Source organism: Lactuca virosa, chromosome 6, assembly GCF_052849685.1.
Source record: "Lactuca virosa cultivar CGN04683 chromosome 6, Lactuca_virosa_CGN04683_v6, whole genome shotgun sequence".
Lineage (NCBI taxonomy): Eukaryota > Viridiplantae > Streptophyta > Magnoliopsida > Asterales > Asteraceae > Lactuca > Lactuca virosa.
The window spans coordinates 18,136,760-18,208,848 of NC_136431.1; the positions used below are offsets into that span (position 1 = coordinate 18,136,760).

Genomic DNA, 72,089 nt, shown 5'->3' on the forward strand with positions numbered 1-72,089 from the left:
TTGGGAAGGTGTTTGAAGTGTTTGGTTGACGTTCAAAAGGATGATTCAACAAGAGCCGGTTGCGGAGCAGGGACTTTCAACCATTCACGACATTGAGGTGAGTTTCCTTCAGTAGGAACGAATCTACTGCACCAAGGTCGGCCCGTGTATGTGATATGTTTAGTAGTTGAGTGTGGGCGGGGCCCGTATCTCATAGATAGCATGATATGGTATAGATTTATATGCTTAGTTATACTTGTTGTCTGTGTGATACTTGTATGTTATTTTCATGACCAGCCGAGTGTGGGCGGGGCCCATATCTCCTAGTAGCCGAGTGTGGGCGGGGCCCGTATCTCATAGTAGCTGAGTGTGGGCGGGGCCCGTATCTCATAGCAGCTAAGTATGGGCGGGGCCCGTATCTCATAGCAGCTGAGTATGGGCGGGGCCCGTATCTCACAGCAGCTGAGTGTTGGCGGGGCCCGTATCTCATAGTAGCTGAGTGTGGGCGGGGCCCGTATCTTATTGAGTGTGGGCGGGGACCGTATCTCCTAGTTGCATGTTATGTATATGGTATGTGGTAGTTTGGGGAGACTCACTAAACTTCGTGCTTACAGTTTACAGTTTTGGATTCAGGTACTTCCGATAGCAAGGGGAAGAGCTCGGGATGATTGCGGTGCACACACCATTTGTTTAGTCTGGGATGTTTTTACTCTGATATGTTATACAGATACTTATGATATTTTGAGATACATGATCTATGGTTTATATGATGTTTGGATAACTATGGTTTTATCAATGATTTAAAATGAAATTTTTGGTCATGATTTTTGGAATGTTTCAAGTTGGTATCAGAGCCTTGGTTTGAGGGATTCGGGCACACTCTCGGGTATGTCTGAACTCAAACTAAGGACTTGGTATGAAAATTTTCAAAAGAAAATCAGTTTTATAAAAAGAATTTCGAAAAGTGAAAAGAATTTTGAAAAATAGAAAAGGGTGTGGTGCAAACAATCAGCCGAGCTCAAGTAAGTACTCCCAAATTACCCATACAAGTTTATGTTGTGATGTGATTATGAGAACTGCATGCTAGATTAGGGCTAAGGATCTAGGAGTGATGCCTTGTATGCCTGTTATGTGTGTATGAGAACTGCATGCTAGTTAGGGCTAAGGATCTAGGGATGATGCCTTATGTGCCTGCTATATGAGCTTATAGAACCGTATGCTAGTACTGATTAGTCAGTAATATGATAGCCTGAGTAGGATCTGCTTGATTATGTTTACTCAACGCTTGAATGCTGCTTGCTTTGTGCTTTTAGGAGTCCTAGTTATATTTAACTAACTAGTAAACGAATATGTTAAGTTACATATTACGAGGACTGAATAATTTCAGAAGGTTAGGTTTAGCCCTATTTCACAGCTCTCGTCTGAGTCTAACCGTTGTAGGGTAGGACCTCTCATTCGAAGAATTATTTGGTATTAGTGATATGTAATAGTATTCGCGAGCTAGTTAGGGGGAGATAGCAGGGACTTCGTAGGCAACTGATGGCGGAGAGTGGGTTGGTGATTACCTTAGAGCAAGCCTATGATGAGATTAGTGCATGAAGAAGTAGTAGTAGAAGGGACTTGGTGGAGTCAAGGCAGTTCTTGAGGAAAGTACAGATAGATGTGGAAGGTAGTATGGGCCCGTACTACTGAAAGCAAAGGATCCGTACTCGAATCAAGGAAGGCTGAGATGAATCCAGGGAACTTATAGTGTGTGTGATCCCTCGAGTTATGATGAGTATTATAATGTTTGTTATGGTGTATTTTCAGAATGGTGACGCTACGCACTAGACCAGATGGCTCTTCGGGAGCCGGTGAGGGACCAGGCTCGGGCTCAGGAGTCGGGCAACTTGATGAGCAGACGAGAGAGTTCATCTCGTCTGAGATCACGCGCAACATTCTAGAACAGACTCCTGTGATCTTTGGTACGGTCAAGGAGGGCATCTTGGAGATACTTGATGAGAGGTTGGGTGCATTCCGCACCGAGATGGCGGCCATGCTGGGGGGGGCACGATGACTTTCAGGGAGTTCCGAGCATGCGGAGCTTCAGACTACCATGAGGCTCGGGACCCCATTGCTAGCAGCAGATGGTTGGCTGATGTCGCCAACGCTTTCTATACGAGCCGATGTCCGGAGGGGGACAAGGTCCGATTGGCCTCCTGTCTTCTGAAGGACAGAGCACGGGACTGGTGGGATAAGGTCGGACGTGCCATTGGATATGATGTAGTTCTTGATGCGATGACCTGGAGTGATTTGTCGGCCAGATTCAGGGCTAAGTTTGCACCTGAGATTGAGGTGCATCAGCTTGCTAGGGAGTTCCAGGATCTCCAGCAGACGACTGAGACGGTGATGACGATCACCGCCAGATTCAGGGAGAGGGCCCTTCCTGTTCTGCAGTACGTGACAGACGAGGAGAAGAAGAAGGCCCGATATCATGAGATGCTGCGAAGTGACATCTTCCAGTTTGTGAGCAGATCTAGTTGTAAGACGCTGGAAGATATGATTGGTAGGGCTCGTGAGAGAGAGAGAGATAGAGAGAGAGAGAGATTTATTTAGAGATGGAGAGGAAGAGGAAGTCAGAGATAGTGTCTGGCGTGGAGGGATCGGGCAAAAAGCCCAAGGTAGATTCCCGAGGGAAGGGCCAGCAGGTCGAGGCCGTTGCGACAAGTGTGGTAGGATGCACGAGGGCGGGTAGTTCGGGTTGCTTCAAGTGCGGCCGAACTGGACATGTCAACATGGATTGTACTGCTACCACCACCACCACAATATCTGATCCGATTTGCTTTCAGTGAAATCAGAGGGGCCACAAGAGGTCCCAGTGTCCAAGTTTAGCAGCAGCAGGGAAGGTGGCGATACCCACTCCTGCTACATTGAGGATTACAGACGACCGTCAGAGCCGGATAGAGGCGCTAATGGCGAAGAGCAAAGCCTTGCAGTTAACAGCAGAGGAGTCACGTGCAGCTCCTGATGTCGTTACGGGTATGTACCATCTCCTTATCTCTTTATGTATATTGATTATTGCTTATGTTTATGTGTTTCATTATAGGATCGTTCCTTGTGAACGGTATATCTGCTCTAGTATTGTTTGATTCGGGGGCTACCCGATCTTTTGTATCGCTCACACTGAGCAAGCAATTTGTTGGAGCTCTGGGAGAGCTAGGTTGTCCACTGGACGTAGAGATAGCAGATGATAGGACCGTTCGGGTTGCCACAGTTCATCGAGGGTGTACACTGTAATTGTTCGATGAGCAGTTTTCAGTGGATTTGGTCCCCATTCCCCCGAGAGGGAATAAGGTTATAGTTGGTATGGACTGGTTGAGTCCCAACAGAGCAGTGATCGACTGCGAGCAGCAGCTAGTGAGAGTTCGGACTCCTAATGGGGAGGATTAGTGATTCAGGGCGAGAGGCCGTAGGGTGGACCTATCCTATGTTCAGCCGCGAGAGCGAGGCGCTACCTTCAGCAGGGTTGTGCAAGTTATGTCGCATATGTTATGGATACGCGGGATAAGGGTAAGGCGACAGTGGATGACGTACCGATCGTACGAGAGTATCCGGACGTGTTCCCAGAGGATTTGCCCGGGATACCTCCGGAGAGGCAGGTTAAGTTCAGGATTGACCTAGTTCCTGGTGCGGCTCTGATAGCCAAGGCACCATATCGGTTGGCTCCTCCCGAGATCCAGGAGTTGTCTACGAAGCTGCAAGAGCTGCTAGACAAGGGATTTATCAGGCCGAGTAGTTCGCCATGGAGAGCCCCGATCTTGTTTGTGAAGAATAAGGACGGGTCACATCGGATGTGCATAGACCACCGAGAGCTGAATAAGGTAACAGTGAAGAACCGTTATCCCCTCCTGAGGATTGATGATTTGTTTGACCAGCTACAGGGTGCATCTTGGTTCTCCAAGATTGATCTGTGATCGGGTTATCACCAGATGCGAGTCAGAGACGAGGATGTGCAGAAGACAGCTTTCAGGACTCGCTATAGTCACTATGAGTTTGTGGTGATGCCATTTGGGCTCACCAATGCTCCAGCGGTGTTCATGGACCTCATGAACCGTGTGTGGAGACTGATGCTGGACCGGTATGTGATAGTTTTCATCGATGACATCTTGGTTTACTCCAAGACTCAGGAGCAGCATGAGGAGCACCTGAGGGAGGTGCTGGAGAGTCTGAGGAGGGAGAGACTTTTCGCAAAGTTCTCCAAGTGTGAGTTCTGGTTACGCGAGGTGCAGTTTCTGGGGCACCCTGTCAACCAGAAGGGTATTCTGGTCGATCCGGCCAAGATAGAGGCCGTGATGCAGTGGGAGGTTCCGAGGTCTCCATCCGAGATTCGGAGTTTTCTTGGTCTAGCGGGTTATTACAGGATATCCATCCAGGATTTCTCCAAGATTGCAGTTCCTTTGACCCGACTGACCAAGAAGTCAGTGACATTCTGCTGGGGGCCTGAGCAACAGGCAACCTTCGAGACTCTCAGGCAGTGGTTATGCGAGGCACCGATCCTGACGCTGCCGGAGGGCGTCGATGATTTCATGGTTTACTGTGACGCTTCGATCACTGGTATGGGTGCAGTACTGATGCAACGGGGTCACGTGATAGCTTATGCCTCGAGGCAGTTGAAGCCTCACGAGGCGAACTATCCGACGCATGATTTGGAGCTAGGGGCCGTAGTTTTCTCCCTCAAGATTTGGAAGCATTATCTGATGGGTTTTGAGCATTGTAACACTCCTAAGGTGTACATGCAACCCTAAATGCTTTGGATCTATGTTTTCTCTAATATACATGCAAACTTTTAATATTCCAAAGCATCATCCTCACTAGCATACAATGGAGTATCTATACTACAAAATTCTAGTTAGATGACATAACTTTTGTTGTAGTTGAAAGCCTTGAACCTTTAAGAGCTTAGAACCAATAGTATGAATGCCTCAAATGGAATCACAACACACCTTTGGACAAAGGGTGACTTTCGAGATAATATACTTGCACCAAAATCGGCTCCATGCTCTCCAAGAACACTAGTGTATGTAGCCACCAGTTTTGGATGCTAAGGGGCTTCTTATATAGTGTGGCAAGATTAGGGTTACACCATGTAAACCCTAATGGGCATGACCTTCCATATTCCTTAGGCTCCATGGGTTTAAACTTCCATGGATCATCCATTGATTGTCACATGGGTTTAGCCCAACCTAAGGAATCATGGATCATTGGCCCACACCATAAGAATGAATGATTTACCAAATCAATCCCCATATATTTAATTACTCTCTTTTGATCACAAAATTAATTCCAAATTAATTCTTGATCAATATAATTAAATCATATGATTTCATATTAATATATTAGAACTTATAATATATTAATAAATCATAAATAACCTCTTCTCAAAAGTCCATCCTATCAAATTGTCCTGGTGATATGCAACCCAAATGGATCATGATACTCTCGGGTCAAGTACTTACCAATTATAGTTATGGGCTTAGACACCTAATCCAACATTATCTCTACGGGGTCCGTCGTACCATTTACACGGACCATAAGACTTTAAGGTACCTCATGGATTAGCTGAATCTGAACATGAGGCAGCGTCGGTGGCTAGATGTGGTGAAGGACTATGACTGTGAGATCCTTTACCACCCGAGCAAGGCCAATGTGGTGGCCGATGCTCTGAGCCGCAAGACAGTGGCGGCTCCGATTCGAGACTTATGTCTGAGGATGACAGTGATTAACCCGTTACTAGAGCAGATCCGAGAGGCGCAGGTCGAAGGTATAAAGGAAGAGAGCCGGTAGTGTGAGCAGATCGTAGTCTAGGTGGCCTTATTTGATTACAAAAGCCGTGGGTTGTTGACCCTGCATCGGAGGGTCTGGGTTCCTTACTATGGCGGGGTGCGCCAAGTTTTGATGGATGAGGCTCACAAGTCGAGATTCTCCATCCATCCTGGGGCGAAGAAGATATATCAGGATCTTCGCCCTGATTATTGGTGGCCCTGTATGAAACGGGACATAGCATGGTACATAGATCGGTGCTTGACCTGCAGGAAGGTCAATGCCGAGCATCAGCGACCTCACGGCAAGATGCAGCCGTTGGAGATTCCCGTGTGGAAATGGGAAGATATCACTATGGATTTCATCACGAAGCTTCCCAGGACTGCACGTGGAGTGGATTTGATATGGGACATCATGGATCGGTTGACCAAGAGTGCTCATTTCATCCCGATCCAGGAGAGTATATCGGCTGAGAAGCTAGCCGAGATCTACGTCCGGGAGGTGGTGGCACGTCATGGAGTGCTGGTTTCGGTTGTGTCGGACCGAGACGTCCGTTTTACTTCCAGATTTTGGAAGCGGTTCCACGAAGAGATGGGTACTTGTCTCCACTTCAGCACCATTTTCCACCCTCATACAGATGGACAAAGCGAGAGGACGATTCAGACTCTCGAGGACATGTTGAGCGCATGTGTTTTGGATTTCGGTGGCAGTTGGGATAGGTATCTTCCGTTAGCGGAATTTTTGTATAACAACAGTTACCACGCCAACATAAACCGACCTCCATTTGAAATGCTCTACGGGAGGAAATGTAGGACCCCAATCTGTTGGGGCGAGGTCGGTCAGAGAGTCATGGGGAGTACTCAAGTAGTACTCAAGACTACTGAGAGGATCCAGAAGGTCCGGAGTAGGCTCCAGACTGCTCAGAGTCGGCAGAAGAGCTATGCCGACAAGCGGCGTTCAGACTTGGAGTTTCAGGTGGGTGACATGGTCCTCCTGAAGGTGTCACCTTGGAAAGGTGTCATCCGGTTCAGGAGGCGGGGCAAGCTGGGCCCCAGATACATCGGTCCGTTCAGGGTGTTGGCTCGGGTGGACCGGGTTGCTTACCGTTTGGATCTTCCAGCAGAGCTCAGCCATATCCACATCACTTTCCATGTTTCTCAGTTACGGAAGTGCTTAGTGGATGACTCAACGGTTGTGCCTCTAGAGGATATTCAGGTTGATGACAGCCTGAATGACATCGAGAGACCGATAGCTATTCTCGACAAGAAAATGAAGGAACTAAGGAACAAGAGGGTTGAGCTAGTAAAGGTGCAGTGGCAGCACCGCAAGGGATTGGACTGGAATTGGGAGCCCGAGGAGGAAATGAGGGAGCACTACCCAGAGTTGTTTCCTGACGCAGCACACTTCGAGGACGAAGTCTAACACAAGCAGGGGAGAATTGTAACGCCCGATTCCTGGTACGAATTAAATAATAAATTACTCATTTTACAGAGCAACTCGACGAGTTGGTAGCCCCAAACTCGTCGAGTAGAGACTGGAAGGGACGCGGGTTTTAAGCAATCTACTCGACGAGTTGGGACCCTCAACTCGGCGAGTAGGTCTGCCAGAATGAAACCCTAATTTTGGAGTTTTTCACCCTATTTAAGCATCTTAATCCCCACTTGCTGGCCTTATTTCCAGCCTCCAAGTCCCAAACCCTAATCCACGAAACCCTAGTGCCTTGTATGAGCTTGTGATTTGTTTTGAGTGAAGATTGTGTGTTTTGAAGCTTGTTGAAGAAGGAGGAGCTTGGAGATTCAGAAGGAAGCTAGTAGATCCAGAAACAACATCTCATCCTCATCATTTTCCAGGTAATCAAGTCTCTAACTTGCTTAGTATCTTCTTAGATCTCTTTAGTGTCACTTTATTGGGTTTTTGATCCAAGAAGCTTGATCTTTGGGATATGGACATCCCAAGTGAGGATACCTTCAGATCTGGGATTATAGAGGGCTCTCATGGCATAAAGGTGCAAACTTTATGACCATGGAAGCCCCATGCAAGCCATAGGGTGTCTTTTTGGCATTTTAAGCTCCAAAAGGCCATGCATGTAGAGAAAGGTAGAAGCTTTACGTATCCATGTAGTGTTTAGGGTCTAGATCTCTGTTTTTCGGCTTTGGTTTGGAGTATGGATGGCTTGTGGACCAAGATTTAGGTCCTAAGGAGTTAGGGTTTGAGCTAAACCCATTAAGTAAAGGTATTTACGGGTAAAGTTGGAAACTTTACCCTTAAAAAAGGACATTTTCAGTGTATAGGAGAAGTATGAAGTTTAGATTTGAAGAGTTGGGGCTTAATCTATTAAGATGGCCCAAACAGACTGAGGAACTCGGCGAGTCCAGAGAGGGACTCGACAAGTTGAGTCGATTTGTCCCGATTCTATGCAAGGTAGAACTCGACGAGTCTGCGAAGGAACTCGACGAGTTGGCTCGTGTTATCACGACCATGAGTAGCTAGGAATGACTCGACGAGTAGAGTCAACTCAGATTGTTGACTTAGACTGAGCGTTGACTTTGAATTGGACCTTGACTTTGACCAAGTTTGACCCATGAAGGGGTTTTGAGTATAGAATGTCGTCTAAGAGGTTGTTCAGTATAGGGTGTGAGTAGAGCTGGTTGCGGAGCAGGGACTTTCATCCATTCACGACATTGAGGTGAGTTTCCTTCAGTAGGAACGGGTCTACGGCACCAAGGCCGGCCCGTGTATGTGATATGTTTAGTAGCTGAGTGTGGGCGGGGCCCGTATCTCATAGATAACATGATATGATACAAATTTATATGTTTAGTTATACTTGTATGTTATTTTCATGACTAGCCGAGTGTGGGTGGGGCCCGTATCTCCTAGTAGCCGAGTGTGGGCGGGGCCCGTATCTCATAGTAGTTGAGTGTGGGCGGGGCCTATATCTCATAGTAGCTGAGTGTGGGCGGGGCCCGTATCTCATAGTAGCTGAGTGTGGGCGGGGCCCGTATCTCATAGTAGCTGAGTATGGGCGGGGACCGAATCTCATAGTAGCTGAGTGTGGGCGGGGCCCATATCTCATTGAGTGTGGGCGGGGCCCGTATCTCCTAGTTGCATGTTATGTGTATAGTATTTGGTAGTTTGGAGAGACTCACTAAGCTTCGTGCTTACAGTTTACAGTTTTGGATTCAGGTACTTCCGATAGCAAGGGGAAGAGCTCGGGATGATTGCGGTGCACACACCATTTGTTTAGCCTGTGATGTTTTTACTCTGATATGTTAGACAGATACTTATGATATTTTGAGATACATGATCTATGGTTTATATGATGTTTGCATAACTATGGTTTTATCATTGATTTAAAATGAAATTTTTGGTCATGATTTTTGGGATGTTTCAGCATGCTTATATATGTTATGTTGTGTGCGGTATTTTGGGCGAACTTACTAAGCTTCGTGTTTACTCAACTGTTGTTGTTTTTTAGGTATCATCGGTTATCGTGGGAAAACGAAGACGTGACTTTTAAACAATGCATCTTGGAACAAATGGTTTTCCTTAATTTGTATTCTATAAATGAACAGTTTTACGTTAATTACAAATAAAAATTTTTGATGTGGAAATGAGACGTTACAGTTTATGTAATCATAGTCTAGTTTATACTTACTACTGTATGTTTTTAGCAATTAAGAATATTTGTGAGCTTTCAGCTAAAATTTAGAGATTATGTTTAATCTGAAACGTGTCTTAGATTATTTTCCATGTAATCATAAGCTGTTTAATACAACGAGTATTTCAGTTTCACGTTTGTTAGTTCATTAAACAAGCGTTTATTGCATTATCTTCGACCAACACCCTTTTTTCTTCAAAAACTTCAATAAAACTTCAAACCTTCAAATTTGAGGAAACAAAGAAAAAATGTATTATTAAATTGTTATTAACTTCAAATATCATCATAAAAGACATACATTATATAAGAAGTGAAATGTATGAAATGAAATAAATTCTCAAACCGCAAGTCTTCTATAACTTATAAAATATTGGCCCTTACTCTTAAGGCTGGTGGATGTGGGCAACATGTTAAGACATGTTATCATACCCAAAATTTGCCAACTGATCATATGTCATGTCATCTTTAACACCATTTGATTTATGTAGGAAATGGTGTGTATAACATGTTAAGAGATACAAAGAGAGTTAGAGAGAGAGTGAGATAATGACTTTTGATTGGTTGATTCTCACGTTACTTCCCGTGGCCATGGTAATATTTCTTAACATAACACCAAATAACATGAGAAGGGGGCGGTGTTCCGGTGTTATGGCGCCGTTATGGGAGCTGCCAAATTAGCATAACGCCTTATGGCGTTGCCCATACCAAGTAGACTAAGGGAACTCCCATGGTAACCCTATGGGAAAATGGATAAACGAATCATACATAAGAAATAGCAAAAAGCACATTTCACATATAGAGGTTTCAACGTCAAAAACTCAAAATATTAGGTTACATGTAAATCATCAAACATGAACCATGTAAAGAGTTTGCAAGGCCTAACCACACCCGAAGTCGTTACGCGTATCTTATTCAATAACATTTGAGATAGTCTTAGCATTCAGTGGGTGTATTAAATATTCCAAACATTTATTGTTTGTAGACAAAGTTATATTTACTGTAAATATTCAAATCCGTATGTTTATTTGCTATGGTTATCCGTTGAGCCTATATATATATATATATATATATATATATATATATATATATATATATATATATATATATATATGTCGTTAATCAAGGAAATAATTACAAATAATAGGATACAAATTTTATACCTTGGTGGCCTAGTGGTGGTAGCTTGGGAATCACTCACCAAAAGGGAGTGATCCGGGTTCAATCCCGGTTTGGTTTCTATTGAGAGGTGGCCACCGGCCTCCTAAGCAGATGCTTTAAACGGTCAGCATGTACTGCCTGGCAGTCAAAGAGCCGGAAGATGATTATCGGCGATGGCTCGGATAGGGTTCTCCATTATCAAAAAAAAAAAAAAAAAAAAGGAAAGAAAGAAAGAAAAAGTACATGCACACTTTTTGAAAACAAGTTGCATGCTTTGGGCATGCATACGGGCTTTGAACAATTGCGTAACAAGCATCATTCATGTAAATGATATTACGCATGGAAAACAACTTTATCACAATATACATCTTCAAAGCAAATATCTCAGTTATCAAGAATCACATATAAAGCAAAACGGATGTAATAAGAAGAATAAACCATAAGTGTTAAAAATTGGTAATTATAAACATGCGTTTGCCGGGAGTCGAACCCGGGTCTATTGCTTGGAAGGCAATTATCCTAACCGTTGGACTACAAACGCTTTATATTTTTATTTACAACGTTCATAGATATTAAACATAGTCTTTCACTCAAAGCAAAATCTTTGGGGTCGTTATATATTGTTGAAAACAACAAAAGTTTTGACCGTAGTTTTACTACATTAAGTTTCTAATGTTTTGAATCTCACATTTTTCCCGTTTTATTCTCAAAATTTTTTTATGCAATTTTCAATTTGATGATACAAAAGTTTAGAAGTATAATTATGTCTTGTATCTAATTTTATAGGAATAAACACAATTAATTAAAACATGTACAAAGTGAAAAGCAAAAACATAAAAAAATAGGAACATATGGAAAATAATCTTCTCGCTTTTAATAATGATTTATGAAAACATAAGCTTAGGCATATAATTAAATCCTGAAGTTTTTCTCATGCGATTATATTCCATGTAAATTACATGCATCAAAAGTGGTATAAATTATGGGTTTACACGATTATCCTTTTTTATTTTATTTTATTTTATTTTTTTTATTTTTTTTTATTTTTATGCATGTGTAGCATACATCAATATTCCATGTGAAATGTCAGAATCATACGATCAATTTCAATGAATCTGATCGAGCTAACAATGTACTAATGTATGTCCCCTTTTATCAACATAACCAACCATGGATTGTACGAGTTTTAAAAATAGGTTTTACAAGTTTACCTATCAAAAAGATGAATTCCGAATAACATGAATCATATTTCATTTTTAAGCTGAATCATCAATGATTATTTATATAATATATTTAATGTATACTATACAAACGTCTAATGTGCACAACTATAAAAGTGTAATCTTCTACATTGGATATTGCTAGTCAATGAGGGTTTTTAAGTCTGTGCGTTCCAGCGAGAGTTTAATCAATAATTTTTGTTGAATGTACAGTGTAATACTTCCAGTACTTCCAGGGGAGGATCAAATGAATATTCTTCGGGATTCAATTTTGAAAAGATGAATTTTCTTTACTTAATATATTTGACCAAAGTCGCTTCTAATATGCTCCAAGTAACCTAATAATTTTTATCAAAGGGATTGATAAGAAGTTAACAGAAAAAAGAGGAAATAAAAAAGCATAAATAGTCCTCTCCATACTAGCAAAATCAAGCAAGCCGTTAAAAAAAATGAAAACCTAATGGATTCTTGAGTTTCATGAAACAACATTAAAGCATCTTCTTATTTTCTTGCTTCACTCCCAATATATACCACATCATCTTGTAATAATAGCATTGTACTTTCAGTTAAAATCTCTTACTTTCATTGATTTATTATACCACCGTACTTTTGTTTATTTGTTTATTATTACACCTTACTTTTATTTTTATTTTTCTAATAAAAAAAATAGTAACTTGACTTTTTTTCTTATTAACACATACTTTGGAAATTGTATCCAAATATAACATTGTATTTATCATTTTATTTTCTTATTAGGACAATGTGCTTTGCAAAAAATACTCATTTATAGCAGTGTTAAGTGTTTTATAATTGGATGACAAGTTGTAATTTGGTATATTTTTTAAAGTATTTTGTTTTACTTGGAAGAGATGAAGTAGAAGGCTATAAAGAACAAATAAATAAAAGTGTGCTGGTATTCTTAAAAATACATTGGAAAGGCAATATAACTTTTGTATATAACATTCAGTATTCTTAAAAATACATTGGAAAGGCAATATAACTTTTGTATATAACATTCTACATTTATTTCTTTCTACTAAAGTGTAAACATTTTTTCTTATTAACATGTATTTTGAAGAATCTATCCAATTATTGTAACACCCGTTTTCCGAAGAATGTTGAACGATACTTAAGAAATCAAAATAAGGTTTTTGGAGGAAATGCTTTGCCACAACGTGGGGCATGGTGCCCACGATGTGGCATGAAATTTAATGAAACGCTTGTTTTAGGGAATGCCACGACGTGGAAGCTACTGCAACTCTAATCTAGGATTTTTAGGGTTTCCGTCATATATAAACACCTTAACTCTCCTTCTAGGTTATCTTATTCAGCCTCCACCTCCCCATCTCGAAACCCTAGCCTCCATACATGCTTGAGAGTCCATTTCATCAATTTTGAGCCTTGTTCTTGGGTTTTTGGTAGAGTTTTGGAAGAAGGAAGTTCATAAGGAAGCAAGGGAACAAGAAGCAAGTGTGGATCCAACACTCTCTTCAGTTTTTTGAGTTGTTGAAGGTATAAAGTTCATAACTTGACACAGTTTCTTCTAGATTCAAGTTCTAGGTCATTTTTCGGTGGTTTTATGCCTTTTTTGGATGTTCTTGGAGTTTGAAGAACTCCAGAACGTGTAGTGGCTTTACTGGGTCCTTGGACTTCTGTTGATTGAGAACAAGGATCATGCTTGGTGTATTTTGTGACCATGTGCAAGTTATAACCTCATTAAGGACCTAATGGACATTAAATGCTAGATCTAGCCTTGAAATGGAGTCAAAATGGATAAAGTTGGAAACATTATCCATTAAGTCAGTGTGGGTGGGTTGATCTAGAAGTATGAGCTTAGATCTGAAAGGATTAAGCTCTTAATGAGAGAAATGACATTTTTACAGTAGCCACGATGTGGCAAAGGTAGCCACGACATGGCGAAGTCAAAAATCACGACTGTCTTGTTTTGGCAAGGTCACAACGTGGCGATGCCCTACATGTCAGCTGTTTGATCTTGTGACCCCCACGACGTGGCCAACAAGGGCCATGATGTGACGTTGACTTTGATCAAGTTTGACCGTTGACTTTTTGACCAGTTTGAACTTGGGTCAAACTTGAAGGTTTTGGGCTATGAATTAAGATTCTTCCATGTTTGATGGCGAAGGCTCGCAGGAGCAAGCAGTACAGAAAAGGAAGTGTGTCGTAGTGTTCGAGGTTCTTCATTTCATGTGAGTCTTCCTCACTGTACCCGTGGGTCGAAGGCACTAATGCCAACCCACTAGTTTTGGTTATCATTTATTAGAAGGATGCCCTAGGGGCTATATGTAGATACATTGGATAGACCGAGGACTCTTGATTTAGGATTTCTTGCATGTTCCTTGTTTGGTTGTGGCTCTAGAGTAGGATCATTTGTGCGGGTGTGTATCTCACCTCTGGGTACATATGGTTACGCATTCCTTGCAGATTTGGTTACGTATCCTTATGTATAGGATGTTGCTATGCTATAGTAATCTACTAGATTTATGCATATCCTGGCATGATAGGATGCAACAGTAGTGTTATGCTCGTTAGAATACCAGTAGGAGGTTTATTGTCTAGTGGAGTGCCCTAGGGGCTGTATGTAGTCATGTAGGATATCCTGTGAACTATTGATCTAGGATTTCTTACATGTTCCTTGTTTGGTTGTAGCGCTAGAGTAGGCTCATCTGTTCAGTTGGTTATGTTACCTCTGGTTACTTATGGTTACACATTCAATGGAGGCTAGCTAGTAGCAGAGAAGTGTGATATGAGGGGTTCAGTAGGAGTTAGTGAGTTGTATGATTGGGTATTGAATGTATTATGTGCCTACTTGATCCTTGCTTGTTTATATGTCGACATATGGTGGTGGATGAGGTTGATGCAATCATGATGTGTGTTGTAGGCCAAGATACTAGGTGCGGGCCGACTGTAAGCTATAGACATAGAGGCTCGGGAAGAGCGGTTGGGATGAAGCGGCAAACCAACAAACCCGGGGCATTCCAGTCTGGAGACTATGGGTCTGGGGTATTCCAGTCCGATAACTGAGGACCCGATATTGCTTGTATATGTTCTGTTGTGTACGGTATTTTGGGGAAACTCACTAAGCTTTGTGCTTACCCAGCTGTTATTGTTTTCAGGTATCATCGATTATTGTGGGAAGGCAAAGGCATGACTGTACATATACATCGGTAGCAATGAAGATTTCCCAAGTTAGGTTGGATTCTAAGCTTGAGGTCCGTTGGTCGCGGTGGTTGGCGACGACATGTCAGTGCTGGTGTGCGCAACTGGTTAGATGTGGCACTAGTATCTTAGCAATGTGAGCAAGGGCCATATCCTTGGGAAATAGGAAGGCCAGGTGCCGGATTGTCATGTGGGTTGCATGCAGGGGTGTATGTTGGGATCGTAAATTGGTTGATGTCTATGCTTTGTAAGTGGTTATTATGGGAAAATCCGAGATCTCCAGCTGTGTTTCAGGTTCCTCATGGGGTTCGTTTGATCCGCACCTAGAAGACCATTATGTGGGTGATATTCCTCTCATGGTCATGTATGATTGTACCTGGATGGGCTGCTTGGGTTATGTTTTGGTTCCACCACCAATGGGCGGTGGTTCGAGTTCTAAGTGGGGGAGAATTGGAATTCTCAGGTTGAGTGTCAGTCATTGAGGGTTTTGTCAGTTCGCTGTTTGGTTTGCTGCTTTCAGATTTGTCGGACGGATGTTGATCAGTGAACCCTTTCAGAAGCAGGTACGTTCAGCTCCAGGTGGGTTGTAGTTTCTTTGGTTTGGGTGTCAAGGTATTATAGACATTGGTCGTTGAGTTTGTTTTTCACCAGGAATTCTCCGAAGAATTTAAGTGGTGCCAGTTAAAGGTCAAGGAATGCGTCAGTTACCCTCATGTTCGGTATATTCTAAATCCCTTCGGTTTTCAGGTGTGCTAATCCTCAATGGTAGAGTGGGAGCTTGGTTTCGGTAGCCTTCAGGACCATCTTGTAGGTTTTCTCGAGCTAGTGTGGTAGTGATGGAATCTGTTCAGTCCAGTATGGGGTCTTGTTTTGACTGATCGTGAAGATGTTTTCTGTTTTGAATAAGGTGGCATGTCGATTATCTCTGGTATTTCTTTTCTCTTTGGATGAGATTTTGGGTCTTTTGAGTATATGTATGGGGGTGTTCCGTGCTAGGTGGGCAAGAGGGCTTGGGGCTCATGGGTCGAATTATGTGTATGGTTCTCTTGGGTTTCAGCTTCCGATTTGGATCAAAAGTGCAACTTTTATCCTATCCGCGGGTTGTGTGCGACTTTGTTTTCGTAAGGTTTTATTTGGTAGTTGTTTTGTGGTGCTTATTTGGCATTGTAAGGGAGTCGTTTAGGCCCCTTCAAGGTGATGGAATGAGGTGGATATCTTCAGGCCCGGAGTGTTGGGCCAATGATGCGATGACGACAGTGTCGGTAGATTATCGAGAGCATTCCAGTCATGGGCTGAGGGCCATGGAGGGAATACCAGACTCATGTTGTGGGTTCAGAGGAAATCCAGACCTATGCTAAGGACCTTTTAGGGGTATTACATTTATAGGTTGTGGGCCTAGTGATCGTAATGTTTCATTTCTTTTACATGGAGTGCTTTCGGTGTGGACGCGTTGATGGGGGTCGGGCGAGCCATAGATCAGTTGGTTGGATAAGGAAAGCAGTAAGGATTGGGGAATGTATCAGTCAAGTATCCTATTCTCCTTATTTCTTTTTCTAATGAACAGAACTCCTAGATGATCATGAACAATCTCTCCATCTTCATAATCTTTTATAATTTATTTTCCTTTTAACAATGCTTTAGGAACTTTCGATCTTCTGTTGAAGTGAGTAGAGAGTCAATATCTGTCAGAGCCAGATGTGCAAAACAAGCATCTAGAAAAGTCTTGAGATGTCCATATCCAAGAACATAAGTAGTTTGGTCTGGAATATCAGTATTTTTAAGATCGCCCATCAATAACGCAGCCAAGACAAGATCATTCACATTTATAAGTGGAAAATATGCAATTGTGAATTCAAATGGCATATTGTTTGTACAAACCACCTTGTATCTGAAATTCTGCAACAACCCTTAGAATAACAGATTAGGAGTAATCGATACAAACTTGATGATTTTCACCAATGACCACAACTCCTCCTCACTCTTTCCCAGTACTGCATGAAATTGAATCTTCATCTTTTTAAATTCCTCCTTGTCCTGGTAATTCTCATCAAGTTTAAATTGAGAAAATACAAACAATGAGTAATTAAATGGAAAATCTAGTTGATTAAACTATGTATTCTAAGTAGCATAACTCTTCCTCGGCTTGAACATGAAGTCTTCATCTTCACTGAAAGTTGAACTTTCAGTCAATTCATAATTCTAGACTTCATTTGGATCACCTTTCTTAAGACAAAATGGATGATATTTCTCTGCCTCAAAATGGTATTCAATTGCCTCATCTTTTCCATTTCGATATCATGCAACCTTTTATTTTCTTCAGCCGAGGACTCATCAAGGTCCCTTGAGCCTTATATCTCTCAGATCTAGAATATGGTTGAGTCGTGGGAGCGTTGCATGAGTTTTAGATCATATTCTTGCCTTTTTACCTAGTTTGAGTAAAGGACATGCATGGGTCATACATGTCCATAATGTTGACATTTTTATGAGCCTTTAGATCCCTTCGAAGCTTTATGAAAAGTTGGAGTTGAAAGCTTAATGGATTAAGGACTCAATCTATAAGGATGTTTCCCCAGCCGGTGGTCACAACGTGGCATAGAGAGTGCCACAACATGACGATGGTGGATTCCTCGATTATTTTGTCCAAATGTATTCACGACGTGACCAAGGATGGTCTACGTCGTGGTGCATGTTGATTGAGTTGTCCGTGTCTGAGTTAGCTAAGTTACAACGTGGCCAAGTTGGAATTGGGTTGAGTGCATTCTCACGAAGTGACCAGGGGCTGGTCACAACGTGAGGGCCGTCTATTGGTAATGTTGAATGTTGACTTTAACCTTGACCATTGACTTTTTGCATGGGTTGACTTTTGATCATTTTTCTAGTTTTAGAAGGTAGACTATGGTTTACCTTGTGTGGTTGTAGTGGGAGGTGTTTAGCACCTGTGCGTTGACTGTGAGAGCTATTAGCTATTCATTTCATTGGTAAGGTGAGTCTTCTCACTATACTGTGTAGGATGATAGTTGTTTTTGTGACTATTGCATTGGTATGTTGGGTTGGGCACGTTTGTATGTTGGGTTTGACCCATTTGTATGCTAGGTTGGGCCTATTTGTATGTGGGCTAGGCCCGTACATATGATGGACGGGGTCCGATATGAGGGCGGGGCCCAATATGTATGGTGTGCGGTCGTTTGGGGAACTCAATAAGCTTTTTTATTACGGTTTTGTGGTTTAAACATTTTCAAGTACTTCCAGTTTCAAAGGGAAGGGCTCAGCTTGACTGCACAACATCCCCCGATGACTCTTCCGCACTGATTGTTATTATTTTACTCTGATGTTTGAAATATTTTACTCGGATTGGTTTTGGAACAAATGATTGTATGAAATTGATGGTTTAAAAATGAAAATTTTGTCGGTATTTTTGGGATGTTACAAGTCTTCCGTTGGAGGCGAGCATCTTCTTTCCCTTCTCACTCATATGCCCAAGTCTTTGTTGCCATATTATGGATGCCTCAACTTCTTCAACAACATGTGCCTTATTATCAGAAAATTCCACCATCTAAATTGTATCATGTTTCTGACCTCTGGAAACCACCAAGTTTCCCTTTGTCACATTCCACTGATGATCACCAAAAGTGACATGGTGACCCTAATGATATCAACATTCTTTTCAAGTCCGGAATGAACTTGACCTTGTTCAAAGTCCACTTAGTACCCAAAGTAGTCTTGAGGACCACATCCCCAAAACCTATAATATCAAGGCTCTTGTTGTCTGCTGGTCCGACCTTCCCTTCGTAGTGCCTAAAATTTTGTATTATTTCACCGGAGTGACTAGCATGAAATGACGCACCAGAATCCATGATCCAGGATTCAATGGAGTTTTCAACTGCACAGATAAAAGCATCTCCTTCAAAGTCTAATGCAATGTTCATCTCATTCTTTCCTTTGACTGCAAGAGGCTTCGAACATTGATTCATTATTGACCCTTTTCTTTGAATTTCCAAGAAGTAATGTCCTTCCTGTTCTTCACTACACCTCTCTTACTCGACTTTGATCTTCCTCTATCCCCACTCCCTCTGTTGGACTTCATTCCTCTTTCCTCAGTACTAATAAGATTGTTAGAGAATTCTCCAACACTTCGTATGTGCGCATCCTCACCAAGGATTAAATCGTGTATGCCTTCGAATGTCAGCTTGGCACCTCCAACCGAGCTGCTGACTGTTGTCACTGTTGTCGACCAACTTTCATGAAATGATAATAATATTATCAATGCTTAGAATTCATATTCAAATTTAATCTCAAACGATGTCAACCTTAACATGATTGAATTAAATTCATTGACATGATCAATCACTTAGCCACATTCCTTCTTCTTCAGATTGACCAATTGTCGAATCAAGTGGACCTTATTCGCTGCTAAAGATTTCTCGTACATGTTAAATAGCACTTTGATAATGTGACATCCCCAACATGACGGCCAGAAAAGACCGGTTTCATTTATGCTTTTAAAATAATTTCAGAGTAAATCCATTGATTTAAAAGAGTTGCGGAATTTGTTCCCAAAACGAAATATGATAAAATAAGATTTACCAAAGCATTTCTTAAAGAAATGTATTTTCATTATATAACAAAACTCGGGATGTCATGTTCCGATACAGACACAAAAGCATAAACAATAAAACATAGACCTTACACAGTTATATACAACTACTGGTCTATAAACAAAAATATTTTCACAAGTTCTCCAACATATGCTCTCGCGCCACTACCTGTAATACAAAGAAACTAAGTGGGTCAGGCTTGGGAGCCTAGTGAGCATATAGGGTTTTCAACCCACTATAAATAATTATATTTAATTTCACCAACCAACAATAACCCGATTACCCATTCCCGTTATCCTCACTTTACGTCCCTATGACAACAACTATTAAAAGGGACCTAAGCTAGGATTTTCATCGGGACGGACAATACTGCAAAGGGGTTTCCTCAACAATGAATGTCCTAAGGCAACCATGAGGGGGATAGAATACAACAAATGAACACCCAAGTTCACTACACCTACAGGTTATGAGCCTGCCAGCGTTCCACTGAACTGTCTAAAAAAATCGGTGGTCGTCATCCATATTCTGCTGGACGACTAGATCACAATCACATCGAGGCCTCTCATCATTTTTATTTCATCACACATCACTATCTACCCATGTTCTACCCAACATATTTGTAGATAAAATATACTTGTTTATATACAGCTAAAACCTGTATAACATATTCATTCAATACTCATACCACATAACAAATAGTATATAATCACATAGCACGTATTTCATAGAGTATAATTCATATACGTGTATTATCAGAAAGCAACTACACACTTTCTCATATCATATATCTAATACATTCATAAATAATTGTATTAAAATCGTGTATATGAAAGGGACTATGCACTCACTTGATAAGATGATGCTTGGACAACACTACGACTCTTAAATTAGTATTCTTTGGTGAAACCGGGAGATCTTCACACACCGGGCTTCTCGCGGGCAGAGCTTCGGCTCGGAAACTCTTTTCTTCTCGGGATCTTCGGAGCTTCGGGACTCGCTTCGGGTCTCGGGATGATACCGGGGCTTCGGGGGTATTACTTGCATGTAAATCGAGGAAATATGGAGTGAGAGGAAATAAATTGAGCAACAAAACTCGGCTGCCCTTCGATTCTATTTATAGGGTTGATTTTTCGATTTTCACGTCGTGAACCACTTATTCACGTCGTGGCCTTTGACGTCATCAGGTGCATAGTCGCGATGTTCAGTCTGTCAGGCTCCAGAAGACGTCAGCTCTGAGTTCACGTCGTGAACCCTATTTTCACGTCGTGAACCCTGACACAGCTTTGTGGTTCGCGCCTCGAACTTCAGAAATTCATAACTTTCGCATACGAGCTCCGTTTTCGACGTTCTTTTATCCACGCGAAGGTGAGCTTATGCTCTACAACTTTCGTTTAGACTCCGTCGGCTAATTTTGAATTTATTTTTATTATATTATTTTTAGTAGGCCGGGACAGGAAAACTCCGTTAGAAATTCATAACTCCTTCATCTGACGTCCGTTTTCGTCTGTCTTTTTACCGTTGGACTACTATCGACGAGATCTTTGATTCTCGTTTAGATTGTTTCAGCTAGAAATCACTCGATCTCATATTCGAACTTTGGGCTGCATACTGCTAAGTCGAAACTTCGAAAAATCATAACTTCCTCATACGAAGTCAGATTGAGACATTCTTTTTATGAACGCTCTCGGTTTAACGTATTCTACGACTTTCGTTTAGATCACTAAGGCTAGATATCGCTCTATCTTAAATTCATATTTTACGTCAGCACAGTGTCGTACCGGTTGTGTCGCGAAACTTCGACAAATCATAACTTCTTCTTTATAACTCGGATTTCGGCATTCTTTACATATTCGAAATCCTTGTCACGAGCACTACGTCTTCATGTATCGATATCGGTTCTATCTAACATTTTATTTTTACGCTTATCTTTATTCTTAATTCAATTAAACCACACAATTAAGCATAAAACACATAATACTCAAATAATAAATTATTATTATTTCAAAATGAGTTACAAGGGTTAACCTAGACTGTTACATCAATATTAATGCCTAGCCCAGAAACGCGGACGTTACAGATAAACCCATAAATTGTTTTCTCATGAACAATTGTTTTCTCATAAGGAACGATTTATCTTCTGACAAGGGTTCATGTAAATTCTTCTGGTAGAGGTAGTCTTCAATTAACATTTTCCAGAAACCAATTTTTTTTTTCCATTGAACTTGTCCATATTAACTCTTTTGTCTTAAACCATAGTTCTGATACCAGTTTGTTGGGTGACAACAAAACAAGTTAAGTACTTCAGAAAAATATCAAACAAGCTTCGGTGAAACTCGCAGAAATAAAACTTCTAAAAAACGTAAATCAAAAGAACACAATATTTAACGTGGTTCGGTTAAGTTGACGTACGTCCATGGATGTGAGAGAGAGAGAGAGATAGATAGAGAGAGAGAGAAAGAGAGAGAGAGAGAGAGAGAGAGAGAGAGGGAGAGAAAGAAGATTTTATTAACTTTCTGGAACTATTACAAGCACTCAAAATTGTATCTCATTTTGAGCTCTCACATAAATCTAGCAATTTTACAATGGATATGAGCCTATTTATAGGCAAACATGGAAAACCCTAATTCTGATAGACCAAGACCATCCATAATTCGCCCATTTAGGGGATGCCCTAATTTCCAACCAATCACATAGTGCCATGCAGATGATTCTAGAACCTTTAACCTCATGAGCATCAACCAAATACATGATGGCGCATCATGAGTCACCATGGCGCATCTGCCATAAAGATGGCGCATCGACCATGTGGAGCATTCTCCTTGAACATCTTCATCCTTCTAAGAAACATTGAACAATCTTGAGCATCCTAGTGAACCTGGCACCTAAGTGGCGTACCAGGAGCCATGTGGTGCACCTTCTTCATAAATGGCACATCATGCTCCATGATGGAACACCATCCTTATGAATGACACATCTTTAACTTGAGTAGCTCATCCTTGCTTCTTTGTTCATCATCAACACTTCAACACTCCCAAAACACATCAAAGCATGTAATAGTGGAGCATAAAGCACCAAGGTGGCGCACCTTGTGCATGGATGGCGCACCTTGTGCACAAGGTGGTGCATCATGATGCTTGGTGCATCACTGATGCTTTATTCTCCATCCTGATGTTGCACTCCAACTCCAAGTGCTCCACATTGATCCCTGATGCTTCATTCCACCTCCAAGTGCTCCATTACAACTCCAGGTGATCTATGTTCCTCCAAGTGCTCCACTTGATTCTAAGTGTTCCATCCAAGTGTTCCAATCGATTCTAAGTGATCCATCCAAGTGCTACATTTGATTCTAAGTGTTCCATGTTGGACAAGACTTCATACCTTAACATTGGTGTTGTACCAGATTGTCTCCTAACCACTGGATCTACTTATATATTGAACGGCTAGGGTTACTAAAACACATGGATTGCTACTTGAGTATTAACGGTGACAACAATTGTGTCCGTCTTGATATCGCCGCTAATACTCTTAATTCTTGTAGTGTGTGCTTATTTGATTATTTTTGGTACAAAAGAAATCATTTTTTCTTTTTGTTTCCTATTCGCTGTTTTCAACTTTTCATAATATATTTTGTCAAAAACATCATGATGCCCATATCCCAATAACAAGCCAAATGATTGTAGCAACCATGGACAAAAACCCAACTTTTACGTACGATGGGTTCATCTTTATAACTTCTAAAATGCCATTTTATCTTTTTTTGTGTGATTTCCTAATGATGCATCTTATTTATTTATTTATTTATTTTTAATTTCATGGTACTTTATTTTATCATGGGCATGAAAACCCCGGTATTTTTCTTCTTCATAAACTCTCATGTTGGAATTTGGCCATCTGGGAAAGGTGGTGGACAGCTTCAACCAAATGATCAAGGCGAGCCACAAACTCTATTAACAGTGAAGTAAAAGTAGCAAGTGACAGTGCTGCAGTGCTCTCCCATGAGACTGAGAGTATCCTTTGGGAGTTCATCTCACGTTCTTCTTCATTCTCTTTTTTAAACTCAGCCAGTTGGTTTGACTTTGAGAAACCATTAATAGGGAGTGAGATTGATGAATTATGATCAGGAAGTTGATAACTACATGCAAGAAGATACGCATGTGTTTCTATTGCTCTTTGGAGTCTTTCAGATGAGCTGTGTACGCTTCTCACTAAAGTAGATTTAATGGTCTGCTTCATGTCACATATATCTTTTCCCAGACATCTCATCAACTCTGCAGCCTTGTTTGTTGCTTCTGATATCTCTGTTTCGAATATGGATCTTAAATTATACGGTGCCTATAAAACAACAATCAAAAGAACAAATTAGGTACACTTCTTTATTCCGTCTCTTTTACAACTTCTACGCGTAGATAGGAAAAATAGAAAGAGAAGACAAGTAAATGGTTCAAAAAGTCGACTACTCAAAAAGAACCTGAATTTCTGAGTGAAGAACGCCATGAAGTGCCATGACCTCATATGCACAATATCGTAAGATGGCGCCAACTTTGACATATTCACTCCATGGATAGAACAAGTGCTGGAACCTGCCATGTGGTGGCTCCCATTTAGCCGAAAGAGCCTAATTAATTATTCACCACCAAAACACCAGGATAATCTCTGTTAAGATCACATGCATGCATGGGAGAGAAAAACAAAATTTCAAAAATAAAATAAAAAAACAAAGCATAATATAGATCACCAATGACTCGAGTTTAGCTGATGAGTTCAGTGTAGATCGGCATTTTTTGTATTGAGGCTCATCTGGGAATTCGTCCATGAGAGTATTGGTGAACTCTGAATGATCTGATCCATCATTGCTTAAGTACTTATTAACACATTCTGAAGTTATAACCAAAATCTAAGCTTTTAGCAATTCTTCATAGAATAGGAGCATAAGATGTAGAGATGTTAAAAGATAAAAGTTACCTTCAAGTGAATCTGCTACTGAATTGAAGCTTTTGACAAGTTCCTTGTGCAACTGCTCACCAGCCCATATAGGGAAAATCAAAGTATTCACTGCTATTGCTATAATTGCACCAATAGCGATTGAGTAAAGTCGTTCAATCGATGTTCTAATTGGATTCCCTGTTCGATACCCCGAAACTATGATCAAGCAGTATGTAAATAGTATAACTCGAAATCCATATTCATATGGCACAAAGGTTGGCCATAACTTCATGAATGAGGTTACACTCCCTGTGAACATGCATAAAACTAATTTTATATATATATATATATATATATATATATATATATATATATATATATATATATATATATAATACGTTATTTTGTTTATTAAGTTACCTATGATGAATATACTGATGCCTATAATAATGGGTTCAGCAACTGGGCCACTCATCAAAGCTAATTCAGCAACAGCAATGGCTAACACTCCAGCAAACAAGCTTCCGAGCACACGGTTGAATCCTTTGTGAAATGTTGCACCTTCAACAATTTATAAGCAAGTCATGCATGCACAAAAAAGTTATCTTGTATTTAGTTGTAATATATATAACATATATTTTCATTTTTACATGAAGTTTTACGATTTCCTCAGATAATTAATACATACCAACAGTATATTCAAACATGATGGCGACTGTGAGGATGGACCAGATAATGCTGGTGCTGAAGACTTGATAAGGTGCTTGGAATAGTATGAGTAAAGACACAAGGAGAACAGCAAGCCCAACTTTTAACGAGAATGTAACTCTGTTAATGTCTTCTTTAGTAAATTCCCATATCTTATACATCCAAACTTTTAATTTGTTTCTGGTTTCTGGCAGTTTACCTTCAACGTCATTATTGGACGAGATTTTCATTCCAAAACTGCCCTCCTTTCCGTTCATTCTCAAACTCCTGTTATGAGTATTTCAAGAATGAAAGGTGTGAGGTTTTGGAATGAAAGAATAGAGTCATTTAAAGACCAATGTGGCTTAGCTAGTTGGAACTAAAGAAAAAGAATAATACATCATTTATACTATACAAGTAAATACTATGGAACTAAACACCAAAGATAAAAAATTCTTAAACATAATACTTATTTCGTTGAAAAGAATTAGAATCTAATGGGGAAGATAAAAAATTCTTAAACATAATCCTCGTATTCTCTTTTGAGTTTTGAAAGTTCTTGATTGTGTTGTTATTAATTACGTATTCATTTTAAGATCGAATAAAAGCGTAGCCCCTACATGTTCTTTAAATCTACCATTTCAAGAAATCTTGATACTGAAGTTTCTACTTTCTACTTGTCCATCTGCGAATCAGATTTCCTCATGCAGTTAATGTTTTCTGGTACAAGGTGAATAAGGGCCCTGAAAATATGTGCGAATATATATATATATATATATATATATATATATATATATATATATATATATATATATATATATATATATATATATATAGAAAACTGAATATGTGGCTGTTATATGTACCTAAGTTTAGGTATAGAACCTTTTAAATGACATAGTTTTAAACAAAACAAATCCAATTTTATTTTCTCTTAGTATTGTTTTAATAGAATATCATTGAATTAAGTTCAATTAAGTTCAATTATGGAATCAAAAAGATCAATTGTATATATTTTTATTGCAAATAATTATTGAAGTTTATAAAGAAAATAAAGAATCAATATTTTTTAACGAATATAACTCAAACGTTTTGTCTTTCAATTGAAAAACTATATCCAATGATTTTGTTAAAAGCTTGATTGAGTTATGACATGTTCTTCTTTTATCTTTTATTCTATTAGTTTTTATTTAGAATTTAGTTGGGTTAGATTAAATGGTCACGACTTTTAATGCTTTAAGTTCTTACTAACAATGAAGAAAATGAACATAAATTTGATCGATTTAGTAACTGACATGATTAAGGAAGAATAGTAAAAGAGATATCATGATTAGTTTGGATATAAATACTAAGGCACACGGATAATTAAATAAAAAGGATTTAATTATAGTATTTATTTTAGAATACAACTGTAAATATATAGTCAATAGTTTACCGATTCTATTTCCTAGTTTAGCTCCTGGTCAATTGTTGTATCACAGCTATAAAGCCTTCACCTGTATACTGATTTCAATAAACAGAATATACATTCAATACAATACCTTTATATGGTATCAGAGCTACAATTGCTCCAACGAGTTGATCCTACACCTCCGATTCATCTTCATCTCACTTTCTCTTTCGCACGCAATGGCCAAAACTACAATTCAAGTCACCGCTGCCACTCACTTCCCAATAAAACTCACCTCCAATAATTTTCCTGTCTGGAAACGTCAAGTTGAAGCCACCCTAATTGGGCTCGATCTTGACACTTTCATTACCGGTGATCAGCCACCTCCAAGCAAATTCTTAAGCGACAAAGACAGCTCTACATCAAAATCAAACCCAGAATATCTCACCTGGTATCGCCAAGATCAAACCATCATCAGTGCCATTCTTGGCTGCTGTTCTGACTCAATTCAACCCTTAATTTCGTCTGCCACAACATCCAAAGAAGCCTGGGAGCGTCTCACAGCCAGCTTTGCAAGTGCCTCTAGATCTAGAGTCATATCTCTAAAATTGAAACTTGTCAAAAACCCAAAGGGCAATCGCTCAATTGCCGAATTCCTCCAAGATATGCGGTCAATTGCAGATGACCTAGCTCTCGCACAGAGCCCTGTCACAGAAGAAGACCTACTTGTTCACATCCTATCTCAACTAGGTGATGAATATGGCACCATTGTTGTGTTGGATTAATGTCTAAGTCCATAACTATAATTGGTAAGACTTGACCCGACCCGGCATGGTCCATTTGGGTTGCATGGCATCATGCATTTGGATAGACTATAATGAGAGAAATAACACTTAAGGTTGGTTAATATATTATAAGTTCTAATATATTAATAAGGTTATTTAATTAGTATTGATCAAGAATTAATTTGGAATTAATTAAGTGATCAAAAGGAGACTAATTAAATATATGGGTTGATTGTGTAAATCATTCATTCTTATATATGTGGGCTTGTGATCCAAGATTCCTTATGTTGGACTAAGTCCATGGGGTGACCCATGGATACTCCATGGAGGTTAAAATCCATGGAGCATAAGGAATGGGTAAAGTTATGAGTTACATGGTGTAACCCTAATAGCCACCATATAAAAGAATCCCATGGCTCAAGAAATCGTGCACTAATGTGTGAGTGTGAGGGCTAGACGATTTCAAGGAGTGTTCAAGTTTCTCTCAAGTTATTCCAAGTGTATTTGGTGTTGTGTGAACCATTTGAGGTGTCACACTTGGGGCACTAGGCACTCAAGCTTCATGAAGACATTCTACATCAAAGAGGTATGTATTCTATCTTGTTATATTTATTATTTTGTATGCTAGATTAGGATAATACTTTGGATGTTCATAATTGTATGTATAATAGAGAAAACATAGATCCAAGGTATTTAGGGTTGCATGTACACTTAGGAGTGTTAGAATGCTCATAACCCAACAGTGGTATCAGAGCCTAGGCTTGTTTTCTTGTTATACTTGCAAAAGTAGCTGAAAAATCGAGTTGGATGCATATATTCGATTGTTTTGGCTGGAATTGGACTAGGAATATTACCCTAAGATGTTTTTGGACTTATAAACTTGTTTTTGATGTGGTAATGTTCATGCTAATCCAATTTTTAAGATAATTGTCATAATTTCAAGATTTGTATTAGTTTGTATGTTCATGCTAATTTCTTGAAGATTGATGATTTGAATTATCTTGTTCTTATGAGGTTCTTAGATTAATAGAAAAGTTGTGTGAAATAGTTGTTTTCAATCCATTTTAATCTAAGAGTTGATTCCAAAGTGTGTTTTTGTAACTTGTCCTCAAGTTATATGAAAAGTCACATTTAAGAATCATAAAACTCATAAAAGTTGGCAAAGGTTACAAAATGAAGAGTCTAGTTCTAATTAAATGGTTTTATGACTCCATAACTTGTCCTCAAGTTATGGAGGTTCAAGAGTCTCTTCATTAAATTAAAAAAAAAATGTAACCTTAATTAGTTCCATAAGTTACAATAAAAAAAAAAGTTATTTTTTTTATTAATTAGTTTAAAGTCTTCCATAACTTGTCCTCAAGTTATGGAACTTGAAGAGTTTTTTTTTTAATTAAAATTACTTTAAACTCATAAGTTATGGAATTAATTAGTTTTGAATTGTTTCAAAACTTGCCCTCAAGTTTTGGAATTTGAAAAATTTTTCACTTATGAATACTTTAATTCCAAGTTAGCCCTTAGAATTTTAAAAGTTAAAATTCAACCCTTATACTTTATAATATTATAAGTTAATAATATTTATATATATGTATAAGAGTAAAGTCAGTCTTACCATTAGTAGGCCTCATTCACGAAGCCGGTCTATAAGGGGGGTATAAGGTTACTGCCTATAAAATGGCAGTTTAATGGGTGTCCACTCTCACCCACCGCTTCCTTGACTGGTGGAGGGTCGTTAGCCGAACGGGTAGGACAAGGACTATAATTCTCCTTTCATTAAAAGTATTAATGATAAATACTAAGTAACTAAACTCTTATTAATACCCAATCTTAGTTACTTAGGAAAATGTGAATTTGGTGCTAACCCATGAAATTACACTTTGCACTTTGCTTAAGTCGTTAGTGGAGCGTGTGTGGTTAACCGGCACACTAACCTAGACTTAACAAGGTAGGCAAAGGGTAACTTAATATTTATCATAGTATCGGTGGAGCGTGTGTGGTTAACCGGCACACTGATTAAGGGGTAAATATTAAGGGTACCAAGTATATTTGCATGGTTATTCACACCTTGTTTTGTGATCCTCGGCATCCCAGTTACAAAACCTGAAGGGCACACTCGAGATTGAAACATGCATTTGAACAGTTCAATGAATCTCAAAGATCTAGGACTTTCAAATCCAATTAAAACCTAATAAATTATTTCGTTTTTCATGGTGGAAATTGGTGAATCGTCATTCACCTACCTTCAAATATTTTATAGCTTGGATTACGGCATCCCTCTTCTAAGTTATAAAATAGTTTGTTGGGTCCTAGCCTTAATATTTCATATTGGGTGTCATATTAAGGACTTTAAATCAACTATCTTGAATATCTCCCAAAAAGATGTCTGGTCTAGACATTTATGATCTTCCCAAATCTCTTGAAACAAGCTTTCCTAAATGAAGATGATGTCCCATGGATATCATACTTCTTTCACCTCCTCCAATTATTCTCCCTAACCCACAAGTTCCTAAAAAGTTTAAGGTCACTCAAGCCTTATTGGCAAGGCAAGGTCTAGGTGTGATCACATCTTGGAGATGTAGTCACATATTGACAAGCCGGGAGAGTTGGGTGTCAAAGTCTTGAGAAAGTTGGTGGCTCAACTACTTTCTAAGTTACATAGTGAGTTCTTTTGGGAATCCTATGAAACAGACTAAGACAAGACCCTTAATGATCTTATATATTCGCTAAGATCAACTTCCTAAAACGCTATGGACATTGACAATGATGACATTGGATATCCAGTAAAGCTCTCTCTTCCCAATGGAAAGGGATCGGCCATAGTCAACTCGGTTGACCCAATGGTAAAGAGAGAGGTGAAGTCTGAGATAGTCCCATTATCAAGGGTCCATAGGTAACTATTACCAAAGGAAGGGGCATTGGTTACGAAGCTGCCAAATTTACCTAAGGATGTTAAAGTCAATAAGTTTGGCTCTACTTCAGGTAAAGTCCATTGTCTAACTCTATTAAGTACATGCTGATTCTGATCGCGAAGATGGATTTCAGTCGCATGGTTCGGTGATCAGAATTTTGGGCTATTACTTAAGAGTTATGATATTTATATTGCTTAGGAATAGATAACAACAAGGTTTTCATATGGATTGTAAGGATAAGTTTTTCCGCAAAGTTTTAAAATAAAAGAAAAAGGTTTTGATTTTATTTATTTTAAGTATCCTTACAATGGCATTTGTGAAAAGTTGTTGCTTATAAGATTCCATTGATAGCAATATTGGAAAAATGGATTTGATTCTTTCGGTTGTGGTAGTGTCTAATATTACCAAATAAGGAAAGATTCTCATCACCCAAGGTTCAATTGGACCGAAACTTGGAATCATGCAAGTTGTATAGTATGATGAATGAGAACTTTCAGCTTGGAAAATTAAGACTAATTCCTTATGTGAATAAGGAAAGGACTAAGGGATCGAGTACACATTCTTGTGCACTGGTCAAGTCCACCACAAAAGATCAAGAAGACTATTCGTCATGATTTACTTAAGTTCAGTAAATATGGTTATACTTATAAGTTTAAGTATAAGTCTGTAGCATTGGAGAAGTTTCAATGTGAGACAGAACGAATAAGAAGAATCAAAGTATGGCAGAAAGATAAAAGTTTCTCAAATCTGAAAAGATGGGAGAGTACTTTAGTATCATGTTTATGATCATCTTAATGATTAAGATACCATATCACAATTTGTCCTCTAAAGTCATCTTAGTGCATTCTTATGACTAAGAAGAGGAGTCATGAATTGTTGAAATGGTTAAATCAAAAAGATGAGTCATACTTCATTCCAAAACAATTCTTAGAGTCATACTCCAAGATTGTAACTTGAGTGACATATCTTAAAGAGAGTTTGTTAACACTAGTCAAATGTAAGAGTAAAAGGTTATCTACTCTTGTACATTTGAAATTGGTAAGTTGTGATGTTTTGGATAAAACAGAGACCAACTTAGGCCAATTGTGTAAAGTGTTAGTCTTGATAAAGAATCCGCACTATCTCTTGAATATTTGACAAGGGAGTCTTATATGTCAAGAGGACAGTGGGAGTCTTAAAGCTCTTGAAAGTTTCAAGACTTAATCAAGAATAAAACCTAAAGTCCTTCACTAGCACACGACTTGAGGTTTATAACCTATCGTGTTGAAATTTTTGTGCCTATTCAAGTTGGCTTTGCATAGGAGTTCTGAGAGTTCTCAATTGGTTGCACAACTACTTGGAAGCAATGGCAGGCACCTGAGCTGCCAAATGGCAAGAATTTAAGATTGCACAAGTTTAATCAATATGAGTTTGGATTTGTCACTAACCTTGTCTTGTGATTATGGTTTTGACAAATTCACATGGATAAGAACACATACACTATTAAATCTAAGTGTCATAAGGTTTCTCTCCGATTCATGAAAATGATGGTGAGGAAACACTTTCACTAAGTAGATTTTAGGTAGATAGCAATTGTGATATTTGCATTCTCAAAGTCGTTAGTGGAGCGTGTGTGGTTTACCGGCACACTAACATGGACTTGTGAGAAGTGGCAAAGGTCTAAACAATTGAGACTATGATTACGGCATCCCTTTTCATAGTTCTAAAATTGTTTAGACACACATGTGAGCTATCTAAGAGAGGTGTATGATTTTGATAAAGTTTTATCAAAACAATCTAGTATCAGAAATCTGAACTTTGGTAAGAAAGTCAGCTGATTTCTGAGTACATGTCAAAGCTAGTGGGAGCATAAGTGTTATGCTAATAATTATCATGTTAGTGGGAGCATGATAATTATGACAAAGGTTGCAAGTTAGCAATGTTAATTATAGAAAACAAAAGTTTCAATTCGTGAGGTTGCAGGGGTTGAAAAAGTTGTTTTGCTATAATTAAGGGAGAGGAAATTATACTTCATTTCAATTCTAAAAGCTTAGATTGAGATTTTAATCGTATTTAATCAAGGATATATATATATATATATATATATATATATATATATATATATATATATATATATATATATATATATATATATGAATTTCATGTTGGAATGGCTCAACATAAGGAAATTCTATATATGGGTCCATTATTTGCGTTCTAAAATTCGATTATGATTACGGCATCCCTTTTCATAATCTGAATTTTAAGAACTTGGCAAATTGAAATGGAAATATTATAGCAAAAGACTGGTTTAGTCTTTATGTGAGACATCATGAATCGTGTCCCATATGCTTCAGATATATGATCGATTACATGTGCTATATTCATCCTTTCTAAAATTTTCCAAATGCCTGGGGCATTATGAAGGGAAAAGGTCTAGAATTGGATATGACTAAAATGATTAAGCAATTGTCGAGGACAATCTAAGGTTTACCAAAGATTGGTTGCTCAAGGACAGTTGGAAGTATAATGTTAATTCTGGAAGGACCATATTGACATAATCTGTAAGGAGGCAACTCTTGTTCAGAAGTGATAGTCAAAATGAAATATGGAAATGTTTCAAAGTTAGAAATTATTCAATCTGTGTAAGATTAGGAAACTTAATGAAAGAAGGATGTTTCCAAGGAGCTGATCTCCTTTGGAATGCTCTGTAATGATTGTTGTCAAGTCTTTCTGACTTTGTGCATAATCATTAAGAGGATCAATGCATATAAGTTTAGAATCTAACAGATTTCAGTAAATGACATGAATTTGGAATTCTTGCATTTGCAGTAAGGATTTGGGACTGTGAAAAGAGGATCATTGGAGTGATGTTCAATTGATCTATTTTACAAAGTAAAGATCATAGACAAACATAGTATGCATACTTGGTGTATGGCATGACTAGTGTTTAGAAAACATAGTGTACATGCTTGGAGCATGGGACAACTATTGTTTTAAATTCAAGTATAAAGTTGATAAAACCGAAACAATGAATAATGAGTAATCAGTATGGTGATAAATAAAAGTGTTTATTTATATTCATAGGGTTTGATACCATATTTGATTCATTTATTCTTGTGTTTCACTTTGCATGTTTTGACTTCCAGAATAACTAAGTCGCTCTTCCTGAATGATTAAGTTATTCAAACCATCCACAGTCGGTCATATGTTGGAAGTAGATATGAATCAAGACTGTCATGGGTTGGTTTGTAGAGGTCCAAGTTGGTGGACAAAGTGGTGCTACAACACTCATGAGTGCTCATAAGTTCTGAGTATTGGATTCAACCCGCGCTCATTTGAATCACTTCATGGATTTTATCACGAGTGATCATGAGACGATAATATCTTATATTCTTCAAACCTAGAGATATGAGTTGTTACTATGAGTTGGTTATACATTGATTGCACGAAAACGCATTGGTAACTCGATGTTATAAAACGTGCCTTTGTGTATGATTCAACAAGTAGTAGAACAAGCCATATGAGTCGAAGTTTATCCATTCCTTTTACCTTCGGGATAAAAGCGATATATGTGGGCCCCTCGATGATTTAAAGATGATACATGTGAGTGCTTGGCCAAGCCAGGACTGATTTGATTTGTTCAATCAGTCAGTCATCATGAATCGGAAATCGGGAAACAACAAATGGACAGAGAGAATGATTGATAATCCATGTCTCAGTCCATATTATATCTAGAATGGAGGAATATATGATCCCTTATCTAATGGACAAGTCATTGATAAAGGTCAGAGTTTATCGACAAGGTCAGAGTTCGACAGAAGCTTTTGAGAGCTACGATTGCTGATCGGTTCCTGAAGTCATACGCAATAATAGTTTTAGACTTATCCAAGTGGGAGACTGTTGGATTAATGTCTAAGTCCATAACTATAATTGGTAAGACTTGACCCGACCCGACATGGTCCATTTGGGTTGCATGGCATCATGCATTTGGATAGACTATAATGAGAGAAATAACACTTAAGGTTGGTTAATATATTATAAGTTCTAATATATTAATAAGGTTATTTAATTAGTATTGATCAAGAATTAATTTGGAATTAATTAAGTGATCAAAAGGAGACTAATTAAATATATGGGTTGATTGTGTAAATCATTCATTCTTATATATGTGGGCTTGTGATCCAAGATTCCTTACGTTGGACTAAGTCCATGGGGTGACCCATGGATACTCCATGGAGGTTAAAATCCATGGAGCATAAGGAATGGGTAAAGTTATGAGTTACATGGTGTAACCCTAATAGCCACCATATAAAAGAATCTCATGGCTCAAGAAATCGTGCACTAATGTGTGAGTGTGAGGGCTAGACGATTTCAAGGAGTGTTCAAGTTTCTCTCAAGTTATTCCAAGTGTATTTGGTGTTGTGTGAACCATTTGAGGTGTCACACTTGGGGCACTAGGCACTCAAGCTTCATGAAGACATTCTACATCAAAGAGGTATGTATTCTATCTTGTTATATTTATTATTTTGTATGCTAGATTAGGATAATACCTTGGATGTTCATAATTGTATGTATAATAGAGAAAACATAGATCCAAGGTATTTAGGGTTGCATGTACACTTAGGAGTGTTAGAATGCTCATAACCCAACATGTTGCTGCCATCAAGATACGTGAAAACCCACTCTCATACTCTGAATTATTTGATAAATTGACTGACTTTGAGCATGCCCTAAAGGAACACACAATCTCCACTACTCCTGTAATTACCACTGTCGACTATACCTCTCGGCAATCCAATCGCTCACATGGAAGACAAGACAATTCCACTTACCAGCGTGGCGGCTCAAACAATCGCTCCTCAAATCAGCAACAACGTGGTCCTACCAATCGCCCCAGTTGGTCCTCAAATCCTGGTGGTAATCGTCAAAACAAATCCAACACCTTTTGTCAATTCTGTAACATCCCAGGCCATCTGACCTGTGATTGTCGAAAACTCGCTAGATTCCTCCGAGAGAACAATGTTGTCCTTAACAATCTGCAGACAGCTCCACCAATGGCTAATGTAACCATGACCGGCTCCTCTACTGTATCTCCACCCTGGTTATTCGATAGTGGTGCGTCTAATCACGTCACAGGTGATAGTTCCAATCTCCAACGCGTCTCAGATTATGGCGGTCCAGACGAAATAGTTCTTGGGAATGGTAAAACTTTAAAAATTTCCCATGTTGGTTCCAAACACATACACACATCATCCAAAACACTTAATCTTCCAAATGTGTTATGTGTTCCACAATTGAAAAAGAACCTTATTTCTGTTGCCAAATTATGCAAAACTAACTGGGTTTCTGTTGAATTTTTTCCTCATTCTTTTATTGTGAAGGATCTTCGCACGGGGGCACTTCTCATGCGGGGGGAGAACTTTGAAGACGTTTATTATGCCAAGCTACCTACTAATCTGAAACTTCACTTCACTATCAAAACATCCTCCTGTCATTGGCATCATACCTTAGGACATCCATCCACCAAAGTGTTTAAATGTCTTCTGTCTAAGTTAGGCCTTAGTTCTGCAATTTCCAATATGCATTGTTCATCTTGTTCAATCAATAAAAGTCACAAATTGCCATTTGGCCCCAATTCTTTTGTTGTTTCTAAACCATTGCAACTACTATACACTGATGTATGGGGACCTGTCCAAACCTCAATTGACAAATTCAATTACTATGTCATTTTTGTTGACTATTTCTCTAAATATGTGTGGTTCTATCCCATGAAAAAGAAATCGGATGTTGCTACCATCTTCCCTCAATTCAAAACTCTAGTTGAAACCTTTCTTCAAACACCCATTATCTCGTTGTTTAGTGATAATGGTGGTGAGTACATTGGTCTCACCTCTTTCTTTAAAACACATGGCATATCATACTATACCACTCCATCCCACACCTCTGAGCAGAATGGCATTGCTGAAAGGCGTCATCGCCACATAGTTGAAACCGGTCTATCCCTCCTTCATTATGCTAAACTCCCGTTAACCTTCTGGTCACACGCCTTTGAAACCGCAGTCTATCTAATAAATCGATTACCAACCCCTACCATCCAAAATCACACTCCATATTACCGCCTATTTGGTCAAACTCCAAATTACACCAAACTTAAGCCATTTGGCTGCCTATGTTACCCCTGGTTACGACCTTACACCACCTCCAAACTCCAACCGCGCTCTACTCCCTGTTTATTCCTTGGTTATTCCACCTCAAATTCTTCTTATAAGTGCTATGATCCCCTTACCTCTCGATTGTACCATTCCCGTCATGTCCAATTCATTGATAATCAATTTTCGTCCCTCTCCCCATCAGACTTATTTTTACCTACACCTGATCACTTTGTCATGACTCACTCCCAACATCAGCCATCTCCATCATCACCAACATCCATCCCTATTCCTAATAGCAACAACGATGCACCCTCACCATCTCATATACGCACCATCCCACAACCTCCACAGCACTCTGATCCCACTCAATTCGATTCACACTCTCCACAAAATCAGCCCACATCACCACCACAAGCTCCAAACTTTAACTCCAACCCCTCGGTCACAATCGATACTACCTCACCATCTCCTGTATCCTCGAAATCCCCAACATCAGCCCAACCACCATTCTCATCATCTACTCAGAATTCCCCTGCATCATCTCGTACTGATGTTGTACCCACTCCAGACAATTCACCCCCACATACGACCCGTCCACGCAAGATACTACCACACTTCATCCTATACCCACAACCATTGAACCAAACACACATAATCAAGCCCTCAAAGATCCTAAGTGGCGCCATGCATTGGATCAAGAGTTTAATGCTCTTATGCAAAATGGAACCTGGGAATTAGTTCCTCTTGACAGCCATACTCCAATCGGCTGTAAGTGGGTCTTTCGAGTCAAACGAAATCCGGATGGTACAATTTCAAAATATAAGGCCCGTTTAGTAGCAAAAGGTTTCCTTCAACAACATGGTAAAGACTACTTTGATACCTTTAGTCCCGTTGCAAAACCAGTTACCATTCGTGTCATTCTCTCTCTTGCACTTTCTCATAATTGGAACCTTCGCCAACTCGATGTAAACAATGCTTTCCTTCATGGTACACTTCATGAAGAAGTCTTCATGACCCAACCACCTGGTTTTATTCATCCTGACTTCCCGAAACATGTCTGCAAACTTCGAAAATCTCTCTATGGCCTGAAACAAGCTCCACGGGCTTGGTATACCGAACTCACGTCATTCCTTCTCTCTTGTGGTTTTCGAAAATCTCAAGCTGATGCATCCCTGTTCATCTATAACCACAAAAATATCTTATGTTTTTTATAGTCTATGTGGATGATATTGTCCTCACTGGCAACAACAACCCATTTATCGATACCTTCATAAAAACTCTAGCCAATCGCTTCTCTATAAAAGACTTGGGACCTCTACATCATTTTCTTGGTATCGAAGTTATTCCCACTCCTCATGACCTATTCCTATCCCAACATCGTCATATCCAAAATCTTCTCACTCAATTCCATATGGATGGTGCTAAAGACGTGGCTACCCCTCTAAACTCTTCTCAAGTTCTTCACCCCATGGATGGGTCACCAAGAGTTGATCCGACACCGTACCGCAAATTGGTAGGCTCTCTTCAATATCTTGCATTTACACGACCTGATGTTTCTTTTGCTGTTAATCGGTTAGCCCAATTTATGCATGCTCCTACCGAGAATCATTGGCAAGCTCTGAAACGGGTTCTACGGTATCTCAAGGTCACAATACACCATGGACTCTTTTTCAAAAAAGGATCCCCGCTACATTTAACAGCTTTCTCTGATTCAGATTGGGGAGGTATACTACATGGGGGTCGTTCCACTACTGCCTACATACTATATTTGGGGTCCAACATCATCTCCTGGAAATCATCACGACAAAAATCTGTCTCCCGGTCCTCCACCGAGGCAGAATACAAAGCTTTGGCAAATGCTGCTTCTGAAATTTCATGGGTCCAACACTTACTCAATGATCTTGGTGTTTCTCAGTCTTTACGACCTACATTATTTTGTGATAACACAGGTGCCACCTATCTGTGTGCCAATCCAGTCTACCATTCCCGCATGAAACACATAACATTGGACTATCATTTTGTCAGAGAAAAGGTCACAGCTGGTACGTTAAAGGTTTTGTATGTTCACTCAAATGATCAACTTGCTGATGCACTTACCAAACCTCTTAGTCGTTGTCCATTTCTTCGTTTACGATCCAAGATTGGAGTCTCCGATGGATCCTCCATCTTGCAGGGGCGTATTAAGGCACACGGATAATTAAATATAAAGGATTTAATTATAGTATTTATTTTAGAATACAACTGTAAATATATAGTCAATAGTTTACCGATTCTATTTCCTAGTTTAGCTCCTGGTCAATTGCTGTATCACGGCTATAAAGCCTTCACCTGTATACTGATTTCAATAAACAGAATATACATTCAATACAATACCTTTATAATAAATGGATCAAAACTACATTGTTTGGAGGGTTCTATATATAAGCTTAGGTACATGACAACCACATATTCCCTAAGCCCATATATATATATATATATATATATATATATATATATATATATATATATATATATATATATATTAAAAAGATTGAATTTTGGCATCTGTAAGGGAATATTACATCTCTAGGTTTCATGCAACTTTGGTGAGGGATGCATATGGTGAGGGATGCGTATACTCACACGTTGAGGTATGCAACTAGGCATGTATCTTCTGATTAATCTTATTCCAAATGTCACCAAGGAAGAACAACGCTTGACTTGGTATTTAGTTTAAGAAAAATGTTTGACTATTAGTCAAAAATCTAAAATAACCTTTGATACATCAATTTTTGAAATGATTAGTGATTACTAATGGGCAGATAGGTAATTTGCAGAGTTTTTTGCGTGGCATATACTTTTTAGCAACTCTGAACAGGTATAACGCAACTATTCTCTTTCAACCCTGTCCACATCCACAGATTTGGTACCATTCTTTATCTTGTTTCAGTTTTGTAGGTCCCATTTGCATATGTTAAAAATCGAGAAAATGAAATGAAAACGACTGAGTGGTGTCATTCACTAACAACTTCCACCATTATTCTCACTGTTTTAAATATATATATCTCGACACCCTTTTCACTTTTTTGCAGTTGATCGAAGCTAATATTCCCCACTTGATATTCTTCTGTTCAATGGAGGTTTTCCTTTGCACCATTGGTTGCTCGTGTAGGTGACAGTCAGATGCATGTTGTATTCCTTTTTCTTGGGCTAACCATTTTTGTATACTTTTCCAAGTAATCCCAACACTTTTTTCTAATAGATTTTAAGAGATGGTGGAATTTGTTTGGGTAGAGGAAGAAAAGAAACTCCTCTCAGCCAGTGGCACCAGCATATATTCCAGGACAAGTTCCTCAGGGTGTTTGAGGTACTTTTTCTCTTCGTTTGTTTTTACTCCTAAAAAAATAAGCTCCATGTGAGGAAGATCTTCCCAGTTTAAGATTGGTGTCAATGAGCTTTTGATTTCTTTGACATGTTTTCTCTCTAGATCTGCAACTTAGAATATATGCATATAGCCTGGTCTGAATTTCATCTCAAATTTCACCTGATTTTTTGAAAAATAGATACCTTACCATTATTATCCATGACTAGTCAACAAAGAGCAATCCTGGAAAAGTTATATGATAATGCTAGATCTTGTGTCGACTTTTAGGTTGTGCATTTGAGAGGGTTAAAACGTAAGGTCTTTTGAAGGGCCATCTAATACTTGTTAATAATGTTAACTATAGTATATATATTTATATTTACTTATTGAATTAGTTTATTAAAATGTTTTATCTTTTACAAAAAGATTAATATACTAAAAACCTTAATTTATGATAATCATATAGTAATTATTTAACAATGATGTTTTGAACTCTTTCAAAAAAAAACAATGATGTTTTGATATTATATTGTATATTTTTTTTTCAAAAGATAATAACCTTGTATCATAATTCTTTGTTAGTATTAAGATGTAAACATAAGTATAAACTTATAAAATATGAGTTCCTATTGTGAAAATAGATATACACAAGCACACATGCACATATTTCATGGTAGTCTTTCTAAAACCATTAGCTCATGCTTGACCAAATTGGCAACTAAACATCTAATAGTTTTTTTAACCGTTAATTCCCAAAATCACTATTCTATATGTTTAATATCAGAACCAATAGATACACAAGGAAACCGACAAATAATATTGAGAATTGTATGTCGATTAGTTGCGAATAATAAATCCAATTATTATCAATATGATTACCAAGTTTAGTCCAGAAACCAGATCAATCATTCTAGATTAGATCTGATTATAAGAAAGATAGAAGCAGAGTGTCCTGTTATTGGACGAAAGTAAACGCAAGACAGTAATGTAAAACTAGCATGTTGACGGCTGATCTTGATCTTAGAGAACTGCACGGATTGGACTTCTATAGTTAAAGATTTTTATTTCGCTTCTATCGGCTTTAAGAAACAAAGTAAAACGCAAGGATTTACTGCAGATTTACCGAGTTTCCAACAACAATGGAAAACGATAAACGCAAAGTGAATATTGAGAAACCATGAAGAAATCGCCAAGAATACTGAGAGAGCCTTGAATTTTCATGTGTGTAATACGGCTCCTAGGGAGCTGCATTTATAGGTGTCAAAACCTAGAATGCAATAAAAGGGCCCTCATAGGCCGGCCCCTAGAAACCCTAGGGCGACGACTTACTCTCCAAGCAATCCATTTTCTGATCCTTCTAGAATATTTTGTCATCTTATCCACGAAGTCGACGCTGGTCAAACGTTTGACCGGATCGGTCAAACTGACTTGACCGGAAATCATAAAAAATAAAAGCTCCATAGCTTCCATCGACTGATGTGTCGTGCGAAGTGCACCTAAATCGCACTATTTCACGCATTACAATATCGACTAAGCTAGGCTAGGCGCGCCCTTGGGCTTGGCCCATTCATTTGATCCACTAAAGCCTTTGAAGGCATATCAAGAGAAATGGTTTATAAGCCCACAAAAGGTTTCTCCCCAAACCATTGTGGGATAATGGAAACTAGCCAACTTGCTTATTCCATTAAAATTTCAAACAATCCCCCACCAAGTTGGAAAGTTTCCTTTCACTCAGAGATATGATGTCACTTGAGTGTCATGGAGATTAACCCCTACTTTTATGAGAACAAACAACAAGAGACCAATTCAATGGTATCCTTATAGGTTTAAACCATGAACCTTGTAACCTCTCCGGTTTACCCCTACACATCACATGTCATCTTTGCGTTCTCCTTAAGCACTAATATAGAAATGTGTTATAAATCCTTTCATGACCCTTTAGAAGATAAACCATTAATCTTCACTTGAGGCGGCACCACCTATATATCATATAGGCAAATTTTTACAACATTTTCGTTGCTTAAATGTCTCCAAAATTTTGTTAAGAGACTTGACTCAACCTCGTTCTCGGCAACGACGTACTATCCTACGTCACATGGATCTATCATTAATGATAGTACCTTCTATCGTTAGTGACTTCGTTGTTACCCTTTAAACTTTAGAATAAGGAGCACTAATACCAAGTTGGGTTTCCATCACTAAGAGAATCTATTATGGTTTTAGACCCATGACTCTCGTGGTAGATGTAACCAAATCTCTCGTTAGAGGTTTGGTAAATGGATCTTCCAAGTTCCTACTTGTCTTGACATAGACAACCCTGATGGCACCACTTTCAATTAGTTGTCTCATAAAATTGTGTCTCAGACCTACATGTCTCGACTTCCCATTATATACTCATTATATACTTTAGATAGTGTGGCCTCATTGTCACGGTACATGGGTATTGAAGGCATTAGAATATACCACAGGCGGATATCCATAAGTAATTCTCGAATCCTCTCTGCTTCTTTGCCCGCTGCTGCTAAGGCAATTAGCTCTGCTTCTATCGTTGAATGAGTTATGCATGTCTGTTTCTTGCTGGCCCAAGAAATAGCACCACCAACTATATTATAAATCTATCAACTTGTGGATTTTGAATCACTGGTGTGATCAATCCAACTAGCATCAGAATAACCTTATAGTATTTCGTTAGATGACGAATACGTCAACTCAAAAGTATTTGTCCTTTTCTGGTAGTCTAGTACTCCACCCACTTCTTCTAGTGCTCCTTCCATGGATTGACAGTACATGGACTCAGTTTTCTTACAACGAACGCGATGTCAGGTCGAGTGTAATGTGTAGCATACAACATCCTCCCAATTGCACTTGCATATTCTAGTTGAGCCATTGTTCTACCAGAATTCACATTTAGTTTCACACTTGAATCAAAAGGAGTGTTGAATTCCTCAATATTTAAATGTTGAAACTTTGTTAGAATTTTCTCTATATAATGAGATTGACTTAGAAAAATATGATTTCCTATCTTTTTCACCTTGATACCAAGAATTGTATCAACTTCTCCAAGATCATTCATCTTAAAGTTAAAGGATAGGTATTTTTTCGTCTCAAGAATACCTTTTAGGTGAGTGCCAATAATCAACATATCATCAACATATAGACATATAACAACTATACATTCAGAAGTGCATTTGGAATAAATACACCTGTCAGAACTATTATGTTGAAAATTGAAAGCAGTCACAACGGTGCCAAATCTCTCATGCCACTGTTTTGGAGCTTGCTTCAACCCGTACAATGATTTAATAAGTCTATACACTTTATTTTCCTTTCCAGGTATCAAGAAACCTTCAGGTTGCTCCAAGTAAATCTCCTCCTTGAGATAACCATTTAGAAAGGCTATCTTCACATCGATTTGATGAATATTTAGTCCTTTCAAAGCTGATATTTCTATGAGTGTTCTAATAGAAGTAATCCTAGCAACTGGGGCATAGGTATCAAAATAATCGATCCAATCTTGTTGCCTATTGCCCTTAGCAACTAATCTTGCTTTATAGGCAGATATGGATCCATCTAGATGATATTTTCTCTTAAATATCCATTTAGATTCTATAGGTCTCCTCCCCTTGGGTAGATCAGCTAACTCCCATGTTCCATTACCCAAAATTGAATCCATTTCGTTATTGATGGCTTCCTTCCACAAAGGAGCATCTCCAGATGTCATGGCTTTAGTAAAGGTCTTAGGATTATCATCCAAGTTAATGGAAAAAATGACCTCTCTTGTCACTTTCTTTTGTGTCCCTTCAACCAAATAAGATTAGAAATAGTCCCAAAACGTTTCTGTATTCTAGTTCTAGTACTTCTCCTAGGTTCCTCCATAATAGGAGGTGGAAGTGTTTTTGTAACATCCGGATCCTTGGAGGTATTTAAATTTAATATATTTTGGATTTTGGGTGGTTCCACGTCGTGGTGGAGGCACCCCACGATGTGGTAATGGTCGATGTACCGCGGGTTTTAAATGACTGCCACGACGTGGCATCGTGTGGCCACAGCGTGGCATCTGTTTAATGAGAAATCCTATTTTTCCGGGTTTGCTCTCTATTTAAAGGAATGAGGAGGCTAGGGTTTTCTCATCCTCAGGCTCCATCAACCCCCTCAAACCCTAAAGAAAACCCTAATCACTTTCCTCCATTATTGAGCTAGTTTGGTGTTCTTTGAAGCTAAATAAGGAAGAAGGATGAAGAAGGAAGCATAGATCAAGCAAGCAAGTCTTTATTTTTCACCTTAGCACTCTTTTGGACCTTTGTAAGTGTCCAAGACTCGATTTTTATCATGCTAGGTTATTAGATCTTGAGTTATGGCCCATAAACTTCTTGTTCTTGCTTGTTGGGATGATGAGATCTTATAAAGTTTGCAACTTTATGAATCTTTGGGACATTTGGTATACTTTGTGCCTTGGATCTGGAGTTTGGTTGAGTTTTCAAGCCATGTGTAACGACGTCAATTTTCAACCCAAAATTTTCATTTTAAAACACAATAAATCACATGTCACATTTTCTCAAAAATCACAAGTATCAATTTATCAACACATTTCAAAATTGTTTGTCACAAGTCCAGGATCCTCCAAAGACATATCTCCAACTCAGATGTGTGTACAATCAAGCCGGTGCCTTCCCGCGATTCCTGATAATAACCTGAAACACATAACACATAACACGGTAAGCACGAAGCTTAGTGAGTTCCCCGAAATACCACATACAACATATTAGCCACTCGAGGCTATAACTCTGAAAGACCCTCCGGTCAATGTGTCTCAGTGGGACCCTCCAGTCCCACAACTCTATCGAACCCTCCGGTCCTAACTCTGGGACCCTCCGGTCCTAACTCTGTAAGGCTCAACATAATATACAACATAAATCACAAAGACATAATGCAGGATATCACAATACTCAATATAAGCACATAAGATACTCTATCACACAACTCTGGTTACCACGCTAGGTAAAGTATAGTGAGAAGACTCACCTCGCAAGCAGGTGAGCAGAGAACCTCGCACGCGGATCTCGAACTAGTCTCCGCCTAACACAAAGGATGAATATCTCTAAGTAATACTCTTTTCACAACTCAAATAACCGAAGGCTATTATTTCTCTCTCTAACTCTTTGAAGTGGATAAAAGACCATTTTACCCCTCCATGGTCTCTATTACTCATGTTGACCAAAGCCCCAAAGTCAACAAAAGTCAAACTCGAGTCAACAGTCCATGTCTGACCCGAGTCGTCGAGTTCACTCTTGCGACTCGTCGAGTCCCCTCATATCCTCAGAAGTCTCAAAAAGTCTAGCTCAACTCATCGAGTTGACCCCCAACTCGCCGAGTTATCACTCAATCAACCCATCGGGACAAACCCTCACCGACTCGTCGAGTCAGGCCATGGACTCGGCGAGTCCCTTCGATCAGATTCCTCATTCAAACGATTTAAGGCATATCCATCACCCCAAACACTAGATCTACCATCCTAAGGGTCGATTGTCACGTAAAGCTGCAAACTTTACGTTTAAACATGGCATATAAGGCTCATAATGCCAATATAACTCTAACAAGGATGATTAACCACAATAACTCTTATATGGCTAAATAAAGCTATAATCTTTGGACTCTCTGGACCTCACAAGGTCCAGATCTGAAGTCTAGGCCTCAAGAGAGACCTTATGCATAAAAAGTCCCAACAATGGTGGAAGAAACCCTAATCTTCCATATTTACAAGATCTAAGCAAAATAACAAGAAAGGTGCAAGCTTTTACCTCTTACTCAAGCCCTTGCATGAAGTTACACCAGATCCACTGATTCTCTAGCTCCCTTGATGGGTGATCTCTTCTTCTCCTCAAGAGATGCACTAGTCTACTCCAAGTTTTAGCTTCTAAGACTCTCATGGCTCTCTATACACGTTTAGGGTTTGCTCTCAAGGAAGGGTAGCCGCAAATGAGGCTATAAGTTCCTTTAAATAGGTCCCAAACCTGGGAAATTAGGGTTTCTCTGCCCAGCACCTACTCGGCGAGTCAGCTCTCTGACTCGTCTAGTCAAATCATTAATCCCACGTGGACACTCGACTCTAGTCGACGAGTTGGACTCACAACTCGTCGAGTCACTCCATAAATCTCAAGATTAATCACACAATAATATACCTGAAAGTCCGGATGTTATACCATGCATGAGATTTATGTCATAAACCCTCATTTTGATTTAATATGGGTTCAAGACATCCATTGGACATGCACATCTATAAAGCACAAATTTTTAGGTTAGTTTTGGTGCTAGAATCACTTCTGGAAAGGATGGACTTGGGACTTTATGGAATAAGTGCTTATTGGTTAACTCCTTGCATTATTAAGCCATTTGGGACTTAGAGAATTGGGTTTTGGACCTTATGGATGGTCCTAATGGATAAAGTTGGAAACTTTATCCTTTTAAATCACATTTTGGACCAGATCTGAGCTTTGGAACCCGTGGAATCGAAGAAAACAACTTAATGCGTTAAGCTTTTTAGAATCTCAGCCACCACGACATGGGAAAAGGTCACCACGACGTGGCGGCTGGGATTTTCCCTGACTGTTTGGTTGTATGCGGTCCATGATGTGGCCAAGGAAGGCCACGACGTGGCGGTCATCTGAAGTCAACATTGAATGTTGACTTTGACTGTTGACCTTGAGGGCTGACCTTTGACTTGTAGATTTTGGCTCAACTATTAATGTCCTGAAAGGTAGATTAAGGTTTTTCCTCGTGTGAATATCTAGGTGGTGTTTAGCACCTGTTGTGGTATTTCGAGGACGTGTCAACTTTTGAGCTGCTTTATGAGGTGAGTTTGTTCACTATACTGTAGGACACTAGGGATTGTATGTGCTTGTAGTCTTTGTGGCTCCTGCTATATGTATTGTATGCATGTGTGCCTGTTTGCTATATGTATGTAGGGTGAAATAGACCCGGGGGTGAAATAGACCCAATACAGCCTTGTGCTGACACATGAGTTAAAATAGACTCGGGGGTGAAATAGACCTGGTACAGCCTTGTGCTGACACATGATTTGAAATTGAATTGGGGGTGAAATAGACCCGACACAGCCTTGAGCTGGATTATATGTATGGTATGCGGTATTTTGGGGAACTCACTAAGCTTTGTGCTTAAGGTTTTTAGTTTATGTTTTAGGTACTTCCGCTTCAAAGAGGAAGAGCTCGGGACGATCGCATTGCACACCACACCATGATTTCCACGCTTATTGAATCTGATGTACTTTGGGACGTTATTTGGTTTACTCTGAATACTTCATGGTTTTGATAAACATGTTTGGTTGATGGTTCATTTAATATAAAAACGAAAATTTTTGGTTCTGAATTTTCGGATGTTACAGTTTCTCAAGAAGTACCTGTAGACGTTGTATTATTGGAGTTTTCATCATCTCTAGAAAACTTTTCTTCGAATAATTCTACATCTCTGGATTCCACGACAACACCAGATTCGTCATCCAATAATTGGTAAGCCTTATTGTTCTGAGCATATCCAATTAACACACTCTTCATAGCTCGATCTCCCAATTTGGATCTCTTAGGATCAGATGTCCTATAATAAGCCACACACCCCCACACTTTCAAATAGTCTAGGTTAGGATTTCTACCTTTCCACAAATCATAAGGGCTTATAGGAATCACACGACTAGTGATACTATTATGGACATAGCAAGCGGTCAAAAGTGCTTCCCCCCACAGATTGTTTGGTAGACTAGATTGGTTCAACATGCAGTTGACCATCTCACAAAGGGTCCTATTCTTTCTCTTAGCCAAACCATTTTGTTGGGGAGTATATGGTGAAGTTCTCTCATGTTTGATTCCATTATCTTCGCAGAAGGTATCAAACTCTTGGTTGAAATATTCTCCGCCTCTGTCCAAGTGAAGAATCTTGATGTGTCTTTCAAGTTGATTTTTGACTTCAGCCTTATATAGTTTAAATGCATTAAAAGCTTCATCTTTTGATCTTAGCAGATAAACATGTAACTACTGATTGGAGTCATCATATAATTTTATGAAATACCCTTTTACTCCTCGAGAAAGTATTCCATTTAACTCACATATATCATAATGAATCAACTCAAGTAATGATGTATTTCTCTTGACTGATGGAAATGGTTTCTTTGTAAACTTTGATTTAACACAAGTTTCACATTTTTCAAAATCTTTTGAGTCATATTTTAACATTCCTTTAGTTTGAATTTTTTTCAATGTTTTTAACATTAGTGTGTGCTAAACGTTTATGCCATAAAGAAATTGAACAAACAAAGTAATCAGAAAAGTTCATTTCATTCACATTAGCAATCATTCCATCAGTTACATCATTCATACCCACACAAGACACATTTTTAATACTAGAACCACCACTTTCAACACTTGACCTACTCGCACTACCCTCATCACTAAGGGAAATATGATACATTATTGAACAATTGTTCGCCCTCCCAACATACCTTCTGCCCTTAGTGATCATAATTATGCCTTTCTCAAGCTCCATCTTAAACCCACATTTTCCAAACTTATCCGCAGAAACCAACCCCATCAAGATAGTAGGAACATGAAGAACATCTCGAAGAGTAGCCTATTCACCACGTGTGAACTTCCAACAAACATCACCTCTTCCTTGAACTTTAGCTCTATGACCATCAACACAGACGACTACCGTTCCTGGTGGCATTGTATGGTAAGTACGGAAGTTCTCTCGTTGCCAACAAACATGCACGGTGGCTCCAGTGTCCACAAACCATCCTCGAGCACAAATTGCCTGGGTAAGGAAAGAGATCATGAAAATCTCTCCAAGGTTCACACTTGCCACCATATCAGTCACTTGTTCGACTGCATGTACTACCGGTCCTGATTTGCGTTCTTTGCATTCTCTCTCATAGTGCCCAATCTCTCCGAAAATGCGGCGAGGTCCGACCCTATTAGGCTTTGACTTAGGATTCTGATGACCCGGTTTCTTGAAGCTTTGTTTCTTGGATCTAAATTTCCTTTTGTTCTGTCCCCAGACTTGGTCTTGTGACCAGAACTCCCAGCTGACACGTGATGCACACTCGATCCGACTTTATCACGCTTGTACCTGATGTGAGTTTCCTTCTCAATGGGAAGGTGTTTCATCAGATCTTCCAAGGAGTAGTCCTCATATTTGTGCATCATTCTCTTAGAGAAGTCTTTCCACGACGTTGGCAATTTTGTGATAATCGCACCAACCTGAAAGAGTTCTGGTATAGAGATGGAGAGTGTGTTCATCTTGTTGACCATGACCCGGAGTTCATGTATTTGCTCCATGATAGGTTTTTCATCATCCATTTGAAACTCTAACACAAGGTACTTGTTAATACCTTCCTCCTGTTCCTTGTACTTGAGTTCCAAAGCACTCAATAGCTCTCTCGGATCTTTGACTGGCGCGCAAAGATCATAGAGTTGATCAGACAATGAGTTCATGATGTGACCCACACACAGTTCATCAGACTCTCTATGTAGATCCCTTTGATTTTCTAGATCAGAGATGACCCTTGGGTCCACAGTCTTCCCCTCCTCAAGAATTGGATCAGTAGGAATTGGGGTCAAGTTAGTTTCCATCACATAAGCAATCTTCAACACATGAAGCATGAACTTAACCTTATCGGCCCAGCGGGTGTAGATCTGACCATCATATCAATGAAGCTGGGAAAACTCTTGGTTCATGAGGTGGAGAGTAGCAATTGGGATTTGGGTGTCCATTAGTCTGTTAATTTATTGTTAAGGTGCAAAGTTCTCCTTTGATGTGGCTTACCCTCTTTGGATGTGTAATGGGTTTAGCGTTTCATATAAATAGGAAGTGAGTGACTCCCATTTTATGTAAGAACCATTTTGAGAGATTAGACTAGTGATAGAATTATTACATACCCACTTTGTAATAGCTTACTAGAAGATCTAATGAGAGCTTAAACGAGATTATTTACATTGTGTGTTCTTTAATATTGTTCTAGATTCACTTGATCATTACAATTCCGCATACTTCATCATAATCGGGTCACTACAATTGGTATCAGAGCGGGTGTTCTTGAAGTGTGTTTGAAGTCTTCAAGAAATTGATCTATGATGACAACATGATTTGGTGAATCGTAAATTATTGTAAGTTCTTCATTTTTTAGAGTGTTTTTTATTCTAAAAATCGAATTGTTCTTTGATCTTGATTCAAATTCGATTTTCTCTCTCTAGAATTCATGTCGAAATCAATTTCTCTCTCTAGAATTTTGATCAATTTTGCTTTCTTTCTCTAGAAGTTCATTCGAATTTTGCTTTCTCTTTCTAGAGATTTCTTTCAAATTCACTTTCTCTCTCAAGAAATATCCAAGTTCTTGTGATCTTTTTGTTAATTGATCAAAGATGGTGTGTTTGGATTATGATTCTTGGATCATGATGATTGAAGATGTCAAGTACAAATTCAATGAAGATCAATATTATGGATTATTATTGAAAGGTGGATTGAATACCATGAGTATTTCAACCTCTTTGTAAGATTGAAAATTTGCTTGAAATTTCCATGAGTATGGTGTCTTGGTGTGGTAACAAAAAGTAACGAAAATAAAGAGAATTGTTCAAAAAGGAATATGTTTCTCTAACTATAGATCCAAATGATCTTCATGCTCTTAAATTTGTTGAAGATGTTCTTGAAGAAGTTCATCATGTTCATGATGTTCTTGAAGTTCAAGACAAGGGAATTCAATGTGATTTTCATGAAGTTGTAAAAGTTTTTTGTTCAATTGGAGTTCAAACCGATGATTGTTTGTATTATTGTGATTCGTTTGAAGGAATGGTGCCATATAGAAAGCCTTCAATCCAAGAAGTTCAAATGTATCAAACTCTAAAAGATTTGATTCAAAATTGCAAAGTTAAACTTGTCAAGTATGAGGTTGTTCTTGAATTCAAAACTTCAAGATCCAAAATGATGAAGAAGAAGAAGATCAAAAACAAGAAAATTTGGGTTTCTAAACAAAATTCTTCAAATGTCCTTTTGAAGCCAAAATTAATGAAGAAAATTTGGGTTCCTAAGCAACAATAATCAAATGTTGCAATGATTTCTAATTCCAAACCCAAAATTGTTGAAGATTCTCAAATTCGTTATGAAGATGAAGTTAGATCTTGGAAAAATGAGAAGAAGTTCCAAGGATTGTACAACGTGCATCATGGGTGGTATAATGTGCAAATTGGAAATTTCTTAGTTCCAACCAAGGAACCGAGATCTTCCATGATCGATTCGAGTATTGCAAATGGAAAAAGGATTATCAATAAGGTTTCCCAAATTCTCAAATGGATTCCAAAAAGTTCATGATTTCGATACCTTGTTTTTGAAAATCCAATGATGAATGATCCATGTTTTCTCGAAATTCAAATTCAATCATATTTTCAATTCGTGCTTTCGTTATTGATTTTTGATCGTTTTGACTCGTTGGATCAAATTTGTTTCAACCTGATTTCTATGATCCAATACATTTATTTTCATTGATCAAGCTCAATCCGATCCAATATTCTTATTTTTTATTCAATTCTCGAGTCCGATCATTCATTTGAGCTCAAATTCGATTTATTTCAATTCAGTCCAAATTTATGAATCTGTTACTGTTCGTTGATCCAATATTAGCCCAAAAACTAATTCGTAACTATTCATTGGATACATTTTGAGTCAAAAGTAGTTATCACTGTTCATCGTATCAGATATCACAAATCAGTCTCGATGAATATTCCGATTCATGATTTTTGATTCTGTGATTTCATCATGTCGATTTTCTTTCGTTGATTCCTTAATAAAAATGATTTTATGAATTGGTTTATACAGTATATCGCTTGATTACTTGTAATCGATCAAAATTCGATATCAATTTGTCTATCTCACGAGTTCCTTCTTTTAGTAAATTCTTGTGATTCTTCTTGATGAATGTTCAAGAACAGATGAAGAATATGAAAGAATTTGTTGGATTGTTTTGTTTAATCTAAAAATTAACATGTAAAAGTTGGATTTTGATGGGATTTAGATAAACAAACAAAATAAAATCCTTGAGTTTTCGTCAACCTAAATAGGATCTATGTTTTCTCTATTGAACCTATAACTAAGAACATCAAAAAGAAATCTGCAAACCCTAGGCTATATTCGAAATTATGACGAGAGGGTTTTAGGATTGCTTACCTTTTAGTTGTTATAGAAAACAACTAAAATTCCTCTTTGTTGACCTCTTGGAAGCAAGCACCACAAGTATCGTGTCTCTAATGGAATCACACCCAAACTAGCAAGATAATGAATTAGGAGAGAGGAGAGGGATTTTCGTACAAGGCTTGTGGAGGGAAGGCATATAAGAAATCAAGGGCTAGAGAACTCCTTATATAGTTGAAGAAACTTGGTGCAAAAGCTAGGGTTTAAGGGATAAGCCTTAGATTCCCTTTGCTTGGTGACCAAGCAACCTAATCCCCTTGTCCAAGGGGCCTTGGACGAAATCTCTTCGGGTTTCCCTAGAGATTTCCATCCACCTCATCCCATGAGGTTCTTGAGCCTTCCTTTCTCAACTATTAATAAATAACAAAACAGTCCATGTACTTTAATTTAATCCAATTTATCCCAAAATTAATTCCAATTAATTTATGATTAATTATTATATATATATTAAACTTGTGGAAGAAAGGAATAGTAAACTTGGGATACTTTGTCCAAGTTTGGTCCCTTGATTTACATATCCAGTCCCTGTACTTCTTTAATTAATTTATTCATGTCCTTTTGTTTGTGTTCCATTCAACTTCTCATTTTTTTGGCAGAATTGGTCCCTGTATTATTGTTGGAAGTTAGGAATACTAAATTTGGATGTTTTTTTGGCAACTTTGCTCATTATTATTTACCCATTTTGACACTTTTGGTCCTTGCAATCAATATTTTTACACTTTTTTGGAACCTTTTAATATTTAAAGTTTGGCCACAAAACTTTAATGGTTTGACAACTTTGATCCCTTTTCTAAAAAGTTGCTAATTCCTACCCCTTTAATTCTTTAACCATTTTCACACTTCTGGTCCTTGCAGTCAAAGCTTTTACATTTTTTGTCCGGGGCAAAGCCCGGAATTTTCATCCTTGCACTTTCTATGTCTGTCATATTTATCAATTCGGAAACAACATTGAAAGCTTATGGCCCCCGCGTAGCGGGGGTAACCTTTCTAGTTATTAATTAAATAATATGATTTCTAATTAATATATTATTTTTTATAACACATTAGTAAACCATTTATTTAATTTATTATTCACATAATAAATTAATATCTCTCTCTCTCTAAAATCATCTTGTTCAATTGCTACGTTTGAGGGCAACCCAAAAGTACTGTGCTACTATCAATTCAAGTATATATTATTTTTAGTTATGGGCTTAGACACCTAATCCAACAGATTTGGTGTTTGTCGACTGATGAATTGAAAGTCAAACGAAAATTCAAAATCAGATTGAATGAAAAACGAAGACTTTTTCAATTGGAATCGTTTGATTGGATTCAATTTATCGTAGTTTGACTATATGATTCGTGATTGGAACGAAGACTACTTATAGGGTTTTACAATCATTTTGAATCTTAGTTCTCGCATATTGAATGCAATGGTATCATAAATACTATCATTCTTACTGCTCGCAACTATCTTGTAATCGGAACTAGTGGATATTGCAATGGTTGTTGATGCGAATCTGTGAAGTTGAGTGTAATGGTCTCGCAATTGTTTAAAAGTAGATTCAGTTTATAATGAGCGGTGGATGTCGATTTTAGAATCGAATGGGAATTGATTCATTCGAATAGGTCAAAGGCAGAATCGAAAGTTTAAGAATCGAAAAACTTCAAATTGTTGAGTCGAAAATCTAGCTTGATAGTCGAACAGTCGAAATCAAAGGATGTAACTTGGACTGGAATCGAAAGTTGAGTTCAAGTGTCGAAAGTTTAAGGAATCAAAAGTAATTACTGATTTCGATTTAGATTTTCTTTCGAGTCGAGATTACTATTGTTGATTGATGCTTTGGTTGAGAATGTTTGCAATTGAGTCAAAAGTTAATTGGATGTTGAATTTGACTGTTGTGGAAATTGAAGAATTGGAGTCGAAAGATCATCAATTTGGACTTGCTTTTGCGTCAAAAGAAGATGGGTTAGGAATCGAAGATAAAATTTGATTCAACATCGCAAGCACTTGGAGTCGAAATCACTTGATTGGAACGTATTTCGACTGGTGTTGAATTGGAGTCGTTCGAGTCGAACTTAATTTCTACTATGTGTTGCATGGGTTAAGAATCGCATTCGACTGATGTTGTTGTTCGCGTCTGAAAAGAATTGGGGAAGAACACAATATTTTGCATTCGAGTCCTTACAGTTTTAGCGTTTTGGCAGAATATACCCAATTTCGATGTGGGGGTATTTTTCTATGAAGTGTGAAGATGTTTCAATTCGAGTCCCTGAAGTTTAAGAGTTTTGGCAGTTTATACCCAGTTTCGACTTGGGGGTATAATTCTGTGAAGTAAGGAGAAGTTTCGAATGTGGTCCCTGAAGCTTATACGAAATGACACTTTATACCCGATTTCGCATTTGGGATAAAGTTTCATATTTGAAGCTGATTTTTCACAACAAGTCCCAGTAGTATTTGTGAAAATGATAGTTTTTACCCAGTTTTCGAATTTCATGCAACTCTCACCCAAAAGTCGAACTTCTCACAACTTTTGAAGATTTTTTTCCTCAAATTTTCGTGATTGTTTTTCGTGCAAGATTTTTGTGGTTTTATTTTTGTCACACATCGAGGGGGAGTTTTGTATGGTTTATTCCTCGAGCGCTTCTCATATCCTTGTGGGTTTTATAATCATTTGTTGATTATAAAAAGGGGAGAATGTTGAAATGGGTATTAGAAGATAACTGGATATTCTTTTTCAAAGTGGATTAAAAGACCGGTGTTACTTCGAGGTGGAGTTGGGTCTTGATCTCTGGTCCTAACTCTGTAAACCTTCCGCTTCTAACTCTGTAACTCTGGAACATACACGACATGAATCACATAGAAATAATGCAGTGTATCACAATCACATAAATAGCATACAAGATACTCTGTCACATAACTCTAATTACCACTCTAGGTAAAGTACAGTGAGAAGACTCACCTCGGGTAACTCGGTAAACCTCGAACTCTGAAATACTACACTAGCCTTCGCCTAATCACATAAATAATTACTCTAATTAATACAACTTCTAAAGGCTAGGCCAACCCCTCTCTATAAGTTCTCTAAGAAGGGTAAAAGACAATTCTACCCCTCTAATGGCTCATAAGTCCAAACACTGACTAAACCCTAAAAGTCAACAAAAGTCAACGGTCAACATTGACCGGACTCGTCGAGTGCACTCGTGTGACTCGACGAGTACATGTGTGTCCTCTTCGCCCTTGGTCCTCACTCGACTCGCTGAGTCGACCCTACACTCAATGGGTTATCCCAGGTTGCGAATCGCGGGGCAACCCGACTCGACTCATTGAGTCCCTTATGGGCTCGGTGAGTTCCTCCCATGAAAACACTCATCTGACCTCCTAGGGTCAGATCTGCTTCTCTAATCTATAGATCTGACTTCCTCATAACCAATAAACACGTAAAGGTAGAATCTTGGTACACATGCAAGGCACTCTAGGCTTATTTTGGTGAAATCCCTTCTAACATGGCAACCTATGTCCCTTTCCTCCATAGAACCACAAAAAGCAAGGTGGTTCAAGCTCTTTGGACCTCAAAAGGTCCGGATCCAAAGTTTATTACTCAACGGGACACTAAATCTCAACCCAGCAAGCCACAAAAGATATAGAAAACCCTAAATTCAATGCTCTTAAGCAAAAACAGAAGAATAGGATCGAATGGCTACCTCAAAATGAAGATCCAAACTGAAATCCTGCTGAGATGAAGTCCTCATGCCCCTTTCTTGCTGGAAACCCTTCCTCCTTGGCTAAATCACACCAAAAACGAACAAAGAGGCTCAACTCTCTCACAACTCGCTCAAAATCGCTAGGGTATCTCTCTCTGGACTGGTAGCCGCAAATGGAGGCTATAAAGGCCTTTAAATAGGGCTCAGGCCCTGAGATTTAGGGTTTCATTTTACAGCGCGGACTCGCCGAGTCCACGCATCGACTCGTCGAGTCCCTCATTAATCCAGACAAGAATTCGCGATCCTAGTCGGCGAGTCTGAGCGCCTACTCGCCGAGTCCCTCCCTAAAACTCAAGGTAATTACTTAAAATAAGATACCTGGAAATCCGGATGTTACAATTCTCCCCCACTAGAATCAGACTTCGCCCTCGAAGTCTTGCTCAGCAAACAACTCTGGATGCTGCTCCCGCATCTCCAACTCCGGCTCCCAAGTCAGCTCGGACCCTCTCCGATGTTGCCACTGGACCTGCACCAGGGGCACCTCCTTGTTCCTCAGAACCTTGATCTTCCGATCCCGGATCACGATTGGCCTTTCAACTTAATTCAGGTTCGCATTCACTTGAATATCCTCCAGCGGCACCACCACCGACTCGTCGGCTATACACTTCCTCAACTGAGATACGTGGAAGGTATCATGAATCTGGCTCAACTCCTCGGGTAGCTCTAGACGATATGCTACCTTTCCCACCCTCGCGGTCACCCTGAACGGGCCAATATACCGGGGCCCCAGCTTGCCCCTCTTCCTGAATCGAATCACTCCTTTCCAAGGGGACACTTTCAAGAGTACGAAGTCTCCCACCTGGAACTCAAGCTCGGATCGTCGCTTATCTGCATAACTCTTCTGGCAACTCTGAGCCGTCAACAACCTCTGTCTAACCTGCTGTATCTGCTCGGTCGTCTGAAGCACTATCTCAGTGCTGCCCATCACGCGCTGCCCTACCTCTCCCTAGCAAATGGGAGTCCGACATCTCCTCCCGTATAACAACTCGAAGGGAGGCATGCCAATACTCGAATGGTGGCTGTTGTTATAAGAAAACTCAGCCAACGGCAGATACGTGTCCCAACTTCCCCCGAAGTCCAATACACATGCTCGGAGCATGTCCTCGAGCGTCTGAATCGTCCGCTCACTCTGCCCGTCCGTCTGTGGGTGGTAAGCGGTACTGAAATGCAGCCTCGTACCCAACTCCTCATGGAACTTCTTCCAGAACCTGGAATTGAAACGTACATCGCGGTCTGACACAATCGAGATCGGTACTCCATGCCGCGATACCACCTCCCTCACATACAGCTCTGCCAATCTCTCTGCAGAAGAGCTCTCACTGATAGCAAGGAAGTGAGCGCTCTTCGTCAGTCGGTCGACAATCACCCAAATCGCATCGACACCCCTCGCAGTCCTTGGCAATTTGGTGATAAAATACATGGAAATCTGTTCCCACTTCCACTGGGGAACCTCAAGTGGCTGCAACTTGCCGTGCGGACGCTGGTGCTCAGCCTTAACCCTGCGACAGGTCAAGCACCTCTCAACAAACCATGCTACATCCCTCTTCATACAGGGCCACCAGTAATCTTTCTTCAGATCCAAATACATCTTAGTGGCCCCAGGATGGATCGAGAACCTCGATCGGTGTGCCTCCTCCATCAAAGTGGTGCGCGTCCCGCCTGCATACGGCACCCAAATCCGACCCTGGAAGGTCATAATCCCACGGCTATCGGTAACGAACTCAGGTACCTGTCCAATCACCCGCTCTCTCTTGCGGTTCTCCGGTCTCACGGCCTCTGCCTGGGCCTCCCGAATGGTGTCCAACACCGGAGTCATCACTGTCAATCTCAAACAAACATCTCGTATCGGGGCACTCTCCGCCCTGCGACTCAGGGCATCAGCTACAACATTAGCTTTGCCCGGGTGGTACAGGATCTCACAATCGTAATCCTTTACCACGTCCAACCATCTCCTCTGGCGCATATTCAGATTGGGCTGATCCATCAAATACTTCAAGCTCTTGTGGTCCGTGGATATGGTACACCGAACCCCATATAAATAGTGACGCCAGATCTTGAGGCGAACACCACTGCCCCCAACTCCAGATCGTGGGTGGGATACCTCGTCTCATGAGGCTTCAGCTGCCTTGATGCATACGCTATCACATGCCCCCTCTGCATAAGTACTGCACCCAACCCTAATATCGATGCGTCACAATACACCACAAAATCCTCCATCCCTTCCGGGAGGGCTAACACCGGGGCTTCGCATAACCTCTGGCGAAGTGTCTCAAACGAGGTCTGCTGCTCCAGTCCCCACGAAAAAGCCACACCCTTCCGGGTCAACCTGGTGAGAGGCACGACGATCTTGGAGAAATCCTTGATAAATCTCCGATAGTAGCCAGCCAACCCCAGAAAACTCCTGATCTCGGTGGGGGATCTCGGCACCTCCCAACTCATCACCACCTCAATCTTGGCCGGATCAACCAATATCCCATTCTGATTGACGAGGTGTCCTAAGAACTGAACCTCTCGTAACCAGAAATCGCACTTGGAGAATTTGGCGTAAAGCCTCTCCGATCTCAGAACTCCGAGGATCTCCCTCAAATGCTCCTCATGATGCTCTCTGGATCTCGAATACACCAGTATGTCGTCGATGAATACAATCACCGATCGATCCAACATCGGTCTGCACACTCTGTTCATGAGATCCGTGAACGCTGCCGGTGCGTTGGTGAGCCCAAAAGGCATCACCACGAACTCGTAATGCCCATAACGAGTCCTGAACGCCGTCTTCTGGATATCCTCATCTCGCACCCTCATCTGGTGATATCCAGACCTCAAGTCTATCTTGGAGAACCAAGATGCTCCCTGCAACTGATCGAACAGATCATCAATCCTCGGCAGTGGGTAACGGTTCTTGACCGTTAACTTGTTCAAATCCCGGTAATCAATGCACATCCGGTGTGAACCATCCTTTTTCTTGACAAAAAGGATCGGCGCTCCCCACGGCGAGCTACTCGGTCGAATAAACCCCTTCCCCAGCAGCTCCTGAAGCTGCGAGGATAACTCCTGCATCTCTGGCAGCGTAAGGCGATAAGGCGCCTTGGTGATAGGCGCTGCCCCCGGAACCAAATCGATGCGGAACTCTACCTGCCTCTCAGGAGGCACGCCCGGCAACTCCTCGGGGAAAACATCCGGGAACTCACGCACTATCGGGACCTCATCGACCGACCTCGGTCTCTCTGTATCTACTCTCGTATCCACCACATAAGCCACAAACCCACTACAGCCCTGCTGTAAGCTCTGCCTCGCTCTAGCGGCCGAACAAAATGCTGACCCAGAACGGGTACCCTCGCCATAAACCGTAAGAACTCCCCCACTAGGGTCTCGTATGGTCACCAACTGTCGCTCGCAGTCAATAACCGCTCCAAACCTACTCAACCAGTCCATGCCCACGATGACACAGACATCTCCCATCGCAATCGGGACCAAATCAATCGGAAACTCAACGCCGATGATCTCGAGTACACATCCTCGGATCACATCAGTGGTATACACCGCTCTCTCGTCAGCTATGGAAACTCGCAAAGGTCGAATCAACGCCTCTCGACAGATACTGATGTGCTGACTAAAGGCTAACGACATAAAAGACCGACTCGCACCCGAGTCAAATAACACCAAAGCAGGCACAGAACTCACAAGAAACGTACCTACGCATATCATAATATAAGCATAACACCATAATCTTAAAATAAATAGATGAAAGAACACATACCCGCCACAACATCTGGCGCTGCGCGGACCTCCTCCGATTTTAACTGGAAGGCTCTCCCATGAGCCTTTGGCGCCTCGGCCTTCGCTGGCCGACTCTCTGCAGCTCGAACGGTAGCAGGGGCAGATCTCTGTGATGCTCCCTGGGCTGACCCCCGCAACTGCGGACACTCGGCCTTCCGGTGTCCGGTCTGGTTGCAGTGGAAACAGACTGCAAACCCCTTGGGTCAATCCTTGGCCATGTGCCCCTCCTTGCCACACTTGTAGCAAGACCCTACTCTGCAAACCCCCTCATGAATCTTGCCGCACTTGTCATAAGTGCGGCTCTTCTGGTTCCCTGATCTCGAATCGGCGGGCTTGGCCCGCTTGGCTGTCGGTTGGGACTGTGTCGGTCGCCGATCCCTCCCTTGAGACTCCGCCTCCTCCCTGGCCTGAGTCTCGAGCTCAATCTCCCTCTTCCGGGCATTTGCCTGAAGCTCGGTAAACGTCCGGTACGACGAGTTCGCCACGAACTCGTGGATGTCTCTCCTCAAAATGCTCAAATACCGACTCATGCGTGCCTGCTCGGAAGACACGTGCTCAGGGCAGAACATCACCCTCTCATGGAACATCCTGGTGATCACTGTAACAGACTCGGTACCCTGCTTGAGGGTCAAGAACTCCTGGGCCAAACGTTCCCTTTCCACCGGGGGAACGTACTCATCACGAAACATAGCGGTGAACCTCTCCCAGGTCACCGCGGCAAACTCTGCGGAAGAGTAGTGCGTTGTCACAAACTTCCACCAGTCCTTCGCTCCCAAGCGAAGCTGGTTCAGCGCGAATCGAACTCTCAGATGCTCCGGACAAGAACATGTATAGAAGCATCCCTCAATATCAGAAATCCATCTCATCGCAGCGATCGGATCCTGCGTCCCATCAAACTCTGGTGCCTTCGTGTTGCTGAACTCTCGGTACAGCAACGAGTCACCCCCCTGTGGTCTCGCAGCAGCGACGGCTGCGGTGGCTGCAGCAACAGCAGCATCAGTAAGAGCAGTGTAACGCTCGTCAAAAGTCTCGATCAGGGTGGTCTTGATAGACCCAAATATCTCTGGTATCTCGGCTCGGATGGCAGCATCCACCTCCTCCTGAATCAACCTACGGATCTCCTCATCACTGGTACCACTGGTACCACTGCCTCCTGGGTGGTGGCGCGTCCCAACCATGATGTCTCTGAAATACAACACAAAAGAAATCAGAGACTCGCTCGAGTATACTCGCACTCGATGCCCAACCCTACTTGCTCTTTAGTACCCTAAGGATTCTTACTTGGACTGCTCACCGATCCGGTGTTTCCAGTAGTACGGGCCCTTATACTACCTTCCACCACGCATCGGTATTCACCCCAAGTCCTCCTCCTAGGATCCCAGATCACAAGTACTCTATATCTCTCTAAACTCAGGCTACTTCTCCAGTAGACCACTCATAAGCTCCTCGCTGCTACCTACTTACTCTCGAAGTATCTCATAGTAGCAATAACTCCTAGGCTAAGGCATCACAAATCAGGCCCACTCTAGTCCTAACCATGGATACCTAGCCTACTCTAGCATGCATAACATATCACATAATATCTCATAACACATAATGTAAGGGTATTTTGGGAAATCACCGTTCGGGCGCTGGTTGATCGTACACACTGCTCCGCTCTGCTCTTTTCAAAATCCTTTTACTCTTTTAGAAAAATTTTGTTTTAATTCGAAAAATTCTTCAAATCCTCAGTTTGAGTTCAAATGCGCCCGAAGGTGCACCCGAATCCCTCAAACCAAGGCTCTGATACCAACTTGTAACACCGTAGATTTTCAAACAATTTTTCACTTTTAAAAATATAATTTCATTCATACATATTCTCAAATCTAAATGTATCACATATCAAATCCATAAAAACACATCCCAAGATCAAAATGTGTAAAACTCCAATAGTGTGTACTGATCATGCCGGCGCCTTCCCGCGATCCTCACTGGTACCTGAAACACATAACACAAAACATTATAAGCATAAATGCTTAGTGAGTTCCCCAAAATACCACATATAACACATATTAGCCACTCGAGGCTATAACTCTGTGGACCCTCTGGTCCTAACTCTGTGGACCCTCCGGTCCTAACTCTGTGGACCCTCTGGTCCTAACTCTGTAAACCTTCCGCTTCTAACTCTGTAACTCTGGAACATACACGACATGAATCACATAGAAATAATGCAGTGTATCACAATCACATAAATAGCATACAAGATACTCTGTCACATAACTCTAATTACCACTCTAGGTAAAGTACAGTGAGAAGACTCACCTCGGGTAACTCGGTAAACCTCGAACTCTGAAATACTACACTAGCCTTCGCCTAATCACATAAATAATTACTCTAATTAATACAACTTCTAAAGGCTAGGCCAACCCCTCTCTATAAGTTCTCTAAGAAGGGTAAAAGACAATTCTACCCCTCTAATGGCTCATAAGTCCAAACACTGACTAAACCCTAAAAGTCAACAAAAGTCAACGGTCAACATTGACCGGACTCGTCGAGTGCACTCGTGTGACTCGACGAGTACATGTGTTTCCTCTTCGCCCTTGGTCCTCACTCGACTCGTTGAGTCGACCCTACACTCAACGGGTTATCCCAGGTCGCGAATCGCGGGGCAACCCGACTCGACTCGTCGAGTCCCTTATGGGATCGGCGAGTTCCTCCCATGAAAACACTCATCTGACCTCCTGAGGTCAGATCTGTTTCTCTAATCTATAGATCTGACTTCCCCATGACCAATAAACACGTAAAGGTCGAATCTTGGTACACATGCAAGGCACTCTAGGCTTATTTTGGTGAAATCCCTTCTAACATGGCAACCTTTTTCTCTTTCCTCCATAGAACCACAAAAAGCAAGGTGGTTCAAGCTCTTTGGACCTCAAAAGGTCCGGATCCAAAGTTTATTACTCAACGGGACACTAAATCTCAACCCAGCAAGCCACAAAAGATATAGAAAACCCTAAATTCAATGCTCTTAAGCAAAAACAGAAGAATAGGATCGAATGGCTACCTCAAAATGAAGATCCAAACTGAAATCCTGCTGAGATGAAGTCCTCTTGCCCCTTTCTTGCTGGAAACCCTTCCTCCTTGGCTAAATCACACCAAAAACGAACAAAGAGGCTCAACTCTCTCACAACTCGCTCAAAATCGCTAGGGTATCTCTCTCTGGACTGGTAGCCGCAAATGGAGGCTATAAAGGCCTTTAAATAGGGCTCAGGCCCTGAGATTTAGGGTTTCATTTTACAGCGTGGACTCGCCGAGTCCACGCATCGACTCGTCGAGTCCCTCATTAATCCAGACAAGAATTCACGATCCTACTCGGCGAGTCTGGGCGCCTACTCGCCGAGTCCCTCCCTAAAACTCAAGGTAATTACTTAAAATAAGATACCTGGAAATCCGGATGTTACAGTACCAAACACAACCAAACATATAAAAACATGCAAATATGAGCCTTCAGCTTGACTGGATCGCCTTACGGCCCTTTAGCCTATCCGAACAGCTCCGGGTATCTTGGCCTTCAGCACAAAGCATGACCGCCTCAACCCAACACAACCATAACATGTAGACATATATAATAACAATAAATAACTAGCAAGTACTAGTAATCATACAGATCTACCAATCTAAGAGATACTCAGTGAACACAAGTAATCATATAGATCTACCAGTCTAACACATACTCAGTGAACATAGATTATCATACAGATCTACCAGTCTATCATATAAATAGCATAACAAGAATCCAATATACCATGATACATAATCCAGTGGACCGACCTTGGTGCCTTCGACCCACAAGTATAGTGAGGAAAACTCACCTCACAGTTTGAAAAGGATAGTTGAATAGATCACAGCTCCAACTGCTAACTCTACAAATCATCTATAAAACAAACAATGGCCTAGTCTCAAACTACATCTCAAAATACCAAAAATACCCCCGGGTCAAACTTGGTCAAAATCCTGGTCAAAAGTCAACTTAGTCAGTCACGACGTCATGGCTAGCCTCTAGCCAAACTGTGGGGACTACAGGACAAAACAGTCGCAAGGGAGCCAGCCGCCATGTCGTGGTGACCCATTTGCCACATCGTGGGATGGTTCAGAGTAGCTTAATCCAATAAGCTCTTAATCCATAAAACCAACCATTCAATCTTCCCAGATGACATTCTCTCATCCAATTGACCATAAAAATCATTGCTTTATAGACATGTATGTATTGAGCTCAAGCTAGGTCAAATAGATTAAAAAGGGCTAAGATCTCATGCAAGAGTTCAAAACTCTATAAAACTCCAGATCCAACACTCCTAACCACAAAGGGACTCTGGGGATCTATAAAGTTGACAACTTTATGGAATCCTAACACTCCAATGAGTCCCAACATGAAAAATAAGGCATAGAAACCTAGATCTATGCACAAAAACCCAATATCTTAGAACTTGGGGACTTACAAGAGTCTAGAAAATGCACAATAAGATGATGAGAAGAGTTGTTTGTTCAATCCAGGTCCAAATGACACCTTCTTCTTCTTTTAATCTCCAAAAATCAACCCTAGGCATCATATTTCCTTAAATAGGGGCGCAAACCCCAGATATTAGGGTTTCTCATTAAACAATCATAATGTCGTGGCCATAGGTTGCCACGCCGTGGTGGTTATTTAAAATATGTGATACATCGACCATCACCACGTCGTGGGATGCCTTCACCATGACGTGGTCCCGCCCAAAATCCAAAATACATTAAATTTAAATACCTCCAAGAATCTGGATGTTACAATTCTCCCTAGCTTAAATTAGATTTCGTCCTCAAAATCACTCCCTACTATGCCACAGGTCATTCGAACAATCCTCCCCGGAACCCAATCCGAACTAAAAAGTCGACTCATACATGCGACTACCTTCTCATTCTATAATCAACCCAATCTTAATGAAACTCACGTACCCCGAGTAATAATGAATCCTTGACCCACTAACGTTTACCACTGAAGAATAACCATCACAACTCTTCCCGAAATCTGGAAATCCAATACCCTGTCTAACTCCCAAGCTGGCAAAACCATCTCGGAACACAATCAATACGACTTCAGTTTACAACTCGAACCATACAGAACCCTTCCGACCCTGGATTACCTTTCTGATACAACTAGGAAACAGAACCCTTGACTATTCCCTACTGTTGAACCCTCCATTCGAAAACAAGGTGACTCCCAACACGAGTCTCAACTAAATAATCGTTGTAGAGAGACATGTACAACTCCAACATATTCCACAACTCCCTTTAACCACTTCGAATAAAGGCATCTTATGAAGAAAACTCGAGAGACCACTCGGAATCCGAAAACCGCCAACAAACAACCCCATATCTTGAGAATACTCTATCACAATGACTATCTTTCTCTCCTAACTATAAGACCTAACTTCCAGTGAGAACCACACAGCCAGGGATCCTCAAAACTACAACCACAAACCAACTCCATCAATATGCTTCCCAGGACCGGGAACCCATCAGTTCTAAACTTCAGAAACCATACTCTAAGACTGATGTTCATCCATTCGTTGAACCTACCCCTTATCCCTAACTAAGGACACCACCAAAACATGCAGAGAGAATACTCGAAACACACCAATCGTGAATTTCAACAAATCCAAAATCCAGAAGTTGTGCCAAAAACCATAAATACACCCTTAACCCCCTAACAAGTCATCTCCAACCCACTGCTCCTACGAGCAAAAAGATGTTCAATCCAAGAATTCTCACGTTGCATCCAAATCCCTTATCAACTTAGGTGTACCTCCACCTGACAATTCACTCGAGACATTCACAATGAACTTCATGACTTGAGGTTCCATAACCGATACCCATCATTAGTAACCAAACTCCTAATAAATAGCCCGCAAGCAACAGGATTTATAATGCAACACTCTAAAAAAGACTTCTGATGCACAACTGTTACTCCTAAAAACCTTTAACTGCCCACATGATCCAAACCAGCTAGCCACCGAGTCTCCCGACTCCCACAATGCATTAACACCCAAACATGCCAAGAAAACTAATGATCTGAGACCTAGGAGCCTCAAACATTTGACTATTGGGTCTCTCCCATATAAATCATTCCGCCACTGGTTCATGATACATCGTGACACCATCCAACCATCGAGATGAGAAGCTCATGGTTCCTCACCGCATTTCCATAACTGACATGGGCCTTGCCCATGATTTTGCCAACCATCCACAATAATACCTAATTAAATATCAATATGAGTCAGATCCCCGACCGAGATAACCCAAATCCTTAATCTATGATTCCATGCTTATGATCAAAAACCAACTTTTATCATGCCCTCAGATACGAATTCCAAGCGGTTATCCCCTACTTGGAATCAGCCCCTCCCTAACGACTTTAAAACTTTTACTATACATTCACAACCATAGCGTCCAGACCTTAAGCTTTCCATCTTGATTACCATCCATATCAGTAAACATCCCAACCATAAAAACTTCTCAAGGAAATTTTCCAGATAAAATAATCGAACCGATCCTATAATTTGTTCAACATGTTTGAATAAAACTTTTGATTGACAGAAGAACCAAGGTCAGAATAATTCCTTTCCAACCCTACCGATTAGACCCCGCCAAAAAGGGATTTCATGCAGATCCGAAGTCCTTCCAGGAAACTGATCAATGTTACTCTGAGACCTTATTCGTGGGGTCCAAAAATGCCTGTTGCTCTCAACTTGAAGAAAGATTGATCCACACATGGCACCGTCAACTGATATTACTTGATAGTTTTTCGAAGAATCTCATCCACTAAACCCACACCCATGCAAAAGTGCATCCATTACACCCTGAAGTAGTTTGATAACTCAACAATAGCTCTACCTGTACTAATGATAGCGATCGATTTGATGAGTTAACACTACCTTCAATTGATATTCAACCTAAGAAATACACACTCCTCTTAACTCTATTTCGTATTCCTAGAAGGGACAACCAGCTACAATGAGATATTGTCTATAATCTTCCGATGCAAGGATTGCATGCACAACCCTGAGCAAAAAAACTAACAACAACTCACCCTGCAACCACTTTAGATCTTACACTATAACTTCCTTCGGATCATCTCGCGGAAATCATCAACATTAATATGGCTATTGATCCTTCAAGCAGAACGCTCAGTCCTCCCCCGCTCAGGGCTTGATCCCTCATTAGCCGACATCTTCCACGTCGAAGCCTAAAATCGGTTCATCCATATACTCTCTAAACATAGCTCTCGGTATACAAAATGACACATGAAAATTTTGAATAATAACCAACAATCACAAGGAAATCATGCACCTTAGATGGTGACGCTAGAAGCTTTCCAAACAACACAACTCCGAACCCTTAGCGAACGAACCTCTTACTTTATGATTTATGGAGCACCCCGAAAGCTGCATCCTTGATCCTTTAAAACCCACCGATGCTAAAATAATAACCCTAGCATCCTAACTATAAAAATGGCTATCTAATTGGCATTACACTAAACAGGTACATTTGTTCATACCTATGATTTCATGCAATTTAACCTTGACCTCCCGTAGGATGATGGATGTTTAGGCTTGCACCCCCTCCATAACCCATGTAGGACAGTCGAGTTTGAGATGACCCCGCTGATGACAGTGAAAACACATCTGATCCTTCTTGTAATCGTGAACAACATGCCTTTCTCTCCACACTTGTAGCATTTGAACTTGTGACAAGCAAACCCGTGGGTTCCACCACATTTCCCGCAAATATCAAATCCCCTTTGACTTGTAGCACTCAAGTTAGCAACCTCGAACTCTTCGTCCATCACTTAATGAGCCCTCTTTCTCTTTCCGATTCGCGTGTCCACATCAAGACCCCCCATAAATCACCTCAACAGTCCCTCTCACAGCCTGCAAGGCTGCAGTTCGCTCCTCAAACTTGGCAATTAGCCTGCCAGTGATCCGATCCATAATGTCAGGGAAATATTCCTGGAATATCTGTGAAACCTCAGTGGCAGTTATCTCCCGTATATGATCATCAGTCAACCACTCGGCCTATCCTAGCCACCAGCTCCAAATCCTGAACCAGATCCTCTCGTGAACACCATACTGAAAATGAACCAAAATATATCATAAAGGCCATAATTCAAACCATTTCAACCATCACATAAAGACTAAACCCTCAGGGTTTGTGACTCCCTTGCTATGCGTACGGGTCATGTGCTTTCAATAGTATGAGCCCATACTACCTTCCACACCTACCCGTATTTGTCTCAATGCATCATCACAAACTACCCGAAAAGAATCCCAGCAACTAGGATATGCATACATATTATCCTCACTCTCTTGAGATTGGCTAAACATTCCTTAGCTAGCCTGCTACACACACTCACCCATAATGATACTAATAGATGCAATTTTATGCATCTTTTAGGGTAGTTTTTATTATCATTTAGCATCATATTTTTTACATTTTCATGTCATTTAGTTTAAGTAATGTTCAACTCATGTCTTTTATCAGAATTCCCGTACTGCTAGCAATTTTGTGTCATTTTCAAATAATTCAAGTGCAGTTGTATTTTGGGAGCAGCTGGATGCATATTTGGAGCCTAAATGGAGTTGGAACAGAAGCAGGATTTTGAGGAATGCTTAGAAGATATTTTGGTCAAGAAACATTCGATCTAAATTATTTTATGAAGATACATTGCTACAATCTAAAGCCTAAAGGATGTTGCTGGCAGCTTTGACCATCTGTTAGTATTTTGACCATATCTCATGACTCGTAACTCCGATTGATGAGATTCAAAATGTTCCGAAAACTAGATTAAATTTCGGACGACTTTCATGTTTGTTTAAGCTAAAGAATCGCGACCGAAACGGGCAAAAAACCCAATAATGAGATCGCATTTTTCACTTCTGCGATCGCATAAATTGATCAAAGTTTTCTAGGGTCGAAATAATTCATCTAGAAGGCATCTGAGAAGAAAAGTCAAAAACCGCGATCAAATAACCCTTTTCTACGATCGCATTTTTGTCCCGAAGTCCTGAAAATGTTGAAAGTAGCATCGTACATCATTTAAGGGCAATTCTAGAAAAAAACTCAATTTCTGCGATCACATAAACCTAATCTGCGATCGCATTTTTCCTTAACCTTCTCTAGAAGCTTCTGTCATGCATATAAATATGGCCCTCATAATCAGATTCTAGGGTTGGACATTTCCAAACGATGGAAAACACTTCTGAAAGCGATTTCTGATACCTTTCAGCGATTTCTGAATATCTGAAGGTTGTGAATCATCTCATACACTTAGTTTAGAAGCTTATTCGGTTCTTTTTTCTTTTTACTAGTTTAGATTCGTTTCTGAATATCTGAAGGTTGTGAATCATGTGATTAGTTTTTAGATCTAGTTTTTTATTTGTGTTTTTATCTGGATTTTTCAGTTTTGAACTTAATGAACGTTTGATTTTAATTCTTGTTAGTCTGATCACCTAGCCAGGGTTTTATCATTCTAGTTAATCAGTTAATAGAATCCATAATTATTCTTGTCAACTGGTAATAAGTAAGAAGTATCATATTGGTTCTGTGTTAGGGATTTAACTCTGATATAAACTATAAAAAATCATATCTTTACGTTTCCGAGCTTGTAAGAAGTATTGGGTATTGCTGGTAATTTTACACAGATCATAAAGTTGTTTTTCTGATTTAATTAAGAGCTTGTTTAATTAGACAGTAAAATGTTAGGGTTAATTCAAAGAGCTTGTTTTGGTTAACTAATTTAGGTAAAAGAGATTATTAAAGTTTGTTAGTTTTTCTCAGTACCAGCTTAGATAGAACGCATCTCAAATAACCATATATGGGCTGATTGCATGATTAGGAAAGTCGCAGCATAACTGAAATCGTTTTTATTATTGATTTTCGTTTAGTTTATTTTCACTGCATTTTTTAGTTTTTAGTTGAAATCAAAAACGCCCTTTTTATAATTTCTGTTTATTGACTAGAATGTGCCTGATGCAAAAAGGCATTGACAGTTAGGCTGTGTCCCTGAGGATTCAACCCTGCTTCCCTATACTATATTATTAGTGAAACCAACAGTGAAATTTTATTGGTTTAATACGCTCGCGACAGCGTGTTAACAATACTCCCAACACCCACTAAATAGAGCACCATGAGTACTACATACTCCCTAGGGTATCCTAGGATCCTCACCTCACCATGACATCAGCTACCGAAAGACCCCTATTGGTGCCAATTAACTACTTTATGAATACAATCACATGCAACATCACTTAAATAATCTTAGATTAAAAGATTCAACCCTATAACGGTTGGGCTCAGACAAGAGCTGCGGAATAGGACCAAATCCTTCACTCTAAGTTTATTTAACCCATGCAACATGTGACTTAACGTATTCAATTAGTAGTTAATTCACACTCGAAAGAGTCCTACAAGAAACAAGCAGACAACATTCGAGCAGAAAAAATCTATAGGAATAAGGCATCATAATTCAGGCAATTCTATCATGCAATTCCTGAAGATCCCTACACTACAACTAGCATGCAGTTCTATTATAAACAAATAACAGTGTGGGTTTCTTCGGGTATACTTTCTTGCTCCGGATGATCATACACATCCCATCCTTTCTTGGTTACCTTTGAAAATAACTTTGAAAACAATTTTGAAAACTCTTACAAATCCTTAGTTTGAGTCTGGATTCACACAAATGCGCATCTAATTCTCTCAAAACAGGGCTCTGATACCAACGTGTAACTAGGGGTGCAAACGAGCCGAGCCGAGCCCGAGCCTGGCCAGGCTCGGCTCGGCTCGGGCTCGTTTAAGATATATGAGGCCCGAGCTCGAGCTCGGCTCGATTCGAGCTTTCTTTTACTGAGCTCGGCTCGAGCTCGAAAAGAGTTATACAAGCTCGGCTCGGGCTCGGGCTCGACTCGTTTTTATCAGGCGTGCCTAAATAAGGTTAAGCTCGGCTCGAGCTCGTTAAAAGCTCGTTTACTAATACCCGAAATTCATAATTCCCCTAATAAGTTTTTATTTTAATATATATAAATAATAATAAATAATATTATATAAAGGCTCGTTTAGGCTCGCGAGCCTAATCGAGCTTTGTGACATAGGCTTGAGCTCGAGCTCGTTTAATAAACAAGCTTAATATTAAGCTCGGGCTCGTTTAAAATCGGTTTCGAGTCGAGCTTTTAACGATCCGATCTCGAGTAGCACGCGAGTAGCTTGGCTCGTTTGCACCCCTACGTGTAACATCCCAAAAATCAAGGTAAAATTTTTCATTTTTCAAAAACAATCCAAAACCATAAATGTTTACAAAACATAGTTTCCAAAGTGTAAAATCACAAATCAGAGTATCCCAACATCGAAGCTCATAAAAACCGAAGGATGTATAAGATCACGCCTTTGCTTTTCCCCTGATCATCTGAAGTACCTGAAGCATAAGAATTAAACTGTAAGCCAAAGCTTAGTGAGTTCCACCAAAGTACCACACACAACCAAATAGATAACGGCATCTAAATATGAGCCTTAGCCTGATTGGGCCGCCTCGCGAGGCCTACAGCCTATCTGGACCGCTCTTCGGGCCTTCGGTCTGACTGGACCGCCTCTCGGCCCTTCAGCCTATCCAGACCTCCCCGAGTATCTTGGCCTTCAGCACAAATCAGGACCGCCTCAACCCACCACAACCATAACATGTCGACATATACAATAACAATCAATAACCAGCAAGTATAGGTAATCATACAGATATACCAATCTAATGCATACTCAGTGAACACAGGTGATCATACAGATCTACCATTCTAACACATACTCAGTGAGCATAGATAATTATACAGATCTACCAGTCTACCATATAACTAGCATAACATCAATCCAATATACCATGATACATAATCTAGTGGGTCGGTCTTGGTGCTTTTGACCCACAAGTATAGTGAGGAAACTCACCTCATAGTCTGAAAAGGATAGTTGAATAGATCACAACTCCAACTACTAACTCTACAAATCACCTATACAACAAACAATGGCCTAGTCTAAAACTACAACTCAAAATACCCAAAATACCCCTAGGTCAAAAGTCAACTTATTCAGTCGCCACATCGTGGCTAGCCTCTAGACACGTCGTGGGGACTATAGGACAAAACAGTCGCAATGCAGCCATCCGCCACGTCGTGGTGACCCATTTACCATGTCGTGGGGATGGTTCAGAGCAGCTTAATCCAATAAGCTCTTAATCCATAAAACCAACCATTCAATCTTCCCATATGGCATTCTCTCATCCAATTGACCATAAAAATTGTTGCTTTATAGACATGCATGTCTAATGCATGTATTGAGCTCAAGTTAGGTCAAATAGAGTAAAAAGGGGGCAAGATCTCATGCAAGAGTTCAAAACTCTATAAAACTCCAGAACCAACACTCCTAACCAAAAAGGGACTCTGGGAATCCATAAAGTTGGCAACTTTATGCAATCCCAACACTCTAATGAGTTCCAACATGAAGAATATGGCAT

At 40.0% G+C, this 72,089-nt stretch overlaps 1 protein-coding gene, 1 long non-coding RNA gene and 1 other non-coding gene across 4 annotated transcripts; all 3 read right to left on the reverse strand.

Moving 5' to 3' along the window:
* Positions 1-9,664: 9,664 nt before the first annotated feature.
* LOC145118572 (uncharacterized) lies at positions 9,665-10,782 on the reverse strand. The gene is made up of 2 exons (XR_013713361.1): positions 10,597-10,782; positions 9,665-10,172 (listed from the first exon to the last, which is right to left on the reverse strand). It is a non-coding gene; the product is annotated as an uncharacterized LOC145118572 (long non-coding RNA).
* Positions 10,783-11,063: 281 nt separating this feature from the next.
* TRNAG-UCC (transfer RNA glycine (anticodon UCC)) lies at positions 11,064-11,135 on the reverse strand. Its single transcript has one exon. It is a non-coding gene; the product is annotated as a tRNA-Gly (tRNA).
* A 12,062-nt stretch (positions 11,136-23,197) lies between these two features.
* LOC145121243 (aluminum-activated malate transporter 9-like) lies at positions 23,198-25,495 on the reverse strand. 2 transcript variants are annotated; one of them, XM_079057024.1, is made up of 6 exons: positions 25,198-25,495; positions 24,930-25,070; positions 24,549-24,818; positions 24,322-24,425; positions 24,055-24,201; positions 23,198-23,918 (listed from the first exon to the last, which is right to left on the reverse strand). In XM_079057024.1, exons 1-6 carry the CDS (start codon positions 25,472-25,474, stop codon positions 23,448-23,450), a joined length of 1,410 nt encoding a protein of 469 aa, XP_078913150.1. In that variant the 5' UTR covers positions 25,475-25,495; the 3' UTR covers positions 23,198-23,447. The 2 variants fall into 2 exon arrangements, with proteins under 2 accessions (XP_078913150.1, XP_078913149.1); XM_079057023.1 differs by having other exon boundaries at positions 24,322-24,461.
* Between the last annotated feature and the right edge of the window lie 46,594 nt (positions 25,496-72,089).

Coding starts and splice junctions, on each gene's coding strand:
- LOC145121243 (XM_079057023.1), bottom strand. CDS start 25,474: ATGAACGGAAAGGAGGGCAGTTTTGGAATGAAAATCTCGTCCAATAAT. Junction 24,819..24,929: donor CATCAGTATATTCATCATAG/GTAACTTAATAA, acceptor GCATGTTCACAG/GGAGTGTAACCTCATTCATG. Junction 23,919..24,054: donor TTCTTCACTCAGAAATTCAG/GTTCTTTTTGAG, acceptor GTTGTTTTATAG/GCACCGTATAATTTAAGATC.